The 69,171-nt window shown below is 32.4% G+C and overlaps 1 protein-coding gene and 2 long non-coding RNA genes across 3 annotated transcripts; all 3 read right to left on the reverse strand.

Moving 5' to 3' along the window:
- Positions 1 to 18,732: 18,732 nt before the first annotated feature.
- On the reverse strand, positions 18,733 to 22,268 carry LOC134261238 (uncharacterized). The gene is made up of 3 exons (XR_009990774.1): positions 22,172 to 22,268; positions 21,503 to 21,547; positions 18,733 to 18,850 (listed from the first exon to the last, which is right to left on the reverse strand). It is a non-coding gene; the product is annotated as an uncharacterized LOC134261238 (long non-coding RNA).
- A 151-nt stretch (positions 22,269 to 22,419) lies between these two features.
- Positions 22,420 to 47,770, reverse strand: LOC134261237 (uncharacterized). The gene is made up of 3 exons (XR_009990773.1): positions 47,642 to 47,770; positions 47,399 to 47,530; positions 22,420 to 22,541 (listed from the first exon to the last, which is right to left on the reverse strand). It is a non-coding gene; the product is annotated as an uncharacterized LOC134261237 (long non-coding RNA).
- Positions 47,771 to 52,914: 5,144 nt separating this feature from the next.
- On the reverse strand, positions 52,915 to 53,831 carry LOC134261239 (uncharacterized). The gene has a single exon (XM_062743690.1). It carries the CDS (start codon positions 53,769 to 53,771, stop codon positions 53,118 to 53,120), a length of 654 nt encoding a protein of 217 aa, XP_062599674.1. The 5' UTR covers positions 53,772 to 53,831; the 3' UTR covers positions 52,915 to 53,117.
- Positions 53,832 to 69,171: the final 15,340 nt, after the last annotated feature.

Raw genomic sequence — 69,171 nt, forward strand, 5'->3', positions numbered from 1 at the left:
TTCACTGAAAAAGCAGAAAGCAGAAACTTCATAATCAATCATATGTAATTTGAAATTGTTTAAAAATTATTGTTCATGCACTTTGTAGGGATGGGTGGATGTAATTCTTTAATAGTTTTGCTGATATATAGTATACAGCAGAAAACAGCCATTATTGTATGTTCTTCACCCCAGAATAAAACGTATGATGACCTTTTTCTTGCTTGTAAATGAGTGTTGTAGTTGATAGAACCCTCCACTGAAAATATATGGCCGTGCCCCCTCAAACCAGAGTGAAATTGCTTTCAAATAATAATTTATTCTTTATGCAGTAATCTCAAAACATCTCTGTATCTAGATAGATAATTGAGCAAACACAGACCTCTAAAAACACCAAGTGAGGACCAGGGACCATTGAGGAGTAAGCATCCCCTATTGATGGATTACAACTGTAATTCGCAATATGTCGTGAGGAGGTAAATGGAATGATCAGTTCACAAGTGTTAGAAATTCTTCTTTTTAAAAATATGCTTTGCAATATCATTCCGTTATTAAGCAAACAAAAGTGATTTAATAGCAAAAAATACAAAGCATGAGATAGATCTGCAAGTATGCAATGATATGCGTGGTCTAAATTATTCCTTTGGCGCAATCATTGACTTGTTGATTGCTTATAGGAATGAAGGACACGATTTTAAAAGTCTTCCGATGCATAAGCGTTTCCTCTGCTTGATTGAAATGATGTATAATACGGTATTACGTACCCGTAAACGGCTATATAAATTTATATAGCATTTAAAACATGTCTTCGTTTTAATTCCCATACAATATTTTATGCTTACCCTCTAAATACTTGTTTCCGAATCCTATGTACCCATGTTTACATACACAAACGCCGACTTGTCCTGTCAACAAACATGTTTTAGATACATCTCTGCAATCTTTGGTCGATATGCATACATGCATATCTTTTGAGATATCTACAAAAACCGAAATGATATTCCATATGAACAATAAGAAGAAATTGAAAGTATTTTTTTTGGCAATTACATTTTAAACAAAAAAATACAGTTTTTAAGGGATAATTATGTAAATGTATGTTTTGAAACACACACGGAAAACACTAAGCCATTTAGAGGGAAATATCTTGGTCTACAGACACAGGAACCGTTCTTACTAACGGAGCCAGAGACAGCAAAACACTGCTCACTTCTCTGACATTTGTTGTAATATCTTCTGTTTTTCGTGAACCACAGTTGAGTTGAAATATAATGAATTACCTGATTCAAAACTTTTTCGTGCAGCCTCTAATATGAATCTACAGGCTTTTTTACCCATTGCAAAAATTAAGGTTCTGTTTAGGCAGACTTGACTAAAAAGTAAATGATATAAATAGCAACACTTTTTTAAATATTTTAAAATATCAATAAACAAGTATAGTTACTTTCATTAATATTTCAGTTCTATATATCCCAGTAAACTTGAGTTTTATCAACGATTTCACTGGCTGTTGTAATATAGTAAGTTTAATATAAAAATTTACAATCATATAACTAAAGTTTTTGGGTTTTTATTTTCATTTTCGTTTACGTACCTGTCAATGTTGTAAGTCAAGCAGCCATAAAGCAACGGCATAAGAACAAGCAGTACTGAAAAAAAGATAAATTTTTAAAAATGAAATTTCACAATGTTTTCATGTAATCTATAGAACACTTCTTTTTTCGTATTTTGACAAATTCTGATGTCAAAAAACAATATATATTAAGAAATAGCTTCGACTTTTAAGACGTAAAGATATGTCTGACAGGTGATATTTCGGCAACTCTTATCCCCCAAACATTCAGCTTCATTCATATTGAGAAGCTGATCCCTACGCCGCAGGTGGGACGTGTAGACCTGTCCTTTGGATGAGACCATATAAACCAATGTCCCGTGTCGCAGTAGCTAGGTGCAGGCAGGAAAAAGATCCCTCACTGCTCAATGGCCCTGAGCGTCGAGTATAGGTTATAATTTGCAGCTCTCCACGCAAGTGGAGGCGTCTCCATATGAGTAAATAAATCTTGTGACAATAAACGACATAAAATCAATCAATCATTCATTTGGCTTTGATGTCCGAAAAACTTTGAAGTCATGAACATATGAAAAGGAATTCAAATACAAAGAAAATCAAAGGTATCATAAAAACATGATATATTTTTGACGTCCCTCTCCAGATTTTTTTTTTACTCATATGGAGACATGACCACCTGTGAGTGGAGGACTTCAAATACAAACGCTATACTACCGTACACGGTAGCTCAGTCGGTAGAGCGCTCGCTCCATGATCGGGAGGTCGTGAGTTCGAATCTCGGTCGCGACTGACACAGTCGATAAAATGTGTAGCAACTTTCGTTCACCAAGCGCGTGGCAGTTTGAAGTGAAAGTTTCGGGTCCTTCGGGTGAGACCTTAAAAACCGTGGCCCCGTGTCAGCGGCAGGCGTTGGCACGATAAAGATCTCTCACTGCTCAATAGCCCTGAGTGCCAAGTAAAGGTCAAAATTTGAAGCCCTTCACCGGCATACGGTGACGTCTCCATATGAGTGAAAAATTCTCGAGAGGGACGTTAAACAATATACAATAAATCAATCAAAATCTATACTCGGCATTCAGAGTCACTAAAGAATAACGACAACGGATTTTTATCATACCAGCACCTTTGATAACACAGAACCTTAGTTAGGTAATCTCGAATGCTCTTTACTACAGCTTATCATAAAGTTTTCCAGCTATTGAAAGTAGATGCATGCCGTCACTATGTGCATGTTTTACTAAACTTAGTAACCCTATAAGAAATTCAAGCATACGACTTACCATATCTCACGATAAGATTAGATATAGAGATTTCAAATTTTTAAGATAGGTGAATATACCTGTAATTTTTTCTTTGAACAGTAGTTGTGCCATTAAATTCCCCTTCAATGGAATTCAAAACTTCTAGAAAAATTGGATGTTAATATAGAATAATCAGTATCTAATATTCATATAAAGACCAGCCAGAATTATAGCCCTTTGCTATTTCAGACACATGAGACTTTAATTGTACTTTAACAATTTTGAGGTTAAATTTAACCATGTTAAACTTTCTTCCATGTTAAATTTTGTCCCGAAAAGATTCAATATCCCGAATTTAAACAACTGCTGTAATGTTTATCTATATCAAGTCCTAGCACATAAAAAGTACGTCAAATTTTCTACATAATTATCTTTACCATATTTTTAATTATTTATATATTTGAAATTTAATACTATTTGAACTTCTGCTTGAAAAAAGCTAAATTAGCATGCATTAGCTTTCAATTCATATTTAAGCAATGATTTGCACTCAAACTGTTATATAAATAAAAAAGAGAAACTTTTAAGTTTTCATTTATGAAAGATTTTTTTCCCAGTGATTCTCACTTCATACCCATGTTAAACAACAGTGATCCATTTCTAACGTATCATTAAAAATATAGCTACAGATTAAAATCAACAGAAAACAAAAGAAATCTTTTGATTTATACTCACCATCAAAACTCTTTTTTGCTATCATTTTCTAATAAAGCATAAATTTCAATTTGTATTTTTTGTTTAATGTCAAGCTTTTCAATGAGCGGAGTTCATATATATAATGTCCCTGAACGGAAAACTTAACATCCGTGCCGAAATGAAGCCGATACAGTGGGCACCATTTTTTAAAATGGTATTTTTCAGCAGTTACTAGTACTGGAAAATTTTAAACTTGGTGAATTTGCGTTAAATATAAATAACAGCAAAATATTTTAGAATATTCAGTGTAATAATTGTATTATAGTTCACATGTTCTTTTCCCAATTAAAAGAAAAGGGGATAATTAAGTATACAATGTTTTAGTGATTAAGAAATATTACTTCATAAAACACGTTTTTCTTCACTTTGGAAAACTTAATACATTAAGAATTGAATTCAAACGAAAGAAAAAAAATATTAATGTATATTGAAGGATTCCGAACTTCAAGTGAAACAATAATGTCAAAAGTAATCAATATTAAACGTCTTTGAAACACTATAAAATTTTGAACATAGAGCTAGGTAGAAGGAAGAATTAAAAAAAAAGGGAATATCTCATGCATCCATGTGCTATTTGTATTATCTATTTATGTACTTTTAAACATCCTGTGGGGTTTGCAAAATTATTTGGTATTTGCGCAGAAACTTGAAACAACATGTCATGATGTTACAAAACATTCATTATGTTAAAAAAAAAGATGAATTCACAACAAAGCTAGCATTTTGAAAATGTTTTTCCTTAAAAATGAACCTTTCGGAAACATTAACAAATATGAAAGTACCACAATAAATTTAACTCCTAGCATTGTATTGATGATGTAACAAAAACATTCATTATTTTTAAAAAAGGGATGAATTCATCACAAAACCCACATTTTGAAAGAAAAAATATTCCATTAAAAATGAACCTTTCGGAAACAATAACAATTCTGAAAGTACCAAATAATTAGTCTTACTCCTAGCATTGCATTTTAAATGCAAGTTATGTTATAAGAGTAATCCTCGCACCATTGCATATCAATTATACGAAGGTTGTCCCAAAACGTTGTAGACAATGTTTATAACCTTATAAACATGCAACTAATACTAACAAAATTTTGCATTGACATAATGCATGCATATTTAATGTATTTTAAAATTATACATTCTATATCTATCATATTAATAATATTAGGACGATTTATATGACGGCCGATAAGGTCTGTCGGCGCACGAACAAAATTCGGAATACTTGACGCATATAACTACATGCTATACATTTGCTTTTATTTTTTTAGTAATATGTAAAACATTGGAATCAAATTTAAGTGAATCCAGAATCAAAAGCTTAATGATATGACAAAATTTCATATAAATAGCCTTAGAAACAGACGATTGTTGGCACGATTTTCAAAGCGTTGTTGTAATTGAGTTTGATGAAAATGACGTCTTAAAATGCGTAACCGGGCATGGAGATGTTATAAATTGTTTTGGATAGGGTATATATAAATAACAGAGGGGAAAAAGAGTACGTACAGAAGTATCATTACGCACTAGATTTTAATAGAGAAGTTATTTTTAAATGGCATGATATTCAATGAGAGTTTTTCCTCCATACCAAAAATTGTTACAACATGTTAGAAATAGAGTACTGATTGTTAAACGCAGACAGTTGGGGTTGTTTTGGGCCACGAACGACATAAAAAATGTGTATCCTCTGCTGCCTACAATGTAAGGCGATCTTTTAACTAAATCTCGACTGAAATTTGAATCTGCTTTAAAAAAAAGGACAAAAGTAAATTTAAATATGTCCCTTAGTCAATAGTGGTCTTTCACTTAAAAAAAAATGGATGTTGACAGACGTGTTTGAAGCAGAAAAAAAAATATCATGACATTATAAGAGACGTAAATTACGCTTGCTTTTGTGCGCCGATGTACACTTACATGCTTTATTTTTTCATAATTTTCTTTTCAAACGTGATATCATCATGAAACTTTAAATGCATGATCACAAAATATGTTTTTTTGCTATGACAAGGAAAGAAGTTTAATTTAGCAAAAAGAAACTAAACTGGATACTCCTCGTAAAATTTTAACATTTTTAAAGCTAAAATAGATCCATGAATAATGTAATTAAATCAAACCTCTATAACAACAACACTGTACGATTAGTTTTTAATTCAAAACATGGTAAATGCAGTATATTGTGTATAGTAAGGGTCTAGATTTTTTTTCAGAACAAGTTCATGTAATCTATTTAACAATGCATGTTACCGAAAAACGCTCTTGTATTTCTTCGTTCAAATTTTATCATTTTAGTGACATTTCATTGATGGTTGCACGTAAATATTTTGTATGATTGTAGAATTATCAAGCCTGTACAAGAAAAAAAAATATATCCCGACAAAAAGTGCATTTATTTTAAATCAAACTTTTAAAAAATCAATAATCATCACTATAGTAAAATTAGATTCTCTTACAGCGCAAATATTCGTGATGGATTAAATGCTGAGAGTAGAGTTTATTGCGTTTTTAAAAATTATCAACGAAATTGAGTCCATCATGAAATTTTATATGACTATATGTTGAATAGGGTGACATTCAAAACAACGAAATTTTAAACCTGAAACTTTCAAACTTTCTGATAATGTCAAAGATAGTTTGATAACATTTAACTATGACATAGAGCAGAGGACAGCAATACAAATAAGAAAACAATTAAAGAAAAAAAAAAACAATAAAACCATAGAGACGACGGGTTTTTCTGTTATTTCCAATCATGGCAAGAGGCACACGGCAGATGTGACAGGTCGGCAGAGGATACTCCTCCGTGGCACTTGATGCCTTTTCTGATGCTTTTTATCCTTGTTTGCTCTGCTCCTATTTTGTATTGTTTAATGAACTCTTGTTCTTGAATCCTATTTTTTAAATTTTCATACGTTTTATTTCAAATAATCGTCATCTATAATTTTGTTGTGCTTTGCATATACATCGTAAAGAGCAATCAGAGTTCTCGTGCTTTTTGGTGTATGAAAAAGGCGAGCAAAAGTCAGATAAAGACTCTTTGATAAACTTATTATTTAATTTTTGTGCTCAGGTGAGCGACGTGGCCAATCAGTCACTTGTTTAAAATTGTTCCATATAGTTAGATATTATATGTATAGATAGTTCCAAAGAATTTCAGTTGAGTAAAGGGGATAAAGTAAATTAAAAGGAACTTCTTAGGTCGAATATATGAAACCTCATTTGCGTACATTGAAAGGTAATATATTGTTCCCCGCTTGAAAAGTGGGGGATATTAATTTGGTTCCGTCCGTCCGTCCGTCCGTCTTTCTTTCCGTCTGTAACACTTTCGTTTCCACACGATTTTGAGGTTAAAAGGTCAAAGTTCAAGGTCGTAAATTTATACATTCTGTCTGTATGAAACACTATCCTTTCTGGGCGATAATTCAAGAAGATTTTGAGTTTTTGCAATGTAATTTTATGCCAAAACTCTCTAAGACCTCTCTCACCCCTCTCAAAGTGTTCCGCCCCGTTTATCCATTAGAATTTATTGAATTTCATTTAGCACAGGGGCATTAAGAGAGTTATTACGTATAAAGCAGGTTCTCAATGGAATTTATATTCTTATTTCATCTATTAGAATTGTTTAGTAAAGGTTAATTTAGACACCAAGCATTGTGTAAAATTTTGAATATATCAAATGTGAATATAAACATGTATGTGATTTCATATTTGCATATTATATAATATTAATTTGTGGCAATGTAAGTTAGTTTCGTGGTCTAGTGGTATGTCTCTCGCTTCACATGTGAGAGATCCCGAGATCCATTTTCTCTTTTTTTGAAACACTCCTTTTTTTTAAGGAAATGCTTGCAGCCTTTCCTTTTTTGGCCATATTTTGGAGGCCACCTATTTTGCCAAATTATATATATGTTATGTAATAGTCACATACTGGGAGGCTAATTGTTATTGCATAATTGTTTATAATTTTTCTCAGGAATTGTGTTTTAAGGTTACATTGTCTCCCAGTCTTTTTTATTCAGTTTTATGTATTATATTATATGTTGTCATTTCAAAATAAATGACATATTTTTGGTACAAACATGTCTTGTGTTATTTGGGAAAAAACAAGCTCAATGTTGTCAGACTGGTGTTTAATTCAAGGAATGAAAGCTGAAATTAAATGATATTATTCAGCAAGTAAAACGAAAAATGTATGAAGTCTGGCTTGTACAAACACATAAAATCATCATTACAGTGTTTTAAATATTCCATATAAAAAGAATCTTCTATACATATAATAAAGAATAAGCAATCAAATCTTTTTATCCATATTGGCATATTTCATTTGCTTCAGTATACATGCATACATTAATAATTTTACAAATCAGTCAAGGGGATCCGACCCCCCCCCCCCATCCCGAACTGCACATGGTTTACTTTTTCCCTAAGAGGGGGACACAAATTCTCTGAATTAGCTTGTTATAATTGATATCAATATTTGTGCTGTAATTAGCGTGTAGGACTGATAATTCTAATCTCGGAGCCATGAGTTCTATCCTGGAATTAGCATGGGTTGTCGCACTGTCGATGCAATAGCTGAACATGGTATGCTTTCGCTTTATAAATTCTTCGAGCACAATGCAATTATGAATACAGTATACAGGGAAATTTTCGCCCTCTTTCGCCCCCTTCATTTGGATGAATTTATAACGGGGCGAAAATAACCCTGTATACAGTGCTGATTATATACATGCGGAGAAAAACTGAAGGCATATAACATGTTTTTACTAGAACGTCACACAGACTATCATAAGATTGTGAAATATAAAATATACACCACATGGCGTTAACTACAAATATTACTACTTCGTTGAAGTCTTTCATCACATAGAAATTTGAAATAATGGAAGTTGATGTAATGTTACCAGGGATTTAAAAAAAAAAGTCAGCGTTTTCGTTAATGTTGCAGGATCATCTATGAGGTCGAGAAATACTGATTAAAAGATAAAATCCAAAGCTTTAGCGGAGGCTTTTTGTTTTTGTTTTTCTATTTCAAACAACATTTCTAGACCGAAGAGGTTATCCTGAATCATTCACGACAACAACGACTTGAATTATTTCTATTCTAATGATTCTTTTAAACCCGGCTGATCGTTTCTTCTATAGAGAACCCAATTATGTCACTATGTCTTGATTACGCTGCTCCATTTAATATTTAAAAGTGTGCGTTTGTTTATCTGCATTTGGAAGGCAGACGGTTTGAGCTTTTGCTTCATTAAAAATAACCTTTTATTTCTTATGAACTTGTTTCATAAATCTATGATTTTTTAATGAATGTACAGTGTACAATAATTGAATAAGTTTTCTGTTTTATTGTATTATCACTAAAATCACAGAATTAAAACATAGTGTAGGGAGGTCCTCAGAATAGCCTCGCCTAGCTATGAAAACCAACATTCACCAGCTTCTTTATGCAATTAACACAGTGTTTCGATTTCGAAAGGCCCCACGTAGATGAGTCTAAATGTATTAAGCATTTCATTTCAGAGTCGGTCCGTGTAACTTTAACAATTCATATTTCTAAAATGATTTTGAGTTTTAAAATGCTAATATATTAATTCAAATTTCTAAATTACAAAAACTCAAACTGATTTGGTTTAGATCCAGACAATTATCTGTAAACAATATTAATGAGAAAAATATGGCTACTGGTTTGATTTTTTTCTTTGCATTTTGCTAAATATTTTTCTTATGAATATTAAACCAGAGTAAAAATGAAAGCTCCAGAAGACCATAACTTTTTACGGACTAAAAAAACGTCGACCTGCGTTGCATAACTCGGTTCTGAATGACGCTAAGTCAGTCTAAATATGACACATATATGCATTTTATTTTAATAGGTATTTTGATAGCCTAAATACTAATCAAGTTGCTTCTCTCAACAGTACAATGTCTTATCTTATCCCCCTTCAATGACTAAAACGTCTGTAATACATTTTGTCGTGTGTTGCCACTTTTGTGACGTTTTGTGAAATTCTCAAAAGTATTAATAACAGTGATATTTTTTTTTAGCAGACACAAAATATAATGATGAAAATGGGTCTGAACATTTGGCAGAGGCAGGGTGAAAGGAGGTAAATAGCCAACTTTGAAAAAAAACATCCGTCCTCCAAGGCTGTAAGTGGGAGAAGAGGCAGAGAGAGGCACCATGTGTCCGGAATTTTAATTGTTCGATTTTTATTTGTCAAACTCTACCCCTCCTAAGACATAAAACAAAATGACCATTATAATACATTGCTGTAAAATATTTCAGACTTTACCATTTAAAGTAGTTGGATGGTTGTGGCTATGTTCATACTTATTTGATCTCCTCTAGAAGAAGATTTACATATAAAGATATATAAGACATTTTTCTTTGCCAAATGATAGTTGATAGCTGAAAATATCATATCTAAAAAATTAATTTACATCTGATGGTTAATTGTTGACCCCCAAGCCTCCTTAAGGAGGACACTTACTGGTTACAATATTTTCTTTAAGTCAACTTTTTTTTGCTTTAATGCAATGAGTATTTTGATAGCCCAGTTACCCATCAAATTGCAGACTTTTTTCTACAATCCTAATATGCAATACAATTGATTTTCAAATACAATTAGCATAAAGCTAGTTTTTAGTCGCTGACCTGCATTAACACATATTTACAATTATATATGACATATTAAATAAGCATCTTAATCAGTTAATAAAAACAAAAGATATAATTTAAAAACAGATATACGAGTACATATACATATACAAACATGAAGAAACACATTTTTGAGAATGCAAACATAAATATGTACACTCAGAGTTTGGATAAAATAAATCCTATATAAATATAGAAATAATATAAAAACCAAGTATTTTGGTCTGCTTCACAAATTCAGTACAGAACAGAATGTTTGCTAAATGTTTTTTTGATTTTTTGTAGATCAGGTTCACCAGCAATGTATTGGAATTTCCGTCTGTACTCATCTCGGCCATTATTAGCAGACCTGCTTTTTTATTTATTTAAAGCAAAATTTAATAAGAATTTAAATTATGAATGGTACAAAAAACCTGCTATGGCTTTCAACTCATCATTTATATATCGACGACGTACGACTAAATTAACAATAGACATTTACATTCTTATGTCGATACGGTATATCCCGGTGAGCTTGAAATATAAAAAGAGCCTCGTTTAATGTAATCATTCTACAATCAATAAAATGACTTTGTCAACAAATACAATTTATCAATAAGTGAAATGCTGACTGATGTTTTTATACTAATAGCGATTATTTACAAACTGAATTGACGATAGATGTTTCCATTTTTTCTCGATCATGACAAGGAGAACACGATGGGGGTAACAAGTTGGCAGAGGATCCTTTTTTTCCTTAATAGCACAGTATTTCACCTCTAATGTTCTTAAAGCTTAAGTTTGTGTTTGCTCTGCTCCATTATTTGTACTGTTTAATGATATTTTGATCTTGAATAATATTCGTTTGCTTCATATATTTTGTTGATACTTTCTAAAATGTTGCTTTTCAGTGACAGCTACTGACACAAACATAATTGAGTAAATTATGCTTGTCTTTCATATTTTGTTTTTTCTTAGAAGTAAATCACATAATATTAATGTCATAAGGTACATTAAAAAATATTTAAAGCTAACATCTAATTAACATTTATACATGGTACACTTAAAAAATTAATCATTGTAAATCAAAGTGTTCATAATGTTCCCCTTATAGTTATTTCAAGTTATCTCAAAATGAATTTGTTTTCACTGTTGTAAGTCCAATTGCCTAAGTCATCCATATACATGTAGAGCCTAGCTATAGATTAAAGCATGAGTTTTAACTATCTCAAACCATGGTTTACTGATTTACTATAAGAAATTTTTAAATTTAATTAGTTCGTTACATGTAAATAAAATAACGTTGCTTATTATTATACTTGGATTTAATATGAAAAAAAGTTTTAAAAAATGCTTTAATTTTATTTAAAATAATTATTATATCTAATAAACGTGTTCAAAGAACACGTTTAACGATGAAATAGATTTTCTGTAAAATCCCTCAACTCAAAAAAGACTGCCTTTGATTTTGCTTATACTGCTTCAATGACCGTCAATGTAAGCAGTTCAAATGTTATAAGAAAAAAAGAAACATTTCAAGGTCTTAAAATTTCTGTAGACAAAAAATCATCCTGTCTCACCTTTAGAGTTAGGTTTTATAATGGCACTTGAGCAGTGAAGCATCTTTTTCGTGACAACACTTACTTTTACAAGGAACATCAGTTTATGCGGTTTGATCTCAAATTCGAACCCGGAACGTAAGCAACACGACGCAGACGACTGTTAACTTTGACAACATCACATCTAATAGTTTACATAAAAATATATACATAATAATTATTGTGTTTCATATATTGATACTACGGCATTAAAACTTTAATTAACATGATTAAGGACATAATAAATATAATTTTTACTTACAAAATGTATGAAAACCAAAATGATCAAGACACGAACAATGAGCTGTAACAATCAATAAGACAAATTGGAAGGTCAGAATTTTTCTTTATCATTCTTTCTGACCCTGCTGGACAGCATGAATTCGCATTGGTCTGGGATGACATTGATGAGTAATTTTCGGTTCCCTATCTCTCCTCCCTTTATTAAGGATAGTACAATTACTGGATCCCAGCACTTAAAGATTGACAATACCATAAACATTGTCGGTATTTTGATAAAGGTCCCGATTCTCTTCCTCTTCATGTCGTTGTCTAATAACTAATTCATTCACATCATTATTCGCCATCAATCGTTTTGAAGCTCACTGGTATTTCAAAAGATAAATTAGCAAACAGGGGCTCATTGCTCTGAAAAAAGAAAAGAGCTTCAAATTCTACTGATGAGCCCTCATGGGGCGAAGCGCTTCAGAAAAAATTTGAGTTTGTCTTTGAATTATCCCCATACCATGGAATTTTTTTTGAATTTGTATATATATATATATACAGGTGTCAATGCTTTAGCATAGTGGCAATTAAAGATAAAAAAAACAGTGACCAAGGAATTTAATCCTGTCAAGACTACATATTTAAAACTCCGACATATAGAAATAATGGGATTTATGGGGAGTTAGTCTTGTTCTATCACACCCGCCGTCAGCCTCCTCTTAGTGTCGGCATATTGCTGTGTTTTTCACTAATTAACAATTTTCAATTACTAATAAGTCATGTACTAATTTGCAATTTATTGATTGATTATGTGTTTTTTAAAGCCCAATTTGAGAATATTTCACTCGTTTAGAGACCTCTCCAGAAACCAATGATAGGCTTCAAATTTTTATCTCTATTCGGCGCTTACGACTATTGGGCAGTTGAGGATATAAATCGTGCCAATGTCTACAGTGACATGGGGCCTCGGTCTTTTAAAATGTCTCATCGAAAGGTTGAAAATTTTTGATTAGTGAATCACACTAGCTAATGCTCATAGGTGCACAAATACATTAGCCTATTTATTATAAAGGTATGTGTGTGATGGTATATATATATATATATATAATTTAAGAAAAATCCAGTGTTTTGGTACAGTAAAATATATCCAATGAAAAAAAGTCAGAAATCACAAATCTCGAAAAATCATTTTTACTGTTAGCGCTTTCTGCCTAATGGCTCTTCAGACAGTTAAAAGTTAAATATAAAATTGCTTAGTAACGTTCATAAGCACGACGTCAAGTATTGTCCATTGTGACGTCATAATAACGTTAAAAGGTAGCATTATAATTCGCACCGCTACAATCACTAAAATAAACCAAAAAACATGTAGAAAATTAACTAAGTTAAAACTGAAGTAATTATTTTCTGTTAAGTTTTGGGTTAAATAGTTTAATGAAGTAGTCCTCCTTTGCTACTCTGGATATTTCACAGTCACTGTGCATTTTATAAAATGGAAATAATTTAAATTTCCCTTCTCCACAGGTAGCAAAGTGCTCACTGCACGGCGTATTCCTTATGCTAGGATCCCGAATTTGCTGTTTATGGACTCGCACTCGTGCGTTCAGTTTGCCGGTTTGTCCTATGTAGTTTTCATCACAGGTTGGACAGGTTATGCAGTAAATAACATTTTCTGATTTACAGGTCATGTTGGCGTTTGGTGTTAATTTTTTACCACATTTTAAAGTTTTTTCGCTTCCCTCTTCCAGATATTCACATGTTCCACAACGTGGGTCACGGCACTTCCTGATGACTTTGACATTGTTTGTTGCAAATCTTGCTCTTGTTAGGATTTTCTTCAGATTGGGTGTCTGTCTTCTGCTATTGATAATTTGAGACTCCTTGATAATGTCTTTTAGATTCTGAGATTGTTCTAAAATGGGAAAAAATCTCCTGGCTGATCTTAAAATATTGTGGTTGCGTGGATTGTGCGTCACAACAAAAGGGATGTAGCTTTTTTCACTATCATCCTTGCGGCGAGTGTTTCGTTGTACAGAAGTCGGAATGTTTTTTGCTTTTTCAATTCCGGCATTGATAAGATTCTCCGGATAATGTTGTTTTTGGAGATATGATTTAAATTCCTCTAACCTTTTCGAGCGTAAAGTTGTATCGGTTACTATTGTGCATATGCGTCTTGCCATGTTGTATGGAATATTACGCTTAGTATGTGATGGGTGACATGAATAGAAATCCAAATATTGGTGCGAATCTGTTTTTTTGCAGTACAGGTCTGTAATAATTTTGGTATCATCCTTAATTAGAAGGAGGTCCAAAATTGGGAGTTGTCTGTCACTCATCTCCATAGTGAATTGAATTGATTCCTGTAATTGATTTATTACCGTATGGAATTTTTCTAAATCATCTTCAGTTTTATTCCAAAAAATAAAAATATCATCAAGGTACCTTTTCCAGTTTTGGCGAATGTATTGTACAAAAGTTTCGTCAAATATTTCCGGAAGTTTATTATAAAGCTTTTCTTCCAAGTAACCCATAACTAGAGTGGCATAAGTTGGGGCCACTTTGGTACCCATAGCTGTGCCCTTGATTTGGAGGTAAAATTGCTCATCAAAATGAAAATGGTTATTTTCTAAAACTACTTGAAGGGCTTCAAGTATAAATTCTTTAGAGAATCTTTCATTCGTTTCTGTTGGATATTTTTCCATCCAAAATTTGACAGCTTCAAGTCCCAAGTAATGTGGGATGTTGGTGTAAAGACTGGTTACATCAAAACTTACAAGAAGCGTATTTTGTTGTACTTCCTCTGGAATGTAATTAAGGAAATCCAAATCATCACGGATGAAACTGGGTACTTTTTTGCACAATGGTTTGAGAATCAAATCAAGTAGATTGCTCAGTCTTTGTGTACATGAGGATGGTCCTGCTATTATGGGACGGAGTTTTAAATCCGAGGGTTTCGGAATTTTTATATATGTATTTTCACATCTTTTGATATTTTCCTGGATTTCCCTGGATTTGTGAATTTTTGGTAGACCGTAAAAATTGCTGGTTTTAACTTCAAAATGTGCCGTGACCCACGTTGTGGAACATGTGAATATCTGGAAGAGGGAAGCGAAAAAACTTTAAAATGTGGTAAAGAATTAACACCAAACGCCAACATGACCTGTAAATCAGAAAATGTTATTTACTGCATAACCTGTCCAACCTGTGATGAAAACTACATAGGACAAACCGGCAAACTGAACGCACGAGTGCGAGTCCATAAACAGCAAATTCGGGATCCTAGCATAAGGAATACGCCGTGCAGTGAGCACTTTGCTACCTGTGGAGAAGGGAAATTTAAATTATTTCCATTTTATAAAATGCACAGTGACTGTGAAATATCCATAGTAGCAAAGGAGGACTACTTCATTAAACTATTTAACCCAAAACTTAACAGAAAATAATTACTTCAGTTTTAACTTAGTTAATTTTCTACATGTTTTTTGGTTTATTTTAGTGATTGTAGCGGTGCGAATTATAATGCTACCTTTTAACGTTATTATGACGTCACAATGGACAATACTTGACGTCGTGCTTATGAACGTTACTAAGCAATTTTATATTTAACTTTTAACTGTCTGAAGAGCCATTAGGCAGAAAGCGCTAACAGTAAAAATGATTTTTCGAGATTTGTGATTTCTGACTTTTTTTCATTGGATATATATATATATATATATATATATATATATATATATATATATATATATATATATATACAGTACCGACCAGACCCAACCTGACACCAAAGCAGTCCCAGAAAGCAGTCCCCGGGACTGCTTCGGGACCGCTCTGGGACTGCTGTGGGACTGCTCTGGGACCGCTGTGGGACTGCTCTGGGACCGCTATGGGACTGCTCTGGGACTGCTATGAAAAGCAGTCCCAGCAGTCCCAGCTGCCCCTGGGACTGCTTTCTGGGACTGCTTTGTTCACTCATGTGTGACAAAGGTTCTGAGTGACAAGATAGCTCCGCCCCCTTGTGTATTCTGAATTTGCAGGCTCCCTGTTGTTTTGTTTACTTGCAACAGAGAGGAGTTTAAACTGTTTAATAAGCAAGGATTTCTTATAATCTTTAAATAACTTGAGATTACATGTATTATAGTTAATTTATAGTTTAAGGGACTGTATATTTAGACAAATGTAATATAGAATATTTTTAAAAATAATGTTGTTCAATAAGGAAGTCAGGAGGAGATTTTTATTTCTAAAATGTATAAAACTTCAGACTCATGAGAAAAATTAACTACATGTAGATTTATTTTATTATTAAATCTAAAATTAAATACTCAAAAATTGCATTTGGCACTGTTTAAAAAAATCATTACATTTAGATATAAGATATTTTAATTGAAAAGGCAACACCTTTTACAAGTACCACGCTAAAAGAGTATTCCATGTAACCCGAAAATAAAAATCTAACAATTTATTTTATGACATGAAATAAAATTATGGCACCATTCTACCTTAACATAAACAATGAGAACAATTATACGGGAATTTACAGATGAATTAGTTTTTAATTTATAAATAAGTTATTAAAAGAGTAAAATAAAAAAAATAAATAAATTAGCAGTTAAAAATACCGGGAATTGTGATTTATTTCTTTTTTGTTTTGCTTTTGTTTACCAGCTGGCCGATAATTTGTATAAATAAAATGGTATAAACACCCGCGGTTTCAATCGCCTTTGGGCAGAAAATCAATCATGCATGTTATTTGGGTACACGTATCAGTGTTACACATCATTGAACATGCTGCTCAATTAACAATGACCCTAATTTCAATCTATGTAAAAATTGTAATGCAAAAAAAAAAAAGATTAATGAAATGCGTATAAATTTCTTTCAAGATTAATTAATGTTGAACATACATGTAATCTTATGATCCTATACTGGTCACTAACACAATTTACAAATAAAACAATAATTTTTAAGTTAAAATGTCAGTAAAGAATAATCAATACTGCAAAATATTACTTGGCAAAGTTAGCAATGAATTTTTCAAAAGCCCTAATAAAAAAATGCCTTTAGAGTATCCCGATAGTATTGAAATCGGCCATGATCTATAATGATTAGACCTATTTAAAACTAATTCTTGTGAAATATAATTAATTCAATTTTAATTTTCTGTATAAAAAATAAATAAGGGAGCCAGTATCAATCACAAAAAAACCCAAGATAATTGTAAATATTCAATTTCAGTGTAATTCATTTATGTAGGTGTGTAAGCTTTCTTCCTTCAATAAATATTATTTCAAACTGTTTCAAATCTATGCGGTACTGCCCATACATGTAAATGGCCTTCGCATTGTAAGGATTCCTGGCATACTGCTAAACAAAAATTCAGCTGCCTTTTATAGTTCCATTGTTTATTGGAGATCTCATTTCTGAGTTAGCCCCGCCCATTAAATTAATAAACCCCGCCCACTGGGACTGCTTTCTGGGACCGCTGGGACTGCTGGGACCGCTCTGGGACTGCTGTGGGACTGCTCTGGGACCGCTGCGGGACTGCTCTGGGACCGCTGCGGGACTGCTTTAACAGTCCCAGAAAGCAGTCCCCGGGACTGCTCTGGGACTGCTTTGTGTCAGGTTGGGTCTGGTCAGTACTGTATATATATATATATAATTCAAATGACAAACTCAAACTTTTATCTAAAGCGCTTTCGCCCCATGCGGGCTCATCAGTAGATCTACTAATGAGCCCGCATGGGGCGAAAGCGCTTTAGATAAAAGTTCGAGTTTGTCATTTGAATTTGGATTTTATTTTATCCCTATACCAAGGAAAAATATTTTTTTTGAATATATATATATATATATATATATATATATATATATATATATATATATATATATATATATATATATATATATATATATATATATATATATATATGCATAATCTTTTTTTAAGCATCTCAAGTAAATTACAGCCGTTGGAAAACTCTAGGTAAGTTTAAACTGTACTTTAAACTTTTTTCTTCATTGAAGATACGACAATCCTTCGAAAAACAAAAACGGTTTTCATTCATGTTTTATCAAAATTACTTAGCTTCGGCTTAAAAACTATGTAAAATCTGAAATAAACAAATGTGGTTTTGAAATAAAAGATTCATGTATGTATCTTACCTCAGTAATCTCATTGGTCAAATGCATGGGCGGATTATTATAAACAACATTTGTACATGTGTTGGCCCCGTAAATTGTGTTGTTAAACAATGTCATTGCTGGAGTTTCTCTATATCAATTTTTAGTTTAAAATATAGTTAATAAATATTGATAACATTGATTGAACAGAGGCATAAATGTCCATTTACTCCTTCTTTCCATATTGTGAATTACTACATGTAACCGTAGATTCCCTATATTTCTCGCAGGTAATAATTATGGCGAATGGCTATTCGTCGTTAAATCCTGAGAATAATTATATACGAATAGACAGTTGGTAAAGAGATTTTACATAAATATTAAAACCATGAATAATTAAAGCCGAGAAATTTAATATATCCAGTGATGCTTCTCGCGAAAATACGAGATAATTAACTCACGAGTATATATAGGAATCTACAGTATACAGGTATAAAGATTTCATTTATCAAACCTTTAATATATCGTTATAGAGGTAAACAACTAACTCCAAAAGAACAAAAGACATTTAAAATGTTTAATACTCTTCATCAGTACGTGTTAGTTTTCTTCTGTCGTGCATTATGGAAGATAGTAATTGCTATAGCAGTTAGAATTATGTTTAGAACGAGTCCACCAAAAAGATTTCCAAATGTCATGCCTTCAAAGTTATTTACTGGAATTTATGTCAAAAAGTTAACTATCAGATGTGTTTCACAATATTCTTGAAAAAGTGAAATAAATGACACATAATACTTTACAAAATGTAAAACTAGTATATCATCGAAAATTTTATATGAAGGATATGAAGATAAGGAACAGTATTCAGTCTCAAAGTCCATAAAACATTACAAAAAAGAGCATAGCAAACATGGAACCCCAAAACATCAGAGGTGGGATCAGGTGCCATGAAGGAGTGAGCATCCAATGCTGACCGGTCACACCCGCCGTGTGCTCCTTGTCATTATCAGGAAATAACGGAAAAAATCCGTCGTCAATCACAGGAAGAAACAAGACCTTTCAGTTAAAACTGAAAGACGTCTTTCAGTGACTTTTCAGTGGCCATTCAGCCACTGAATGGCACATACATTTCAGTGACCTAGTCTCATTTCAGATACCTTTCAGTCACCATTCAGCGGACATATTTCCATTACCTTTCAGTGGCCTTTCCGTCAACTTTCAGTGACCTTTCCATCAACTTTCAGTGACCTTTCCATCGTCTTTCAATGACCTATCCGTCGACTTTCAGTGACCTTTCTGTCGTCTTTCAGTGACCTTTCCGGTGACTTTCAGTGACCTTTCTGTCGTCTTTCAGTGACCTTTCCGCCACCTTTCAGTGATATTTAATGTTAGTCTAAATTTAGCGATTTTTTCACTAGCTTATTAATATATTATCAGACTTTTTTTCCTTATCAATGAAGCAATACATGTATTTTGACTAAAGATTTATTATTCAATCTTAATTGTGTTTTTTACTTGTATCGTAATTAAATTCGCGTCCCTAAAAATATGTCTAAATAATATTATAATTTTATTAAATAAATATTTATTAAAAATGATATTTAATTTTTTAATTACATTTAGAAAACAAAATTGCGTCAAGTGATAAAGAATAAAGATCCAATGATCGAATCAAAATATACATAAATGCCGCCTAACATTCTATAGTGCTTATCCGTGTATTTTTTAATTGATATATCTAATTTTGATTAATGAGACAGAATTTATTTGATTTACACCTTTTCTGGAAGATCCCTTATATACCTGATTAATTTCGTTTCTTAATTAATTGTCAAAACCGCAGGATATTTTAGCTTTTGAAAGACATCATTTTAAAATTCATTTTACATGAATAGAATAAATCATTAATACATGCCTTTCGTAGAAAAAACTAAATATTGTAGATTTTAGCTTTTAAAATGATATTGTTTTAAATTTATTCTACTAAGTTTCTACAGTGTAGATAGAGAATTTACAACGATCTCACATATCTGACACAGGAACAGGTGCCCGTCGCTGATAATTGTCATCAACCCGATAGGAGATGTGTAGTAATGAGTCTGCCCCAAAAATCCGCGCAATTAACATAGAATATACAAAAGATATACGAGATATATACACATCACAGCTCCTCAACACAACAGGTGAACCGATTGTTCCATCGATTTCTACAAATTGATTGATTTTAATCAGTAATTATTCAACAAGAAGCCGTAGCTCAATTGGTATGGTCGCGGACACTCAAGCAGGAAACCCGGGTTCGCTTCCAGCGTTGTGCACGATTTTTTTTCTTGCATTAATTTTTTCCCTCAATTTTTTATTCGGAAATAGATAAAATTTTACCAGGGAAAAGTGAAATGATTTTTTAAGTTAAAAAATAAGCTGATTATTCAATAAAAAGATGCAACTGAATGATGGCTGAAAGGTCACTGAAATGTATGTGCCATTCAGTCGACTGAATGGTAACTGAATGATCACAGAAAGGTCACGGGAAAGGATCTTTTTAGCGACCTTTCAGTGACCATTCCGTGGGCATTCAGTTACCATTCAGTCGAATGAATGGTGGATTTTCATCCTGTGAATTCAGTGTATCAATAATGGACTAACGACTAACAGTGGGTGTGGAAAACGTTAGTCAGCATTTGACTTAATGATGAATTGTATTTGCTGACAAGATCATTGTATCGATCATAGAACTTACGAAATGATGACTTTAAACGAGACAGCTGATAGTCTTATTTCATCAACTTGCTTGTCAATAATTTGCATCGTTTTAAAAATTGATTATACGTAGAGCATGCTCTTGCTTATCGAATCAACTGGGATGTATATACTCCGTGTGCAGGTGATGAAGGTATATTGCTGCATAAGTAAGGGAAGTTGACGATAGAAAAGTTAAAGTCATCACGTTTATAATATAGCTTGGTTGATCGATTACCATTAGTGTCTTTTTCAAATAAAATATCCAAGTATGAAACAGAAGTGTCCGACTCTGTGGCATCTTTTATCTCAAGCTCACCAGGATATATCGTATCGATGAAGGAATGGAAATTACCATTATTAATTGACAATATGTAGTCGATATATCTAAATGTCGAGTTGAAGGCCACAGCAAGTGTTTTTTTTTCTTTTCACGCATAAAATTTGCATATGAATATAAAAATAAGTCTTCTTATAACGGAGCGCAATTTGTACCCATGGGAATTCCAATAGATTGTTGGAATACCTGGTCTCCAAAAACCACGTAGATATATCTATGTTTTGTTGCCAATTTTTCAAAATTAAATAAAAAAGGATTGGATCTAAATAATACTGTTCAGTTGGATACATTTATGATCGAGTATAGACGATTGAGGTTTGTCATCAGGGGGCACTGAAAAAATTATATTTCTTTAAATATTGATTAAATAATGTACAGTTCTGGACTTAATTGGTATTGAATATGGTTTGTTACTCACCAGAAAAAAAAATTAAGTGGAAGCCGAGGTAGTCTCAAAGTTTTGTTAAAAATGAAAGTCGTATGAGATATATAAAACATCTATAATTACATATATATGACTTGTAGTTGGATTTATCTAACTAGTTTAAATGGTGTATATTTGCTCGGCAAGCCTAGAGAATGTACACACCATTTAAACTCGGTGAATGAGGCCAAAATCAAATCACACTATATAGATATTTTACACATATTTAACTAGGAAATTTATGTTATATGTTATACGTTTACCCCCCCCCCCCCCCCCCCCCCCGATTTGTAGCTTTTATTAAATGTAAAGTTCAGTTTCCCTTACATGTACCCAAGAAGAATTTTAAAAATAGAATAACACAGATAATTGCCTAAAGGGAAAAAAGTAAATCCACAAATTATATTTATGAGAGCAGTTTTGAAATCATTATTGCATATAATTATGTTATAAATAGAGATATATAAGTAGAAGAATATGAACCTACCAAGAAAGCATTTGGAATTTATATAATTGGATATAACCACACTTACAGACGCAGGTATCGTTCTGACAAACAGACCCAGATGTCACGGAATACTGCTCATTTCGTTGACAAGTTTCATTCAGCTTTAATTCGCCTGGAAAACAAGATTAAAAAAAATCTTTATGATATATAGATCGATTTTGTATAAGTAATGGTTTTGAATACGTTTTCTGTTTAAGTAAAGTCAAAATAAAAAAAAAAACCCATTTGTTTTAAAACCAATATTTATAGACTTCCAATGAACTTGCCACTTTTGTTTCCGAATCCTATATACCCATGTTTGCATACACATACACCGACTTTTCCTGTCAATGAACATGTCTTAGATACATCTTGACACTCTTCAGTCGATGTACACAAATCTTTTGTGAGGCTTGCTGAAAAAGAAAATGTTTTACATGAATTAAAAACAAATATAATTATTATAAAATAATTCCTTTTTCTTATTTGCGAAATTCATACTATTAACAAAATAATCTTGATAACAGGACTGATTATTTAATTATTGAGCATTGGAGCTTGGATAACTTACAATAGGGAATAATATTTAAATCATTCCAAAAATATTTTAAAACATTGATATCTTTTTAAAAATCAGAAAGAGTATTGATGAAATCTGCTTATAGCATATTACCTAGTTATAAATCGCTTATCTGCTGAGTTTGGCTTAAACGATTTCACTGACATTCGGATCAGCTGATTGTCACGTGACATGTTTAACATTAGAAAATTATAAAACGTTCAACGATACAGCCGTTTGACCAGTTCCAAATTTTGACCAGCTCCGAATATTTCTGAATTTAAGAGCTGATGATTAATACATTCAAAGGTGTAAAAATAAATTGATACATATGGTATGGTTTGTGTACATTACATAGTAATGATGTGTAAATGTTTAAAGGTTTTTGTTGTAAATGATACGAGATTTATTTTGTGTGAACACTAATTGTAGAATAACAAGTCAATTTCCTTCTATCTATATTTTATTTAATGTTTATATGATGATTTTTTTCTTTAAATTGTAAATTATTTATCAAATCAAGTGGAGATCTATAGAACATGAGAAAAAAGGAGCAAATGTGTTCGAAATGCATAAAAAATTCTACGTGAAATTGAGAGGTAGAATAACATTTTTTTGCCATATTTTTATGTAATATGAAAACCCTATCTTGTCTCATTGGAAATTAATGAACAATTTAAAGTTATACATGTATTCCAACAATTTGAAATGTAGGCCTTATTTCAAGGTCACGGTGTAAAAAATAAAGGTGTACATGTATGTAGAAAGGTCTTGTCACAGGTAATGTACATTTGAAATATATATGAAAGCCCTACCTTTTCTCATTTAAAAGTTATGACAATAGTCATAGTTTTTGTCAAGTAACAGGTAAACTGACAGACAAATGAAATTTAACGTCCCCTCGCTTTTGCCTAATAATACTGTATAGATCACCAAATGTTCGTGACACCTTATTTTCAAGAGATAGTTTTTGACTATTGATAACCGAGACAAAATTTCAGGGATTGTGGTTATTGCTATATATAATCCAAAAGAATACTATTGTACGCAAGAGGAAAATTTCTAGAGCACATTGTGTCTCGCATAATTACAGTGCAGGGAAATAATTTTGTTACAGCATCAATGCTGATTTTGGTGCTTCCTATGCTTGCTGATTTTGATGCTTCCTTTGCTTGCTGATTTTGATGCTGGTTATCCTTATCTTGATCCTTGTTTGATCCTTATCCTGATGCTGGTTTGAAACTAGGTCAATGCTAGAAATGCTACCGGACGTAGGATTATCCTGCCGAAAGTGGATAATTCAAAAACAGCATCGCTATTTTAAGCCATTAAAAATAATTTTTGGGGTAATTTTTATTTGTAATTTGTATTAAATGACTTTCCTTTATCTGTTTTCACTTAGGTCAATGCTACTTCTATCCTTTGCTTGCTGATGCTGATCCAAGTAATGCTGTTTTTTAAATGCTGATGCTGATGCTAGTTCTATCCTGATCCTACTTATGCTGATCCTGATGCTGGTTTATGTAACAAAACCAGTTCTCTGCACTGTACGTGAAAATAAAATGTTCTCAAAAAAAAGATTATTTACAGTGATAACAATGATAATAGGATATCAATTTTTTTTTACCGAAAGCAATGAAAAGATTCTAACCAAACATTGTGATATATAATTCGGACTGACGCACAGATTAAGGGGAAGATGAAATCGGATTTTTACAAAAAAATCAAACATATTAAGTTCTGAATAGTTGCTGAGAAAACTCTGAATGAAGATTAGATTTGTAATGTACATGTATATGGGATGAAGCATCTTTTTCATAAAAATGGATGGATCGAGGGAGATAAAAGTAAATCACACCTGAAAAAAAAAATTGCCAAGCAGATAAATGGAGACTTTGTCCTTTTGCGTGGTAAGATTAAACTGCTTTGAGTACCATTTTTTCATGTGAACTACATTACCCTTATTTGAAAAAAAGCGTGGACGGGAGTGGTAAACCGGCCTTTCAATGATCATTTCAATAGTCATTGATAGTGGAAGATATGTTTGGGAAAAGGGGAAGGGGTAGCCCCCCCCCACCCCCCCCCACCCTGACTACGTGTCTGTGTGTGGCACGATGGTATGGTCAATCGCAAGGATAACAAGGATAACAAGAAGTTGTCATAAGATTTGTACAAAAATGAGGCCCTCATTTGACATGGCTAAGCAAAAAGAGTGTACTAAAATTTTAAGCATCTTTCATAAGTAGTTATGAGAAAAAATTGAGGAATATTTGATTTGGAAAGACACACTGTGATAATACAGTATATCCCATTCTCATTCGGACCGAGGGTGTAAAAATGTTATTCATAAAACGAATAAAAAGTTTCTATTAGGTACATGTACTGCAGTTTACATATGAATTAACAGCATGATGATGTTGGTAAACACATAAGAAGGTGGGCGTATTTGGCTCGTGATCTACAAGATTTTTTTTAAATGTCCATGATTTGGTTGACTGACCATATAGCTGGTCAGATTTTATAAACTCAACCATACGATTTTTTCATTTAGTTTGAAAAACTTTGTAAAAATGTACCATTAGGACCTTTTTTATTAGAAGGTACAATAATACAATAATACTTCGCAAAAAAATAAACACCTATGAGATAAAATGCATATATATTGAGTGTTCATTTATATCAAAGTTGAAGTAAAATAGAAGATTAGAATTGATTTCGCACTATGATCAACTGAACACAAATTTTTCTAATTCAAAGTACATATAAAATGAAAATGACATAAGGGTAGTTAACATTAAATAAAGATTGATGCTCCATGCAAGGCTCGAACAAAAAACTTCAGTTCTGAATAGGTAGCCAGCATAACTTAGCTATCACTGCCACACATTCAGTGGATTTTAAAAGGACTAAGACGTACCACATTTACACAGGTGGATTATTTTGTAGAAAGGTTCATTTTTTATCGTCTCTGGGTCTTCTCTCCATTTTCCGCAAATGTATGTTCGATTTTTTGAACTAAAATGCACACAAATAACGTTTTAAAAATCAGGGAGAGAGACACAGAGATAGGAAAAAATTAGAAAAACGTGTTTAAAAATGTACCTTTTTTTTTTTTAACCAAATTTCTGATCTAGCAAGTTATTTGTTAGCAAATTATAACCCACTTTTGGGAAGAAAATCTTTTCCCATTTCTCAGGAACCCGATAAATAAAGAAAATGTTAAAATTTCATGTGACATGTCGATAAAATGTTCACTTTTCAAGTTCGCCTGGATTCCTGCCAAATGCCAATCAAAATAGCCCTCGATCTTTATCATTCGAAATCTCAGGTCAGTTATCTTTAGTGTTTACTTTGTATAATGAAATACTTTAACAAGTCCTTCAACATATCCCACCCACAGTGTAGACTGGTAAAGTGATAATCTGTGTGGATGGTTCACTTCATTCTCTATTAGTAAGAACTTTAAGAACTCCCCGTCAGGACTCAGCAGATGGATCTGTTTGTTGTTAAAGTCAGTTACAAGGATGTTGCAGAGGTAGTCACATGCCACATCAGTTGGATTGAAATCTTCTGATGGATTCTGTCCATGGTAGGCAGACCTCACACGTCCACATGGGGACAGGAGTAATAGATTGCCTGTAGTGTTACTTGTATCGTCCACAACACAGATATCACTGTTATTATTCTGTGTGATTCTGACTGGCCATGTAAACAGTCTGGTCTGACCGTCCTCTTGGTACTCATACTCATGGATGGCATCACCTGTCATGGAGATGTGTCTCACCAGTCGTCTGCTGTGTGTGTGTTTATCGAGTAATAATCTGATACCATGTCTTTCAAGGTGACCAGTAGCCCACCGTCCACTGACTGACAGATTCCTATCGGTTGTAGTGGATCTGTATTGATGACTGTAGAGACAGATCCTGATTGTGACAGGCAGCTGACGGCATTGTTTCTATAATCAGCGAAGTACACATCACCAGTTTTAGTCACACAAAAAGTCATTAGGATCAATATGAAATTTGTGTTGTTTTACGCCGTGATAATTGACTTTTTCTACACATTCTGAATTTAATTCATTTATGTAACATTGGTCTTCACTGAATGTCTCTAAGGAGAAAATTGTTTCATATCCATGCCGAAATGAGGCTAATAGAGTCAGACCAATATTTTCCAAGGTCAATGTCTTTCCAACCAAAGATTCCAGTATGTCTTCGTTGATTTTACCTCTAGCACACATGTATCTAACTGAATGTTTTAACATGTAGTTTGTGGTATAAACCTCCAATTCATTTAACAGTTTTGTCAGTTCTCTGTGGTTAAACAACAAGCTGTAATCAGACATAGTACCGTTGTTCTTCTCAATGAATTCCACTGCTTCGACAATCCCTCTCCTCTTCTTATCTAACTTAGATTTCACAATGCTTAATCGATCATTTATTTTAGTCATGTTTTCGATTAGTATATTTTCTTGGCGTTTTTTTATTTCTATCAGCCTGGCAATTCTTATCAAAATGTTTCTGTAGTATTCCAATTTCAGATTCACAAAGCTCTTTATTTTCTGTCTCCTGTTTTGATATCTTCTCTATTTTCTCCTCAATCCTATTAAGATCGTCTTCTTTGATCTTCTTCAGGAAGCTACGAAGACTTCTCCTCTTTTGGCAGGCTGTCGTGGGAAGAGTGTTCCAATTATGATTTCTATGATCTGTTTTGGCACAATTAACACAAATAAATTCATTACAATCCTCACATATCATATCAATAGGTGAATCATGAAATTCACACATTTCAATGTGCTCTTGTGGCGAGCCCAACGGGTATTAGTCTAGTAAAATTATCAAATTTCCCATCAAAATGTGAACTAATTGCAACAGTTTCAAAACTTAGTTTTAATCAATCTATGATATGATCTGAATGTATAACAAAAAGTTTAGAAAAATTTATGCATGGGAAAATTGAAAAATTGAGGTCATTATTGGGACGTATTGTGTTCACTCTGATTAAGTGTTAAACGAACAATGTAAAGTAGAAACTTCTATACTGGTTTAAAAAAACATGTAAATAGGGAAATAAACTTAACTGAATAAACTGAATGGGAAAATATTAAATTTTGGTTACTATATGTGTTGGTTGCCATGGAAACAGTATAAATTGAGAATATCACCTACTTTTGAACAATGAACCTTTACAAATACGAATACAGTCACTACGTTAGTTTACACACATACTCAAAATGCATTCTTTTGCCATAAATGCTTCAAAGAAATTATTTAGAAGATTTATGTAAATACCTTGTAACCATGGATACATTATAAATGAATTTTACATGAAAAATTTCGGTATTCAGCAATGCTAAGTATAGCACGAATATACTCAATCACCAAAAGTTAAGAAACAATAAAAATGTTTTAATTAATATGAAAGGTAATGTCTGAAAATAATAAGGAGCAGATTTAGAGGGGTCAGGGGACATCCCCAATAAGATTTTTAAATTATGAAAAAGTAGCAGAAAATGCCCCCCCCCCCCAAAAAAAAACCTGAATCCCTCCTGTAACTGAAAGGTTTTCCCCATATTAGAAGAAAATTGTGGGAAGATCTTATAGAACCCCGAAAGAGATTATATGTTTTTATTCTGCATTAGGTAGGTTGTTAATTTTTTCTTGTCAAAAAATATTCTGAAATCTGAATTTTTTACGCACAGCAAAGCTGTTCCCCATAGATAACATTGTAGTGCGTTGTCCACCCTTCAGAAAATTTTCTTTCAACATGTGACACCAGTTTTGAGTTCCTGCAATATGAATGGTTGGTAACTTGTATAAAATGCTCAGAAATTAAAAAAATACTCTGTTTACATCAATATCATAAAATGCTTGTACACTATAATGAGTATGATGGTTCTTGCTTGATCAGAACTTGAACCCACCCCACACCCGGGTACCCTACAGGGTATTTCTTGTCATGAGTTTAATAAAAATGCTATCTTACTCATATCAAGTGGATCAATGTATTTTTTTACCCTCCATTTAATGAAACCACGCCCTCCGGTGTGATAAGAACATAGCAACATTTAATGTTGCTTCATGGATGGTGATATTCCAAAAAATATTTCAAGATTTTTTCAGCGTAACCCTCAACTAAGTTCAATAATATGAAGATAAGACATGTTTTAGGATAAAATCTTAAATTGTTATCCCTTGAAAATATTCACTGTTGACCACGATGTAGCCGAATCAACAGTAATTAAATTGCATTGAGAACAAAATATTGTGATATGTGCGCGCAAAGGTCCTGCGCAGTTAATAATTATTATATTGTTACCCTTCTTAAATCTTAATGTATTTCAAACTGTTGCTATGTAATGTTACTTGAAGAGGGTGGGGTTAATTGAAAGCACACAGTAGATTATTCTATTCTTATTGATAAAAAAATCTATAAGGTCAAATTAAAGCACTTACACAAATGGAATGAAGTAAAAGAGAGCAAGCCAAGTATTTGTTTCAAGGAAGAATTAATTGTTAAACTCTTGGTAGATACTGGTTATCAATTTTTACTTGTTCAAATTCATATGTAAAAGTATTTATTTATTAATGTTTGTTATATTTTCCCCAAATATTTTAATCCTAACAGTTATAGAAATTATAAGACTTTGGCTTTAATCTAGGAATGCACCTGCATGGTGCAGTGGTTAGAGCATCTACTCTAGAGTTGCGAAGTAAGGAGTCGATCATTACGTCGGGTTTCAAATCCCACTGTGGGATGTGGAGACCGGTCGGATAAGACCGTATAAAACGAGGTCCCGTGTTGCAGTAGGCACTGGTGCGAAAAAGATCCCTCACTGCTTAATGGCCCTAAGTGCTGAGTATAGAACAAAATGTGCAGCTCTCCACGGGCAAGTGGTGGCTCTCCATATGCATTAAAAATTCTCGAGAGGGACGTTAAACAATATACAATTATAGTAGAAAGATTCACGTCCATCTACTTTTCTTTTTTCAATGTTGCTCTTATTAAGAAGCGACTTTGAAAGTGTTCCAGATTGTTCACATTCTAAAGCATGCTCATGGAAACGCCGTTATCACCAGTCCCCAGAGCTTCAATAAGTGCCGCATCAGGCATTTTACTGTTGCAAAATGACCATAAGGAAAAGTTAAGTTTTTAAAAAATGGGTTTAAAATATTTTGTTAAAAGTTACATTAAGAACTTTAAAAAAGAGCATCTAATTCTGTCTAAACGATCCCATTTGAATTATTTCCATTACTATAAACATAATGCAGCTTTTGTACATGTATAGATGCATGTGCGTGCAGTCTTTATAGAGAAAAAGGTCAATATCAATTGGCTTTTTATATAAGGTTCGCTACTCTTTACAAAAGCAATAAGCAGTAAATCTGGAGAGCAAAAAAATTGTTTGAATCACACAGTTTAAATCAAGTTCCGGAGATGCCTGAATGGAATTAAATATTTGATTTTTTTAACTTGGAGACCTTCAAACGAAATCTTGTTCATGTGATTCCATAAATTCTGTACTCTTTATTTCAGAATGATAAATTTCTATATATATTCTAGATATTTAATCAAAATATATTCTGTGATGATGCAATTGTAACAACTCTGATATACATTGTACATGTACTTGTCTGATAAGCTTCCTTGCAGAATTCTTTAGAAAAGACTGTTTTGACTTATTTTGTATACAAACTGTGTTCCATACATTCTTTGTTTCTTGTGTATAAATTCCAAAACTGCTGGGGTATAAATGTTCATCAATAAAATGAAAATAAACACATTCACATTTAACATAAGTTTATTTTCACATACATGTATATTGTGAATACAAACAGCGTTCCATACTTTTTTGTTTACTATTCATATTGCAACCATTATATATTTGGCTGGTGTGGAAGTCAAAACTTCACTTCTTTGAAAATCAAAATATATAATTTTTTTGAATTTAGTTTTGATTGCATAACAAACTACAGGTTAAAACAACAACTTTTAATGCTAATTGGCTATTGTTTACATGCAGTCTGTCATAGAAAGCTCATATAGAATAAGTACGGTGTGCAAATAGGTAATTCTAAATTCATATTGATCCCTAATTTTAATCTTTTGATTTCCCAACTTTCCCCTGATTGAATTTTTCTAAACTTTTTATATGTGAGTTACTAATAGCTTATCTACAAATCTGCATTAAAATATATACTGTTGAAATTAGTTCTCATTTTTCAGTAGAATGACTAGACTATATTGTTTGGTTGTACTGGCAGCCATGTTTGTCAGATGATGCCTACTTGAATGATCCAGTTTTACTGTGCATGTAAGATAACCAAAACTATTGTAAAATTGGACTTTAAAATTTATTCAATGTGATATCTTGATATTCAGTGATCAATAAACACACAGAAGTATACTAAACGTAAACAACGAAGATATAGTCAATCGATGCTAAAAATAAGATCATGTTATCTGTATATGATATAGTTATGTTAATTATGGTTTGAATGAATTATCCTTGTTATGTAAGTACGTCCGTAACATGTATGAACATCTTAGCTTGCATAGGCTTTGTGATTACCATTTTATTATGAACAGTAGATTGATAGATATGGTGGTGGAAATTTTATGAAATGAAAGCGGTATATCATACATGAGGCTGTAAAAGGTTGAGAAAACAAACAGTGATCTATAAACAATACAAAAATGTGAAGATAGCACACAAAAGGATCCCTAGGAATTCAATGGTGAGATGAATATAAAAAAACAGGTAAACTTATATAGAAGCACAATTACCGGCACCATCGGAATTCCAACATTGATAAAACTCCTATAAAGTCCTAAATGTTCTACATGTAGATCAGGAACACTAGCATCCTTTCTTGTGTATCATCAGAGTGGTTTTATGCTCGGTAGTCCCAAAAATGTATTTGGATTGGAGGAGGTATGAAGCGATTGTCCTGATCGCCTGTCTGTCTGTTTATCTGTTACCGTTCACGGTAGCTCAGTCGGTAGAACGCTCGCTCCGTGATTGGGAGGTCGTGAGTTCGTATCTCGACTGCGACTGACCTAGTCGTTAAAGTGGGTAGCAACTGTTCATTCGCCATGCGCTCGGCACTTTGAAGTGAAAGTTGAGAGTCATTCGGATGAGACCTTTTAAAAAAAACCGAGGCCCCGTGTCAGCGGCAGGCGTTGGCACAATAAAGATCCCTCACTGCTCAATGGCCCTTTCTGCCGAGTGAAGGTCAAAATTTGAAGCCCTTCACCGGCATACGGTGACGTCTCCATATGAATAAAAAATTCTGGAGAGGTACGATAAACAATATACAATCAATCAATCAATCAATCAATCTGTTTATCTGTTTCTAGTATCATGTTCTCCAAAAAAAGTTTAGGAACCTTTTGTTTTTACTCTGTTTCTTCTTATTATTATTTTTCTTTTTTCTTCGTATTTCTTCTCCGATACTTTCTTTTCCGCGATGTTCTTAAGGACGTTTGATCCTGAGATTTTGAGCCTATTTTGGTCAGGTCCTTTATTTATAAAATTCTGTATCATTTTTACGTTCTTACATTAAATCTGAATTCTACTGTACAAATTTAACTATATCCAATGAAAAAACCACGATTAAATTCCATTCAAGTAGAATTAAGCTAGGGACTTAATTTTGTGGCGGAAGGTTTTTTTGTAGACGAAAATGATCATTTTTACCATTTTGAACTATGACAGTACTGTTAATTTTGGATTCCTATTATTCCATCCCCGTTGCACACAAAGCTGTTTTTTTTTTTTTTTGCAGTGAAATGTGTTATGTTGGTTCTGAAATATCTATTAAATTATTCTTAATGAGTTCTATCAACAAAGTGTGACAAATAAAGTCAATAAATTCTGAATATATTCGGGAAAAAGTGAGTCAATTTTAACGTAAAACTGGCACTTTATTTAGTAATATCTAATTATTTACAACATATACCCCCACTTTTAATATTCTTTTCTAAATGCATGCATTCAAGATGATCTATTTGCCTAAAATCAGAAAAAGTTTAAGACTTTAAAATAATTTTCTTGCTTATTATATTTTCAATGCCAGAAAAATCACGTTTTATTAGTGCAGAACGGTCAAATAATTGATTATGCGAAGCAATTCTTATTATTAAATAAGTTGCAGGACATACAGATGTCAGATGATAGATATTCCCTAAGGATACCCATGTAAGTCTTTTTTTCAAAAAAAATAACAAACAAAAAAAAAACGTATTTCCAATGGAGTTCTCAAATAATAATAGAACTTACCACTTAATTTGATAGTGATTTGTTGCTCAAATGAATTTCTATTTAAATCCTTTGCACAAAACACGTTTTGATTAATTTGAATTTACTTTCTTGTTCCTTCCTTGACTGTTCATATAAAAGATTTCGAAAATATTTATATCATTATTGAATGAAAGTCACTAGAAGCTAATTAAATTGCAAAGTCCTAGAATTAGGTTAATAAACGTAGACTTCTAAACACTCTGATTTTGACGAAATGACAGAGTTATACCCTGCATGTTATACATTCGAGGATATTGTTTTTCCTTTTCAAAGGTTAATTTTTATGGATGGCCATCTGTCCATTAATGTAATATGATGAAGATAACTTAAAATGATCGATCTTAAGGAAAGCATAAAAATACAATTATGTCAAGAGGGTATAAAACATTTCAGAGTTGGGATCCAGGAAAATTCGAAGCAAGCTTCCTCTTTTGACTTGTCACATCTGATGCGAGTCCTATACAATGATCAGGCAAAGTGAACACCCCAGGCCTAAATCAGGCTACGGTACGAAACAAATTAGTCAACCCACGACCCTATGATAGGTACACTTGCGAGCGAGCCATTAAAAAACAACCATAGCATTCCGAATTTGCGATTAAAAACGAGGCTGCCGAGATTTCCGCTCCAAAAGTGTACATTTGTAGGTAATTGTTAGCAGACCGCCTCGGTTGAAAAAGTGATCTCATGCGGAATATGCCTCTGAGAATCGAATAAACGCAAAAACACCAGAAGCAGGTGATAGCGAAAAACCCCTTCAGGAATAAAAATTGACGAAAGATAAAGCTGAAGTCTTCTCGTTAAATTTGTCATCTTTTCATTGTTAGTTGGCCGCTTACATGTAGAAAACTGTTAAATATATAGACATGAAACAGATGAGGCAAACTCTGCGGTATCTTTTTTTTTATTTCATATTCACATATAGCTTTTAAAGATATCGAATAAACAATTATAGAATTTTAGTGACTATAATAATTGTTTATTGATAATGTATCTTCGATATACATGCCTAAAAGGAATGTTACATATTTGCCTTAACTAGTATGCAGGGATCCATTTTACAAAAGAACTTAAGACTAAGACCAAAACCTTCAGTTGATTTAAGGAATCACTGTCTAGTTAGTATAGTATGCCAGGGCATCAACGATAGTGAAAAACATGGGATAATCTGTATATAACGGGCGAAATCCGTTATGCAAAAATTACCCCGTGAGGAAGGGAAACATGGGATAATTTGTATAATAGGAGAAGTCCGTTATGAATAAATTATCCCATGTTTCCCACTATTATTGATGTCAGTGTTTACTATACTACCTAGACAGTGATCCCTTATATTTTCATATCATTTTGAAGTAAAATTGTAGATTTAGATTTTAAAAATGTAGTGATAGATTTCAATTAAACGAGAACACTCCCATGTCAATTTCAATAGTCCTCGGCCATTGAGGTAAAACAGTCAGGCAGGCGCACGGGATTTACATGAATGTTAGGCCTCCTTAGCGTCAGACACGGAGACAATTGTGCATGAGATTTGAATCCTTATTTGGCCTCCTTAGCCTCCTGACCTATTGATCTGCCTAATTTACATTCCGGTAGAATTACATGTATCTAGAAATAAACGCCACTAACTTTTTAAGAGTTATAAAGAGAAAAAATATAGAAATGGTAATATTTTAAGATTTTAACCATTCTGTTCAAAATTGTTAGTGTAATAATACCTTGCTACATTTGATTACATGGGTTTGCTCCCGGCGTGTTATAATTATTTGTTTTAAAAAAAAAATCATACACGGTAATAATAAAATAATACAGGGTTTGACGCCATTTGGGTACCTTCCTCGCGTCAACCTCTGTTTTCGTTATATTTTCCCTTATTTTAATGGCTCACCGCCCCGGTTCTGACAAATGATGATTCTTCTTAGACCCTATGCATGAATTTTCCCCTTTTCTCTACAATACACATTTGAGACTAAAAATATTCCAAAAGCGCTCGTAAGGACAGTTGATATGGACAGAAGGCGAAAGCACATTCGAAAACCTCGGTTTTATTTCTAATATTTAAAGCAACTGCTAATAATACGAGGGCTGTTTAATAAATAATATCCTCGGTACTCAGAAAGAAGCAAAAGACGCTTTTCAATGATTTATACTTCATGATTTTACTGATTGATATCTTTTAAGTAAAATACATGTCCGTAACATTTTTTATCCAATTTCTGATCGTTTTTTTAACTCAATTTTGGTATGACCCTTAGTATACTGGAAAATGGCAAATCCATTTCCTGGACTTGTTCCTTCCTTCTGAAAGGTGTTTTTTCCAAGTTTGGAAATAAAAACAAGTCAAAAGGTCAAAGATCTGGCGAATATTGTTAATGTGAAAGAACATTAACTTTCTGTTTATCCCGAAAACCCCTTTACCTTCAGGGCATGCGGGTTTAGACGCTGACTTAAGAAATTCAATGTAGTGGATTCCTGATTCTGGGTCCTTCCTCTAATAAACCTTTTGATTTTTTGGCCAAAGAAGTGCTTTATAGACTCCTCCAGAAATTAAACTGTCAGCCCGAATACGATTTTGAACAACAATACCACTAATATTTAATAAAATTACATCTAAATCTGTCTTTGTGCTCTTGCATACCTGTGCACTTGTCAGACATTCGCCGTTTTTATCAAGTACATCTTATGGTAAATTTTGTTTTTAGGGTTTTAAGCAATAGATTCATGTTCCAATATCTGTTTGAAAATAAAACAAACGTGGATAAATACAATTACTGATATTTTAGAATAATTGTTAAGCATTTTATACACGCTATCGTTTTCACTCATTTTTCAAAATATAGGGTGACCTTTGAGTATCAAACGTTTCTTAAATACAGTGTAAATTACCCCCGATGTGATGTCTATCAAATTTGCTATGTGTTTTAAAGTCAATCATACATCATCAAATATTATTTGTTGAAATTTGGCGAATAGTACATAGGTTGTTTTAATTTTTGTTGGCAAGGAGGGTACCCATTTTTGATGCCCATTATATAATTTTTTTATCAATGAAATCCACCTGCTCTTTTCTCGATAAAACAGGCATTGGTTGCTGTAAATGACACATATTTCAGTGAATATTTCTTTGGGATTTTTTACAAGATTTAGGGCAGCTTTAATGAAGCTTTTATTTTCACTCTAGTTTACTGATTCTTTACCATTCATTTATAATGCAGTGTCTCGAAAAGCCCTTGTTTCCCAGCTTCTCACACTGAAACTTTGTGATGATAAGTGGTCACATCAACTGTATTAAATTCATGAAAGATTCAATAATGAGAGAAAATCAAGTTAAATGTTATATGATCTCTGTAATGTATGTCATATAGTTCAGGACATTATTTATTGAACAGCCCTCGTAAATTTGAGAAAAAAAACGCGTTCTAATTTCATTGATCGAATGTAAAACGCCGAGGTAAAGACAGTTTGTACCGATAAATGTGTGTTTGGAAAAAATTGCGATAGATTTCCTCACCAAGTCATGAACTTGGGCAGAAATTCATTGATAATGAAATCCAGAACAAGTCCAGTATCGGGATCTTCTGTAGATCATTTTGTAAACTAGGGCTATAATTGTGACGGAAATCGTTGCGGATGTTCCCTAAAAGCTCCAAAATTTCGTTTTAGTGCCCTGTTCCCTCTAATAAACTTCATTAAATAAGGCAAACACTTAACATCTTACACTTTAACAACCTTTTTCCAAAAGTATACAAAGTATATTGCAAATTTTCGCATTGCACATGTGCGCTCGTTCGTAATGACCATATCATTCATCTCACTATCAATATATTTAAATGTAACTTATATTAAAGCAATTAATTAAAAAGCATTAAAATGTACGCTTGATCAAGTGCATTTGTAACTTTTCGTATTGCGCATACACGCACGTGCATGTGTGTGCTTTGTTACCAAATCTTCCTTTAGGAATCTATTTTGTCTACAACTGTTCTAAATTCCATCTTGTTTGATTTAATACCAAGTGATTTATAGCCATTTAAAATTTCAGTCAATCAGATTGTAGCAAACGTACATGTGCGTGATTTCAGGAAAATACTTCCATTTCATATTCTAGGACATCCTAATGTATGATTATGTTTTAAAATTCCAAGAATTTTGATAGAAAAAAAACAAGGAAGATATAATAATTGTTAGTTTTGTTTCAGGCAATGAGAGCAAAGCGCGCGTGCTTACGCCTCAGTTCGTGCAAACTTGACCATGTCATCTTATCTAGTATATGTTTATATTATGAGTTTCAAAGCATTTTATCCACAAATATAAAAGTTACAACTATATTGAATAATTATATGAATCTTTTCTCACGCGCCGCACGTGCACGTGTATGCACACAAAATGACCTGCGTTTCGCACATCTACATAACATGCCTATGAACCAAAAGAATGTTTTATCACATTGGGATGAACAGTTTCCTTAAGGACGTTCGATCCTAATATTTAAAGTATTAAACTTTTTTGCTAAGTATATTTGTAGTTTCTACATACATAGCTTAATTAAGATTCAAATAAAAAAATGGGGGTCAATACGCTTCTTTTGGCCCTACAGTACATTTAATCTGACCTTTTTGCACTGAAATTTTTGTCTTAATTAAAAATTAATTTTTTGACGTTTTCCCTTCAATATTTTTATTCAATTAAAGCATGAAACAAAATGAACTCTAAGTTTGTTTGAAACAAAACACACTTAAATATTGTGACTAGGAAAAAGTTTCAATTTGCTTAACATAATCAATTATTTGACCTTTCTGCACTAATAAAACGAGATTTTCCTGGTATTGAAAATTTAATAAGCAAGAACTTCTTTTAAAGTCTTAAAATTTTTTTGATTCTAAGCAAATAGGTCAAATTTATCTTGTAATTACATGTAGATAATAAATTATTTCTTCATTTAGTAGCATAGTGCTAAAATATTTTTTTTTCTATCAGTAGGCTAATCTGAAATGTTTTGTATGTAAATCATGACATTTCTACCTGAATAATAATAAAAAATTTTAACGTATCTATATATAAATTCCTAGTGTTTAGATTAACTTTAAAATTAACTCTTGCATGTTTCTTGATGTTGCAGAATTGTGTTTCAATGTGTTTCTGCTGTTGTTAGATATAGGTAAAAAATTGCGCTCTCAATTTTTTTTTTCGAAAACATTTTATTAAATATTTTAATCAAAATGTTCTTGCAAGTAAACTTAATCAGACAATATTTATATAATAAAATAATATCTTTGGTTCTTAAATCCTATATTTCAATTTCATGTTTAAACAATCTTCAATACACTCAAAATTTGTTTCTTTTGCTGTGGCATCTCGCTATATTTCTATTGCAACTCCAGTTGCCTTACTTAACGTGTTAAAGTGTTAAGGGTGATGTACCATCCGGAAGATCAAAACGCCGGTTAAGAATGCACAACAATACTGAAAATCAGAAATTTGGTAGAGAAAGGTCGGCGATACATGGTGGACATAGACTGAATAGTAGGGATATCACTGGGAGCAGCTCATCAAGTTGTATTAATAGACCTCGTCTACAGGAACATATGATCAGAAGAATGAGGAAAAAACTATTCGTGTATAAAAACAATAGTCACTAGTGCTAATTGTAACGGGAACCGTTACAGATGTTCCCCAAACGCTCCCCAACTCCCTTTTGTTGCCATATTCCCTGTAAGCCTTATTAAATAAGACAACATCTGTGCATTTTTGACTTTAACAACGTTTTCCCAAAAGGATACCAATTATATTCAAATTTTAACATTACATGCGTGCCCATTTGAATGCAATTGCATAATGATCATATTATCTTGTCTACACTTTCTATATATTAAAATGTACTTTATATGAAAGCATTTAGTCCAAAAGTATTAAAAATCACTCATTCAAGTGTATTTTCAATTTCACTCGTTCCAAATGCACGCACGTGCGTGCACGTGCATGATGACCATACCTTCTTGTAGGAGGCCCTTATATCTATCTATGTTTTGAATCTCATCCTGTTTGGTTGAAAACCGAGGGAATTATAGCCATTCCAAGTTTCGGCCAATCAGATTGCAGCACACGTGCATCCACGTGATTTAAAGAATCTTTTTCTAAATCATATTGTAGAATATCCTAATGCATGACTATGTATCAAATTTCAAAGCATTTCGTCAAAAAACAAAGGAGATATAGCCATTTAATGTTTCAGCCAATCAGATTTCAGCACACGTGTATGCGCGTGATTTCTTGAAATTTTTGTATATCATATTGCAGGATATCCTAATGCGTGACTATGTTTTAAATTTCAAAACATTTCGTCAAAAAACAAAGGAGATATAGCCATTTAAAGTTTCAGCCAATCAGATTACAGCGCACGTGCATGCGCGTGATTTCATGAAATTTTTCCATATCATATTGTAGGATATCCTAATTCATGACAATGTTTAAGATTTCAAAGCATTTCGTCGAACAACATAAGAGATATTGAGATTTTTGTTTCAGCCAATCAGAGCAAAGCGCATGTGCATGCGCGTGAGTTCGTGCTAATTTGACAGTGTAATTTTATTAACACTTTTAATATATCCTCATGTTATGAGTTTCAAAGCATTTCATCAAAAAATGTAAAAGTTATAGCTATATTAAGTATATCAGTCAATTCACTCATTTCACGCGCACGCACGTGCGGGCGTATGCGCGCAAAATGACCTTCGTTCCGCACACCTACACTACACACCTATTGACCCTAAAAAGGTTTTACCTCAGTTGGGTGAACAGTTTCTGAGAACACTCGCGGACAAAAAAGTACCGGAGAACAAATAAGAAAAAAAGTAATAATAATAATAAGAAGAAACAGAGTAAAAACAATATGTTCCCAAACTCCGTTTGGGGAACATAATAAAGAGGAACAATTCATTATTTTATAGATTTAGTAACGGGAGATTAAACATGGGAGCATTATTTTAGGCGGAAAGATTGATTGATTGATTGTATACCGTTTAACGTCCCTCTCCAGAATATTTCACTGATATGGAGTCGTCACCATTGCCGATGAAGGGCTGCAAATTTATAGTCGGAAAGAAAATTCAATAATAAAGTATGGATGACAAAACATGAAAAGCGTCCAGTTATTGCTAAACGCCGTTAGAGCACAAACAAAACAAGATTCTCTATGCTACATGTATTTCTTCTTTGATAGGGAGGGTGTTGTTTTGCAATTTCCTATTCCAAAGAAGGGGAGTATGAATGGACATATGTATATATGTAATATTATGAATAAACTTGAAAAACAGTACAAAACAGGCGTCCAAAACTGATATTAAAGGTCTCTTGCTGTTGCACGATAATGCTCTAATCCACAAGTCAAAATTGATCACGATTTTTTTTCTGTAAATCTGGGGTACTGTTATCTCTCAACTTACCTTAACTCCAGATCTTTCTCCTTTTTTTAATCTTCCCAAACATTAAAATAATAGTGGGAAGAAACAATAATTCTAGATTATCAGACGGATCCGCAATTGTTCAATTTGTAAAGGGATTTTTTCAAATATGAATTTAGAAAAGAATTTAAGGAGTGAATTTCTCGTTTTAAAAGATTCCTTCGGCGTTTATGCAAATTATCACGCAAGACAATCGATTGGTCAGATAATGAAACCAAAAAATTAGACAGTCATTCTTTACTTTAATGTAGTCATGAACTTTTTATAAATGATAATCAGATAAATAAGCATGACATTTGATGATATTTTTCGTCAGGGAATATTATTCTAGCATGCGTACTTCAACGTACAGGTAAAATGTGGACAAAAGTTTAATAAATACGATGTTTTCGACTCGATTACTGCAGCAAAGAAATCACTGTATCTATTATTTGATTAAAGAGTAACAATACACTTATTTAACAGCCAATAGTGTTATTCTTTCATTGGAATTGCCGCTGTTACCGTCCAGATAGCAAACAGCAATCGATTTCGTTGAGACCACAAGAATACAAGTATATAAACAGAGCAATAACATAGATCCCCGGAATTTCAGAAGTGGTATCATGTGCCTAGGAGAAGTAAGCATTCCCTGTTAAATGGTCACGACCACAGTGAGCTTTAAGTATTGTTTAAGATAATGCAACATTCCGTTAATGAATGTAAAGCAAAATAAAAAATCCAGCGATAAAGTATGAAGCCATTCACCTAAAAATAAACAAGACACAAGGATAGGCTATATTTGTTCATTAAAACAACAATATTATTACACAATATTGATATTAAACAAAGGTATTGAAATCCTGGTAACACCAACACATGTTTGAAGGGGCATTAATTTTTTAATACTATTGAGCAGCGAATGATTTATGAGACACAAACGGCATAAACATACAGATGATAGTGAAATATTAGTCTATAATATGGAGAATTGTCTATGGAAAGGCCGACTCCTTTGTCATACATGTACAGTTTAGTTTTTTTTTTCTAATTTTAACTTTGTCGTTTATGGTCAATAGAACATCCAAATATAAAACAGATTTGGAACAGTGTAGTCTCTGTTGTTTCTTTTATTTCAGTTTCAGTGGGTTATATAGAGTTGGTATATGAATGGGCATGATTATTGATAATTGATAAAAGTTCATCGATTTATTAGAATGAAAAGTAAAATGTCACTGCAAGTGCATCTTCCCATAGAGATGTTTTTGAATTACTTCTGTTTAATAGGAATATTATAACAGGTCAGCTTATAAAGAAGCACATTTAGTGTTCATTTGGACCTTTACCTCAGCCATGATGGTTAACATGTTAGTAATAAAAATTATAATTAAAAACATAAAAAGGTTTTATGCAGAAACTTTAATTCTTTTCAATTGTTAACAATTTTCACTAAAGCCGTTTTAGTATTGCAAACATTTTACAACATATTTAAAGTACAAAGACATAATACCTTTCATTTTTTCAGGTCCTCTTATTTGAGTAATCCTCTTAAAATTTATATTGCACAACTTTTTAGCTGATAATATATATATATATATATATATATATATATATATATATATATATATATATATATATATATATATATATATATATATATAATTTTTATGATGCTATTTATATATATAAAATCTCTAGCTTTGCTCTAGCTTTTCTGTATCAGTATATTTTACAACACTGTATCAGTAAACGTATTGCAGCTCTCACAGTTTGTATTACAACGTACATGTAACCGAATGAATTGCAAAGAGAGATAACTTTGATAACTGATTACAATGTTCCTATAAATAAAGAAATTAATTTCCACGCAAAACAACAAATAAAACAAAATTATGAGAAAAAACTCGGAAAAATTGCGAATGGAATATTGAGATAAAGACAAACAGAAAGGATGATTTTATAGGGCACCAATAAAGATATGCAAGGGCCGAATTATATGTTTCATGTCTTTAACCTATCAAAATTGTCCTATCCTGTTGCATCTGTCCAGGTGACTTTGTGTTTGTGTCTTTGTTTGAAGGTCTGACCTATCTTAGACAATTTTAGCTCATACATGTATTGAGGCGTCACCTCCTGAGCGACGGAGGACTGCACTTTGAGAACTAGGCACTTGGGGACTTTTAGAATTGAATGATCTATAACATGCGAGCACCTGTTGTAACATGGGACCTTTTTATCATATCATTCGATGGACATCTAAGTTCTAAGTTGGGCTGTAAGTTCTGTATTTGGATTTTAATTGAACCTGAGATTTCTTACTCCACGAATCTTGAGTGAAAGCTCTACTCACTGCACAAATGTTACTCAGACTACATTTATATAATAAAAATACTTAAATGTGTTTTATAGATTTGATACATGTAAGTACATTTGCAAATGTTGTCCTTTTTTATAGATCACTATTGAAAGCAAAGCGTATCTATGTAAATAAAGGTCATTCGAACGTCATAAACGTTCGACGTAATTTCTCATTGGCATCATAAAGGGTTGTCGCGCCATTGGGTTAAAAAAAATATAACATTTCACGAGTTAAAACTCACAATCAGATAAATGTAAAATATTAATGTCACAAGTGTTAATATAAATTATAAGTTATCATTAAAAACATCTACATGTATTGTGCTTTAATTACAGGGTTGGTACAAGTGTAATGGAATTTGATCTCGTGACCAACTCGTGTTTAGATCCTGGAAGATGTTTGAAAATGATACATATATCTTCTTTCTTTAATATATTACAAAGTCAATATGAAATAATGAAAACATAGAACAGCATTTTATCTTTATACTACTATGTCTTACAGGTACATTTTACTGAAAAAATGTATTTTAAAAAAAGATTGTAATACCGTAAAAGTGTAAATTTTAGCGAGACGCAAATTTAGCGATTTGTCCTTAAAAACTGGTAATTTATTTTTAGCGAGATGTTATTTAAGCGATTTTTAAAATGCATATTAAAGAAGTTTTTACAAATAAAACGCCATTAATTTTTAACGATATTCAATTTTAGCGATCTCGGCACCCTCGCTAATAATGCCAAAATGAAATCCTCGCTAAAAATTCTCCTTATACGGTATGTTGATTGAGACATATAGTGTATGTATTTTAAATGCATTTAACGAAATTTTTAAACTATTCTGGAACATTTTTATCTGTTGCTTTAAAGCACGCAAGCAAGATTTTTTTTTTAATTTGTTACTTAGTACCCTATTTTTTTTCTTTTCTGCAGAATTTGTGGATAAGGATTTGAAGCAAATTCAAATGAAAAATGTTTGATATGGTTTATCATGGAGTGTAGCCAATAAGACGGTTAGTCTATTAAATACTAAATCCTAAAATGTTAATGAAGAAATAAAAAAAATTAAATGTGAAGTAATCAGAAGCTTTTGATTCTTTGTCTAAAAATACACTTACATTATCCATTCACGAGTTTACTATCAAAAATCACATTTTGATATAGAATCATTTACTTCCCCACTTCTCCCTTCAATGGAGAATACTGTAATATCTCTTCGCCATCATTGAGTCTTGGCAATTCCATATATGTTGTCGATATTTTGATATACAAAAGCATCCTCCTCTTTTTCATACTGGTTATTAAATACGAATTCATTTTCATCATTATTTGCCTTCAAGCTTTTTGAAGATCTTTGGTCGTTTCTGCTCATTGGATGTTCAACGGGTAAATGAGCAAACACGGGTTCATGGTTCTGAAAAAAAAAATGTTTTTTAAAATTATTCTAAACTTAGGTGACAGGTAACAGGTGCCTTAGGTAACATATGCCTAGGAGGATTAGGCATTCCCTGATAATCGGTTACATCAGCCATAAGCCCTATTTGTTAATCATGAAGATGGAACATTCCATAGTTTAATTTAGTATAGAAAGAAAAAATGCTTAACAACTGATATGAAACTAGGCAGCTAAATTGCGACCCGATAGCTAGCAAGGTCATTAAAACTTCCTAATCGTGTAAAGTCAGCTTCATTGGAAGCAGATCAGTTAATTAAGAATTATAGTAAGTGACAAATGTTAAAAATCGATTAAAAATTGTTCCGCATCACCATTGAAAAATGTTTCCACAGTTAAGCCAAGCATTTACAGAGTGCGCAAACTGTAGAGGATATGAAAGACAAAAAACTTAATAATTTGTGTGATTGTCATAAATCTAAATGTCTGAATAAATCTGTGACGCATTATCATATGAAAGCCATGAACATCACACATAAAAAAGAACCAAATAAAAGTTTTATTATGAAGAAGGAATTGAATCAAATTCATAAATCCTGTTTAAATACGAATCGTGACTGAGATATAAGTCGGTCCGCCTATCAGTTAGTTGCATTTTTAAAGGTTATTTTGGAGGGATTTGTAATTTCATAAATTCTGGAGGAAGGGTCCCATCTATAAAAAAATTAGAGGACATCCATATCACCAAACCAATGGTTGAATTGGTGAGCTTATTTTGTGCCCAAAGAAATACCTTTTTAATTTGTCTAGCATCCCAAGTTTCGTCTAATAAATTACACGACTCGGACATATTAAAATGAGAAATAATATTTTTATTTGCGAAAAATATTAAAATGAAATTACAAATTTACAAAAATCATTTATTTTCATACGATCAAAACTTCATCTGAGCAGAAATCGTCAAAAACGAAACGTGCCTTATATTAAATAATTGTGTGGCAGCGGTGTATGAGTTAAAATGTGTGATTGAGGGAATGGGGGTTAAAAAACAGTAGTATTATATATCTTACCTCGATTACCTCACTTGTACGATGCGCAGTCGGACTGTTCTGAACTGCTTCAATATTGGTCCCGTATGACGTGTTGTTAAAAATTGTAGTATCTGGACATTCTCTAAATAAATTTTATTGAAAAAATTGAAATTTATTCAAATCTATTATAATGCATATTTTGAGAGACAGGAAAATATAAAAATGAAAAATTTCATACTCTTCTTCAGTTTTTGTTTTCCTCGGTCGTGCATTATGATAGATGGTTCTAGCTATAGCAGTTAGGGTTATGCACAAGATAAGTCCACCAAAAATTAGTCCAAATGTCATGCCGTCAAGATTATTCACTGAAATTTATATTTAGGTATTTTTTATCAATTTTCTCAAAAGTGAAATAAATACTAAATGAGGTGTAAAACGAGTTCCTTATCGATGTCTTTGTTTCGATTTTCCATATTTAAACAATCAAATGTTGGTACATTTAGATAGGCATGTAATGTTGTAAAGTTGGATACCTTTAGGATCGATGATAGACGACTGGGGTTTGCCATCAGGGGGTACTGAAAAAAAAATCTCTAAGTATTGATAAACTGTATAAGACTATCTTTCACTAAAAATTTGATAATAAGGGGAACCTCTAAGACCCCCCCCCCCCCACACACACACACACACAAACATACACGATTTTAAGTTTTCATTACTATACCTTAGTCACGGAGATCTTTTTAACAAAATAACAAATGTATTTGCCTCAATAAAAAAAATATGTACGCTAACGTAAGAGTACAGTATTGAATGCCATTATTTTTCCTTTGTTAAAACACTAACACTATTCACTATTCATTATGTTTTATAAAAAAGATATATAAGTAAAATGATATGAACCTACAAAGAAAGCATTTGAATCATTCAATTAGGAATAACCACACTTACAAACACAAGTTTCGTTTTGACAAACGGATCCAGTTGGCTCAGAACACTGCTCATGTCGTTGGCAGGTTTCATTTAATTTCAAATTGCCTGAAAACAAGAAATAAATCGTTTTAAGAAATGAATTTAATTTTTGAAAATTCATGAGGCTATGAACTACGACGCTTCACGCCAGCATATTTCATGAAGGGCGTTTTTATATTTGTATTATTTTACTGATGACTTGCCATGCATTTTCACCATCCAACTGTCATTTTTAAAGGAAAACAGTGTGCACTATATTTTTGACGTCAAGTGCAGTATAACGACGTAACACTGGAGAAAGTCATGCTTATTCGTAAAACATTAATATATGTTACGAAGTTCATGTGAAAATGAACCACATTTTGTTTTGTAAAGAATCACAGGAGAAATTTATTGGAAATGTAAATATTATAAATAATCTTATGATATACATGTATAAACATTTCTTGCGTAAGCAATTGATTTCGAAAACAGTTCAAGTACAGTCAAAAAATCAAAATCGTTTCTTTTCTTTTAAAATTAAAAGGTCATGTCTTTCAATGAACTTGCAGTTGTATACCTTTTAAACAATTGTTTCCAAATCCAATATACCCATTTTTGCATACACAAACACCGACTTTTCCTGTCAATAAACATGTCTTGGATACATCTTTACACTCCACAGTCGACGTACACACATGTTTTGCGAGGTGTACTATAAGGAAAATGTTTTTGACAAGAATTAAAAAAGAAAACCGAAATATAAAATAATTCCTATTCATATTAGTAAATTCTTATCATTAACAAAGTCATCTTTATTACAGGATTAATTATTTGATTATTGACCAGTTGCAGCTTGGTTAAAATCTACAATAAAATATTCCAAGAATATTAATGTAATTATATAATGTAAATATATTAATACATAAAAAATCAGAATTAGTTTTGATGAAATTGAAATCCACATTTTTGCTTATTAATAATATCCGTTCTCCGCTGAGTTAGGCTGTCAACTAGTTACTGACTACATTCCAGTCAGTGCTTTCTACTTCAAATATTGTCAATATTGCAAAATACGTCAAGCATCGAATTATGATCTCACTATTAATGAGAATAATCGGTATTTGAGTGTGAAAGTAAAAGAACATTGGTATTTATTTGACGAGATTCATTTAGTTTTAACCTCTGCATAGAATGATGCAGTTTCTTAGCTGCAATAAAAAAATATTTAAATGAACATACATGAAAAGCACTCTGAATCACTAAATTGGACATATCCTGGCCTACAGACACATGTATCGTTCTTACAAACGGAACCAGATGTCACGGAACACTGCTCATTTTGCTTGCATTGGTCTCCCAGTTTCAAATTTCCTACAAAAATATGAAACTAAACTCATGTCGTTATGTAAAGATTGCGATTTTATATTAAAAACTCTAAGTAATAATAATATGGTAATATATGCACGTCTGACGATTATTTACCTTTCAAACATTCGGTTCCAAATTCTATATATTCAGGTTTACATACACATATGCCATACTGTTCTGCCCAAGTTCGGAAACACGTCTTAGAGATATCAGTACATTCCTTCTTTGATGTACACAAATATTTTGAGAGATCTAACCCAGAAAGAGGAAAAATATCTCAAATTCATGCCATTTTTGCCATTACATTCTAAAGGCTTGTTCTGTGTATTAACAACTTCTAAAACTAGGTCAGTTATTGAAAAACAAGTTGAAGCAGAAATTTCGGCAGTCTCGTTTACAATCACCATTTCAAACGTTATATAGTCAATACAGTACCATTTTCGACAACTACAATTTATCATAAAGTCAGTGCTGTCTCTCGTTTTTCATACTTATTTTCCGACTGTTTTGTGCACCCTGAATTACGCATAGCCATTTGACCGGTTGCTGGGGGGATGGACACTCCTCCGTTACATCTGGTCCCGCCTTTGATGTTTAGGAGGTCTGTGTTATCTCTGCACCAAACTTTGCCTTGTTAAATGAACTTTTGGACTTAACGAGGCCTAGTCTATTTCTACCCTTTGGAGTTTTATGAATTTTCCTCAGTTAAATCTTACTGTCATATTTATTGTTTTAAGATTAAAAAATCGAATGTTTACCATCCCGATTTCTTAGGGGTCAATCTCAAAAGTTCTCAAATATTACAATTAGACCCTATAGGAATTTTTTGGAATAGCGCCAAATTATCACATTTTTTCTATATTTTTTTTGTATTTCTTCCCTAGAGATTTTTTTCAGTCAAGTTCATAAAAGCTATTGTAAAATGTCACCAAATAGTGGAATTTCAAAAAAAAAATTTCACCATCTAGTTTCATGTAGGTTTTAAATACAGAGTTAAATTTTTCTATGAATAATACCCCTGAAATCGCCATTTTCGGTATAAATACATATCGATGCAGACGAATTATCGGCGCAAATAATTTTTTGGGTTAAAAAATAGCAGTATTTAGATTGGTAGTATGTTTCTTTTGATGTTCTGTCATCAGTTTTTAGTATAATATCAATGGATATCTTCGAACTTATAAGAGAGTTATGTTTCATTCTTCAGCGTCGTGCATTGCTTATAGAATCGGGAATCAGCGACGTCCTTAGTGCCAATTCAGCCTTTTTACCTAATAATTAGCTTAAAATTACATTTTCAGACCGGTAGGCGTTACGTTAATGTTCATTTTAAATCAAAATCACTATATTATAGAATGGTGTACCGTCGCACTTATGACTGCATGAAAATAAAACGCTGCGCAAAGTCATGGGCACTCGAATTAGACCGCCTCGTTAAATACTATTCGTTATCTCCATATATTGCAATTAAATGGTTTTTCAAACATTTTTGGCTTTCAAAAGGTCAGTAGATTTGCGATCTCATATCAACATTTAATATTCAATTTGAAAGTTGTAATTCCTCAGCTATGTTAAGGACTAATATGGAAAATGTTACCTTTCCACCGTTTTAATATGTATTACTTCTTCTAAAAAGTTTTAACAAAGCAACTGAATACTTGTAGAAAAGGTAATATAGCTATCAATAATGGATAGGACTGGGCCGTAGTTATTACCAGTTATATCGCACGTATCAGCTGTTTGTCACGTGACTTGTATAAAAATAGAATTGTTAAGCTGAATGTAGGAAATGTGGATAGTGCAAGAGCATACTCTTGTTTTTCAAGAAAATAATTGATACACATTAAAAGAGGTTTATATCCTCTACCCAAAAAGTGCTGGGAGCTAGTCAGTGCTGTTTGTAAAGTACTAAAAATTTTGCCGAAAATGCTTATAATAGCTAAAAATTTCCACTTCGCTTAAATTCTGTTATATTGATTGATTGTATATTGTTTAACATCCCTCTCGAGAATATTTCACTCATATGGAGACGTCACCGTATGCCGGTGAAGGGCTTCAAATTTTGACCTTTACTCGGCACTCAGGGCCATTGAGCAGTGAGGGATCTTTATCGTGCCAACGCCTGCCGCGGACACGGGGCCTCGGTTTTTAAGGTCTCATCCGAAGGACCCGCAACTTTCACTTCAAAGTGCCGAGCGCATGACGAAGGAACAGTTGCTACCAATTTTAACGACTAGGTCAGTCGCGGCCGAGATACGAACACACGACCTCCCGATCACGGAGCGAGCGCTCTACCGACTGAGCTACCGTGAACGGTAAATTCTATTATAAATAAAATTAATGTTATGCAGACCAGGATCAGCTCCCAGCACTTTTCAAAATATACACTATATGAGCAATAAATATTCCAAATTTCAGCTCAAACAAAATAGTCTATGCCCTTGCACTTTTGATGTATATCACGAATACGCTCATCGTTTTAGCGATATTCTCTATATTCCTTATCCCTGTGCAGCTTCAATGTTACTAGATAAATTCATATTCTATACACATTGTATTTAATAAATTATTTTCTTTTAGTTTTAATGATTAGGTCTAAAAATTAGCAATGGTATCATATTTATTTAAGCATTCTTGTAATTATTAAACCAGTGAATTTACTCCTCTGAATCACTTGTGCTGCGTCATATCAAGGCTGATGACGTCATATTTGACAAAAGGCTTTCTTCTATTACTCGACTGTATCGCTATCAAGTATTGCAATTTTACAATTTTTTATTTATAATCGATAAAATAGATAAATTCAAGTTGTTATTTACGCATGATCATGTCGTAATTAATTTTTGTAGCTTGTTAAATTTCAATGACGTCACAATTAAACTTCCGATACGATGTGCAAGGAATGTGAACTCTGACCTTCCTTAACATAGCTGAGTCAGTTAGCACCTACTACAACATTTTCAATAAATTATTACATAATTGCATAAGTATTTGATATGTAACACACATAGTTGAAGTCTTTTGAGGCCACAAAATGCACCTTAAGGATGTGTAATTATAAAAGATATTTATTTATACTGAAGAAGTACTTTTTCCGCGTGGTATTAATTTACGCTATGTTCGCGGTCACACATTTTCAGCGGAAATTTTTCCAAGCGTACTTAATATAAATGTAAGGCATATACAGACAGTCTAGGAAATCTGCGTAATTTTCTATCCGCGGATTAAACAGAAATTGAGATTCCGCGGAATTATGACGCCGTGGAAAAAAGTATTTCTATGGTAGCTTTAAATATTTGAAAAGTACACTCGACTTGCTTCAAAGCAATAAGAAATATAATAAAACCTTACAACTATCTAGATCCAATTTGCATATAATTTCCAAATCTGTGCTTGGTCTTGGCCATGAAGTCCAGTTGCATTGACTGGTAACAGTATACATATTAACATCTACGTTTAATCCACTGTAATTAAGACGTATAAATGACAGTCGATACTCAACTCCCTTGTGAAGGTTATACATTTTCACTCGACATGTGTGAGCACAAAAGTTCTCATGATCTATAAAATAAAATAAGGAGAGAAAGACGATAAACATTGTTGTTGGTAAACAACCAATTACATTAATTCTATCAGCTGATTTTAAAGTTATTCAAAAAAAAACTTTTTATACAGATATTGGAAATTAATTCTTAATATAAGACAAAAAAAATGTATTATTAAATTCTTATTTTGTCAAAATGAAACTCGATAAAAAGAAATATAATTAAAAAATAATGTGACAAATTCATTTTTTCATTAACCAGAGCAAAGTATGAATTCGTATATCAAAATTACCTGATTCAAGATGCTTTCTCGCATCCTCTAATGTAAATTTACAGGCGCTTCTACTACTTGAAAACATGAAGGGCGTATTAAGACAAACTTCACTGAAATGTGAAATATAATTGGCATTTAAAAAATAATGATAAATTAAAACTTTTAAATGGATATAATATGGTTTTTTGTGTTATTTTCATTTCTACCTTCAGAATTTATTATTATAGACAATGAAGGCAAATGTAAAGTTAAATAGGATTTATTTTGTTGTTGGCGAACGCGGCCACGGCCTTAGGGCTGCCGGATGATAAATTGGCAAGCCCTAAAATCATTATACATTACATTAAACATTACATTATATGCATTACATTAAATATTATGCCACATAAACAATTTGAGGGCTTATAGTTTTAACCACTGTCCCAATGTGGAGCCCTCCAAGATAACATTATGCATTATTCAAACATTGTGGCATCCATTATTAATGAATATACATTATTCATTATGCATACATTATGTATTTCATCATTAAACATTATTCATTATGCATACATTATGCATTTCATCATTATACATTATGACATTATACATTATTGGCTTTATGATTGAAAAAGATAGACAAAATTATACTCGTACTGGGAACAGATACTCAGTATAATAATGCTATCAAATCTATGAAATATATAATACATATTTTTTAAAAATAAAACAGCACTGTTCTTTTGCTTTTTCCGGCCGTGACGATGGAAAGCTTTTTTTTCCGATTAGATTTCTCTTCTTCAATGAAACAGGAAGATAACAGGCAAATACCAATCACACAGTCAATTCAGCAGCATTTGATGTACATGTATATTGGAAGAATTTAAAACTGCAAAATACAAATAAACTACGGCAGAAAAGGTTAACTTCTGGTTAAAGAAATAATAACATACAAATGATTGCGTACTTCAGAATACCGATGCTAAAAAAAATGATTTCGAATATATGGAGTGGGTGGGTGGGAATTCTGAAAACTGCCCTTACGCACAGCTGATAATATGAAAAGGTTTACAACCGTTGTAGTATAGCGTGACGTAATGAAAGTCCAAAATTATGACGTCACAATGCCCAGGTACAGGAATAATTTTTCTCGCAGTTTTATCGGGTGCAAGTGAACTAATGTTGTCATTGCTATAATAATCTGATTTATTTTGAAGTGAAATAAATTGTATTATTATAGACAATGAAGGCAAATGTAAAGTTAAATAGGATTTATTTTGTTGTTGGCGAACGCGGCCACGGCCTTAGGGCTGCCGGATGATAAATTGGCAAGCCCTAAAATCATTATACATTACATTAAACATTACATTATATGCATTACATTAAATATTATGCCACATAAACAATTTGAGGGCTTATAGTTTTAACCACTGTCCCAATGTGGAGCCCTCCAAGATAACATTATGCATTATTCAAACATTGTGGCATCCATTATTAATGAATATACATTATTCATTATGCATACATTATGTATTTCATCATTAAACATTATTCATTATGCATACATTATGCATTTCATCATACATTATACATTATGACATTATACATTATTGGCTTTATGATTGAAAAAGATAGACAAAATTATACTCGTACTGGGAACAGATACTCAGTATAATAATGCTATCAAATCTATGAAAGCCAAAAGCGTCGCGAAATATCGCCACATGGTTGTTCAAGCAAAGGGAGAACAACCACCGCCAAAAAAAAAAAATTTTTGGAGGATGAGCGACGCTTAAATTGACCGGCACCTACGTTCGCCATTGGAAGAGCAGACTTGTTGCAATTTACTTTGTAAATTATATAGAAAAATGTCATTGCCAAGGTCGGAAAGATGAACACCATCTTTAACAAACAATCCGTTAGCATCCCAAGATATCTCGGGATAACTGATATAAAAACCATTATTAACAACAAACAATTTGCTCATAAAACTGTTAATTCTTTTGACTGCGAGATTTTGAGATTTAACATTCTTACTGTAGCGCCATGAAGATCTGGGAAGAATATGAGACCACCCCATGATAGTATTTGGAAGTTTAGACTGAATCATTTGAAATGTTTCTTTCATCATTAAGCGTAGATCAAGTAAAGGCACATTACCTATATCATTACCACCACAGTGAACAATTAAAACATCAGGTGATGGTTCATACCTTAGTAGTAGCTGAATGCGGGGAAACAGTTTTTTCCAAGTTAGGCCACCCTTGCCCTGCCAAAGGATGTGATAATTAAGACGTCTAAGACCCAAATGAGATTTTTCGGGTGAAAGGCTCGCTCGTTGGAAAGCCCACTTGATAATGGATGAGCCGACTATCCAAACACTTTTTTCTTGCCCTATTGTGATAAAATATATTTCACTGATTTCTAATATAAGTTTTATAAGCATTTGAATACCATCTACCTTTTTTCATGATCTCGGATTCAGAATGGCCTTTTGCAAAACTGTCCGAGGCAGCCCCAATACGGAAGGAGTGGGAAGTGTAATGTGAATTTGAAAGGCCTAAAAGATTTATAGCTTTATTAAGGACTGAAGTAAATTGATAACGAGTAAGCGGACTGCCGTCTATGTGAACAAAAAGGGGGCCATTAGTTTTTGGTCTGATGGACAAATATCTTTGTAAATGAAATAGGGGGCATATAACTGGCATAGGTGACTCGTTCAATTGAATTTTTGAACCATTTCCTGTTTGATCAGTCTTTGAATAAGGGACTGTTAACAATAATATTTTCTTTTTTATTGATTGATCGAAGAAAATTTGTATATCCTTGATGCTGATAACATGATGATTGTCATTTGTTTTATTGCATGTAAATTCCCCGACTCTCAAAAAGGCATGATACGCTAATGAGAATGCAGAGGAAAATAGATATGTTTCAAAATTGGAGGAGCATACTAGACTTGAGCTTGGTATAAGCTTTTCCAAAATTTTTTCCGTAATTGGTAACCTACGATCAACTGACTTACGGGAACGTTTTATACCCTCTAATAATTTTCTAACTAGAAAGCATTGAGTATAATCAGTGGAACCTGTCAACTTGCATTTAAAACTTATACCCGATAAATAAGATGATATTGTGCTGTACGCTAAATCTCGAAGGGACATGTGAGCAATGAAAATACACAAGTGAGATAGGGGAGGACCCCAAATATCTTCTAAACCATATTCATTCCTGAAAGTAGAAAATATCTTTAAACTATTTGAGTACTGTAGTTTCGTGTTAGGGGCAACTGACTTGAGCGTTAAATACTCTATTTCAGCTCTAATATCATCTTCGTGAAATCTTCTGGGATGGGTACAGGATCTTTGTCCGCTTCTGGTGCGAGAGCCCGGAATCTTTCCCACTGTTTTCGGGAAATAGAATCAGCGATAGAATTATTGCAACCACAAATATCTTTAGCTTTAAAATACATATTGTTAACCATTGAATGGAGAACAAGAGGACGCACTAATTCCATTACTCTTTTAGATTTAGATGTCTTCCTATTTAGAATAGATACTAAAGCGATGTTGTCTGTATGAAACATTATTTTTTTATTTTGGAAATGATTTTTGAATAACGCAACTGCCAAAACTATTGGAACTAATTCCAAGAAAGTTATATCCGACATCATGTCTGAATCCTGCCACTTGGTGGGCCACGGAAAATACGCCCAGTGACCTTGTAGATAAACGCCGCAGCCAAGTTGGGAATTTCCTGCGCTGTCCGTATATAAGTGTAGCTCGAAATTTGAAAGCCAATTAATCTCTAAAAAATTGAAAGTGCCGTTGAACTGTTCAATGAAACTTAACCACACTTGTAGGTCGCTCTTCATACCTGCATTCACCCTTATAAAATGAGACGGATGTTTAATCCCACACATGGCATCACAAAAACGACGATTAAAGGCACGAGCTGCAGGAATGGCCTTAGCGCAGAAATTAAGAGACCCTACTAAGGACTGTAGCTCTTTTAATCTTATTTTAGTTTTTCCCAAAATTGTCTCGATCGTTTTCTTAAGTTCAATTGTTTTTTCTTTTGGTATACCTATAACCATTTTTCCTGTGTCAATTTCTATACCTAGAAAAACCAATGAATGCGTGGGACCAACAGTTTTTTCATCTGCCAGCGGAATTCCGAATTCACGACAAGTATTCTGAAAGTTTGACATTAATAATTTACATACTTTGAAATCTTCTGCAGCAAAAATAAAATCGTCGAGGTAATGGTTTAAAGTTTCTATTCCCGTTTTTGTGACAGTTACCCACTGTAAAAAATGAGCAAATTTTTCCCAAAGGGCACAACTTGCCGAACATCCCATAGGTAAACACATATCGTAATAAAACTTGTTATTGAATTTAAAACCAAATAATTCATGATCCGAAGGATGTACTGGTAATAACCGAAATGCGGATTTGACATCCATTTTTGCAAGAAATGAGTTTTTACCTAGTGCTGCAATCATTTCTAAGACTTCATCAAAAGGTGTGTAGTGAACCGTACAATAGTCGGGATCAATAAAATCATTAACACTATTTCCTTCGGGAAATGATAGATGATGTATTAATCGCCAACCCCCGTCCTTTTTAGGAACTATACCTATAGGTGACATTCTAAAATTTTGCAAGGGTACTTGATCAAATGGACCTGCAACACGACCTAATGCAATTTCTTTGTCTATTTTCTGCTTAACTTCGTTCGGGTGTTGCGAAGTTGAAACTAAATTAGTACATGTCGATGAAAAACGGTGACCTGAATATTTGATTTTAAAACCACTATTAAAACCTTCTTTTAATTCAATTGCATCTAAAGTTTTTGGATACATATCCAGGAACAAAACCATATTGTTCACATTAATAGGTGTTGTTCCTGGTTTTCTGATAATTTGATGACTGTGGTTTTTTCCAGAAGCGACGAAAAAGATGAGAGTTCTTTTCATTGTTAGACACTAGGGGTTTGTTTGAATTTTGATTTGTTTCTTGACACTTTGTTGCAGGGTGCTTACCAGTACATTTCAAACAACTGTGACTATATTGACAATAAGGACGGACACAAAAACCTTTGTTATTGAAATCGAAACACGCTTTTTGTTGAAGTGTATTTTGTCTAGGAACACTTGAAGAATTTACATATAAAAGCCACAATTCTTGGTCGATTTTGTTCCAGGGAATACAAGCATTTCTTGCTTTCTTAAGACGAAATTGCATGTCATATTCCCTCCAACCAAAACCTGTTGACCGGCTAGCAGCGGCTTTTACATTTGCCATATATTTAAGCAACTGTTGCGCTTGTTCTGAATGAGCACCCAAGTAAATACTCATGAAAATAAAAAATGCGTCTAGCCATGTTTGAATGTCTAGAATCTTAATTTGACTAACTGGTTTGACAGACAACTGACCATTATTTAGGACCAATTTGTTCTCTTGATCGTTGACTGGATGCCTATCAAGTAAACTGTGCAACTCAATAAATTCTGAAAACTGCCCTTACGCACAGCTGATAATATGAAAAGGTTTACAACCGTTGTAGTATAGCGTGACGTAATGAAAGTCCAAAATTATGACGTCACAATGCCCAGGTACAGGAATAATTTTTCTCGCAGTTTTATCGGGTGCAAGTGAACTAATGTTGTCATTGCTATAATAATCTGATTTATTTTGAAGTGAAATAAATTGTAATATTACTGAATACATGTATTTGTATTTTTATTATTATTTTGTACAACACACATGTGTTCGTTGTTTTTAAAGTGAAAAGCTAGGCTAAAGAGTAATTGGATCAATAGTTAAGAAAGTTAACATGATATGTTTTCCTTTTGTTTATAAATCGTAACATATAGATCAAGGACGGTAACCATAAACACATTCAATCATTTGGACATATATTATGAAACAGAAATCTGTAAAAAAAAAGTTACTTATTAAGATTTTGATTTTTAGAATGTTTTGTTAAATTATTACTTTGATTTTTATTACGTGAGTTTTGGTTTCTTGTTAATAAAATTTCTAAACTTTTTATATATCATGTCTTCCTTTAAGGCCAGCATACAGAGGCTGACTACAAGTTGTTCAGATTTGGACTCTCACTAGCCGAGCGAGTACACTACAAAACAAAAGCAGCACATAACACTATAATATATATATATATATATATATATATATATATATATATATATATATATATATATATATATATATATATATATATATATAAAACTTACTTTTACAGTTGACGACTGACTTTTACAATTTAAATACATACAAACTCCACTTACTAAAATGTAAAAGTCAGCTTTCGAATGTAATAGTAAGTCTCTACATAAAACTCCAGTAATGGACTTTTACGACGAGCGCTGACTTTTACAGTTGACGCTTACTTTTACATTACGGTTATGTATAGTAGCATTAAAGATATAGATATCTAGTTCAACATCTAATTAAACAAAAATAAGGGGATATTTCAGTGCATATAGAAGTTGTCCTTGAAGAAAACGTCAACCACCCTACCCTCAAATCCCGGTCTTTACATGTTAGTGCCCCTAACATCATACCTATGATCACTACAAAGGTTTTCTTATGTATTTTCAATTCTGTACCTCCGTAGATGATACAACTTTTAATGTCCTAGTAAACCGTCAACTGTAGAAATAAGTGCTTCTTGAAAAAGTCCAACCTTAGTTTTCTAAAGAATTTTGACAAAAAAGAAATGCACGGGGAAAAATCAATTAAAAAAACACGTACCATTCATGGTACAATAGACCTAAAACGAACGTTTTATGTTAATGATGGTATATATCTTTATTTAATTTTCAGTGTGATCAAACGAAGTTAATAAAATTGTGGATATAAGACAGAGTGGTATCATCATAGAATAATTGAATCAATAACAAGTGCCACAAGTATCATAAATATCTAATTTAAAATGTCTGAATAGTGACACAAACAAGCACTTGCAAGATGCTGATGTCATGGATCTTTGTCATGCCATGTTATAATGCCGATGTTCTGTTCTATCGAAATATATGTGAAGTGCCAAAAAATTGTTGTGTCATTTGCAACTGTAAAAATAAATGTTTTCAGAACAATCTTTACTAAAGACCCCTTTAACAAAGAAACATTTTTATGCAATGTTAAGTACGTTATTATATGCAATGTCATTCATATCCGCGAAATCAATAGGTTTTGGTTTCATGTCATATGCCACCCCATCATGAGGAGCAATTCATGTAAGCAACTTTTTTTTATAAAATCATCATTTATTTAATATGCAAAAACAACTTAAAACATAATAGCGCCCATGAAAACAAAGTAAAAAACGAATTTTTAGAATTTTTATTCATGACTTTTCCATTTGTTATCAACAAAAAATTCTTTCATCTTGGCACTGGAAAAATAAGGTTTCAATTCTCAATGGGCACACACAGCAACAAATAAATTGACCGGGCTTGTGACTGATAATAATGGTATAATATACAATTTATTGATATCTATACACTTTCTCAAACAAGAAAGGACCTAGAGAGCCATTATGACATCATAATCATTTTCAACTTTCTTTTTCCCGTACTTAACGGCTTTAGTAGAATTATGTAGAAAATAGGATATTTTCATAGCATTCAGTTTGAAATCATATCAAAAGTAATCCCGATACTTATATTAAATTTGATATTATTTCAAAAAAGAGCTTGGCCATTAACATGCAAATTACCGTTTTCTGAAAGAATGTTGGCAATCTGGTTACATTTCCTTTGTCGAATGTGAAAAAAAAAAATTATGACGGGTTTTCTATATGTTTCATTGAAAATGACAGATTAGAGTATGGTTTTTCATCTTGTTTACCTACAAATTATGCTGCGAAACACCTTATTTGTCCCAGTTTTCATTGTTAAATATTATTAAAGGAATCTATATCTCAAATTTGATAAATCTGTAGGCATCTTTCATTTACTAGATCTTTACCTTACAGTTACGAGAAAAAGAACAAAAGTCAGAAGGTAGCATATATGGCCTATGATTTTCTTTAAAATATTAATAATCGTTTTCATTAAAACTATTTGAGGTTTTCCTATCTAGTTGACTTCGTCAATGCAGGGATGGGTAGTTTTAGTCAAACCGGATGTTGGCTTTTGCATCGTAACAGCTTTAACCTATAAAGGTTTTGAGTTTTCCGGAATTTTTCACCGATATTATAGATTCATTTTAAAAATTTCAAGAGGGCGCATTCCTCTCGGAAAAAAATCGAGTATAAACTCAAACATTGGTATCTTACGCATATTTCGGAACATGTTTTTTCCTCCGAGAGGAATGCGCCCCATGTTTAAAATTAATATTTATGAATGTCGTTTGGTCAGCTGGCGCATGCAGAAAGCAAAATTACCTTATATAATTTCTTGTTATTAAAAACATCACATTGCAAGGATTTAATCTATCATAAGAAAAGTTACAGTAACTTATACAAACACAACCATGAATCCTTTTTAGCATAAATACATTATTTTTACGTGATAAATATGGTAGGCTAAACAGAGAACTCAGAAGTGTTCAAATTCACATTATTATGACGTTCTGTAAAACGGAATGAATAACATAACTTAGGTAGTCATGTTACTGGGACTCGTGAGAAAAATGCACACTATTCAATAAATGTGAAATAGGGGCCTCTCTAATTAATGAGATGTTCTGATCAAAGCATGCATTTTTGTCTATTGACATTTTAACGCGCCGATCTTTGTACAAGTTGTAAGGCTGTTCTACCTAATACCATGACTTTTCATTGATAAACAAGCAATTTCCAAAATGTCCACCTTTTGGAGGTACTTTTTCATATACGGGATATCGATATTATTAAATGACATCCAAGCGACAAGAGTGGATCCTGTTGGGGCCATGAATTGCGTATGCAATACTCTCAGAATTATCATTTTTTATTTAAATGAAATAGATTTAATGGCTAAAATACATTTGTTTTAAAAACATTTTTGAAGTAAAAATTTGAACTTCATTGCATCTATATCATAAGTTATCAGAGGTATTTTCATTTTGATACAAGTAATATAAATGATTTGTTTTTTAAATTAAATTTTGTGTTTACCTACCTGTCAAGGTTGTATGTCGAACTCTCATTTAGCAGTGTCATTAAAGCTACCAATACTGAAAAAAGATATCAGTCATAAAGCAGTGTCATCAAAGTAACCAATAGTGGAAAAAAGATAACAGTCATAAAGCAGTGTCAGTAAATCACCAATAATGAAAACAGATAACAGTTATATAAAGCAGTGTCATTAAAGCAACCAATACGGAAAAAAGATAATACGATTTCTCAGAAACAAATTCCATCACTTTATTTTTCGTGCTCATTAAGAAAATAATAGCTGTTTTGTTTGTATTTAGCATTTTGAGATTGTATTGTTAAAAAGAAAGCTGTAATTCTAAAGAAAAGAAAATATGCTTTTAATATTTAAACAAATTCTAATCTTTAAGAAACTATTGAGAGATGTAATAGCAGAAATTATTTATGAAGTAAATAAACATTCATCAAATCACTGTGCTGTGATAAAGTATACATAGTCATGAGAACTTGCCCAAACTTCTTCATTTAAGAATTAATTCAATAAAATTGCTTTTGTAGAAAGGTTTGACAGCTCGGTACTCAGTTTCATCCGAAGTGATTCCATTTTATGTAAAATTGAAAATTGTAAAAATCAGAGGCAGGTGCAATATTTGTCAAGTGGCGGGAATAAAAAATATGTACTTACATTCAAAATACTTCGACATTGCCATTTTCAAAAACATAAATGTGCGTGAAGTTTTTATTTTAAATTTGTTTTAAAGATCAACCTTTGAGCGTGAGGATTAAGCTTATATGATTAAAATAGTTTGCCTCATTGGAAAATTGAACATCCTTGACGCCGTTATCATATTGCGGAAATTATTTATTGAAAGGTCTTTTACATTGTACAACATTATGTCATCAGCAATGTTGAATTTATTTTAAAAAGCTTCGTAACATTATTTACGTAACCAAAGAACTTAAAAATACCAAAAATATATTTTTTAGTACCAACTTATTATATCTGTACTTATTTATTGATCTTTATTTACTTTTTAAATTGGAGAATAAAGCAAGCAAAAATGCTTCAAAACATGATTTTTAAAATAACATTCCAAAAAAATAATTATTTTTATCATAGCCATGGTAGGGTCTGTATCAAATGTAATTCGCACCATGAGGATCCGGGTAAGAATTGGTCCTTAGTACCCCCTTGCTTGTTGTAAAAGGCTACTAAATGGGGCCGTACTTCGGATGAGACCGTATAAACCGAGGCCCCGTGTCACAGCAGGTGTGGCACGATAAGGATCCCTCCCTGATCAAGTGCCAAGCATAGGCCTAAATTTGAAGCCCTTCACCGGCAATGGTGACGTCTCCATATTAGTAAAATATTCTGGAGAGGGATATTAAACAGTATATAACCAATCAATCAATCAAATGTCATTCATTGCAGATTTTATATTTCACAAGGAAAATAATTATTCAATAGTGATCAACAGATGTAATAAAGACAAATTATGGATAATTTTAGATTATATACGATATCAGCAGGGATAATTTCAGTGCTTTTCAGCAAACATATTCACATAAACATTGATATATAGATGGACCTAAACTTTCTCACCAATACATACACTAGTGTTCAAACAATTGTACATTTTCAATGCAAGACTTAGCTAATTCTACATGATATTTAAATTTCAAAAACAAAATCAATTGCACTATTTTCTTTAATGCTCAGAAAAGAAAAAAAAAGTTTTTTTCACTCCGCTTTTTAAACAAATATACGTTAATTTGGTATTTTACAAATTTGTTGAATGTAAATCTTCTGATTAGGAATGTTAGCTGTTGTGTTTATATAGTGTGCCTCGGCAGAAAAATGTAACATCCTTGTGGCCAGTTTTATGTTGCAAATGTCTTTTTAAAAAGCTGTTCTCATGATAGAAAATTTAAAAACGTATTGACTTAGCTTCAAACATTTCCATTACTTAATAAAGTTATACAACGTTCATAGAGCTCTGGAAAGACGTAAAATACCTGAAAGTGTTATATCTTGTACGTGTACAGCATGTACAGTGTGCCTGCATTTGATTCTTCTCCGCTGTTCTACGTGAAACTGTTGACGTTAACATAGGTAGTGACTGTTTCTTCTCAAGCGTGCGGATCAGAAGAAAAAGACATGGTCTTTCCAGGTGAGAGCTGATAAACAGGGGTTCCAAATGCTATTGGCACGATAAAGAATCCCAATTGTATAATAATCATGAGTTCCAAGTAAATTTGATTCATTCACTGGCATGGTGTTATATTTGTAAATGAGAAATTCTTGCACGGGACTTGAAGATAAATATACATAATCAATCATACCTTATAGACAAGAAGTATCTTTCTAATGCAAAAATATATTTTGAAATATATCATATCACTTTCCAAACTACATTGCGTTATTGGACATAAACTAAAAAAGAATGATTGATTCTTAAAAAAGGTTTTCTAAATATTTCAGATGAATAAAAGATTTACCAATTAAGCTTGTAGCTTTAAACAAGATGAAGATAAATAAGACCATGCTAACTTTCTTCTAAGAAAAGATGTAAGAAGATATAATGTATAACGGAGAGCCATTAGGATCAGTTCAGAAAAAAGAAACATTTTATTTCGTTTAAACGCAAAGAAATGAGTTTAATGCAATAATCATTGGATGAAACACAATGTATTCACTTTGCGATAAAATGCAAACTTTTTCACAATAAAAAATTTTACTGGTCTCAATGCTGGATTTTGTACTTTAAAGATGTGATCAAGTATTTCATTCTATGAAGCCTTCTATTAATTTTTTTTTTAATTGTGAGATAATTTATCTTATCAGAAACATTATTGATTTAAATGCAGAACGTCAAAGAAAAGAGAAAATATTTCATTCACTTGCACCTTTTTCATAATTTATCTTTGTATTCTTGTACATCCTGTGGTTTAAAATTACTTATTATTTGCAGGGAATCCTAAAACCACATATCATGATGTTATAAAAGTGTCAGTTGTCGAGGAAGTGATGAATATCACAAAAACAAATCACAAAAAACATTTCTATTTCTTTCTTATATAAATTTATTCTTTGAAAAAATAAATTGATCTAAATGTAACTGATTTTGCTGAATCATTGCTTTTCGATTTTAAATGTAGTTGAAAGTAAAAAAAAAAATTAGTTCACTTCTCGGACTGTAATAGATATACGACTACACAAAAGATGCACCGTTATTTGCCATAAAATTGCATAATTTGACCAGTATCTCAAAATTACCAAAACTGTCTTTTGCGTTTTCTTATAATTTTAAAACTACATTGTACTTCCAACAGATCAGCACTTAAGTCATACAAAGCTCGATACATTAACATATTGTAAAGTGTATTTAGATTTTGAATACCCAAAACATGAAACTTCATTGTGCAAAAAGATCACACAATAATTTACGTACAGTAATTTGCACGATTTGATCAATGATAAATAGTTTTTCAAACTATTAAACATAAAATATTATTAAATATAAAAAAGTCTGATAAAAATTAATGTAATTAACCAACGAGTTACAATTTACGTGCCAAAAGATAGAGGAAGTTGAACCATTGTTCAGGAAGATTCACACTGATCTCTATTTTTCTTTACAATGAAAGATATGAAGATAACGAACAGTATTCAATCGCAAAGTCCATAAAGCAATACAAAACAAAAGCAGAGCAAACACGGACCCCCGAAACATCAGAGGTGGGATCAGGTGCCATGGAGGAGTAAGCATCCCCTGCCAACCGGTCACACCCGCCGTGTGCTCCTTGTCATAATCAGGAAATAACGGAAAAAATCCGTCGTCAATTTAGTGTATAAATAATGGAATAACAATTGGTATGAAAGACGTCAGTCAGCATTTGACGCAATGATTAATTGTATTTTTCTGACAAGGTCATTGTATCGACCATAGAACTTACGAAATGATGACTTTAAACGAGACTGCTGATATTCTTATTTCATCAACTTGCTTGTCAATAATTTACTTCGTGTTAGAAAATGTTCATACGTAGAGCCTGCTCTTGCGAATCGAATCAACTAAGATATATACACTCCGTATGCAGATGATGAAGGTATATTTCTGCATAAGTAAGGGAAGTTGACGATTAAAAAGTTAAAGTCATTACGTTTATCATATAGCTTGGCTGTTAGATTACCATTAATTTGTGTCTTTTTCAAGTAAAATATCTAAGTATGAAGCAGAAATGTCGATCTCTGTGGTATCTTTTATCTAAGCTCACCTGGATATATCTTATTGATGTAGGAGTGGAAATTACCATTATTAATTGACAATACGTCGTCGATATATCTAAATGTCGAGTTGAAAGCCACAGCAAGTATTTCCTCTTTTCACGCATAAGATTTTGCATAAATTCTGCTTCATATAAATATAAAAAAAAATTAGTCTCTCAATAGTAGAGCGCAATTTGTACCCGTGGGAATTCCAATTGATTGTTGGAGAATCTGGTCTCCAAAAGCCAAATAGATATTGTCAATCAGAAACTCAAGGAAAATGTTGAGTCGTGCTGCATAATTACTTATATAATTTGTACTTAAGATAATCCTTGATATTACTTATTTCGCAAGTGACTTTTTTTGTGTCTTTTGGAAGGTGTTAACCTAATATGAACAACAAAATCATGTTTTTCAAAATAAATTGACTCACGTTTTTCATACGCAGACTTAGGTCTTTTTTAGCATTGAGTTGTCTAAGAATTATTTATTCGCTCGATTATGACAAGCAGCACACGTAGTGTTGTAAATTGTCGACCGGAGCTGCTTACTTCTGTATGGCACCTGCTCTTTTTATGGTTTTTAAGGGTCTGTTTGCTCTGCTCTCGGTTTTTATTGTTTCAATTGTATTTTGAGCTTGATTACTGTTTTGTATCTCCATAATTTATAGACGTAGACTCTGGTTTCTGCTGCACAAATGTTCTAGTGAAAGCCACGAGCATTTTGGGTTCCTATGTTGGTTAAATGAATTTCTAAGGATACCAGAGAAATTTTAAACATTCTATGAAATTACCATTTAAGAATCTACTTTTGTACTTTTTCTACTGTTGATTTCAAAACTATGAAAATGTTTATAATGTTTTGGGGCACTTCTGTGATATTTTGCAGAGATATCTAAAAAAAAAATTACATGTATGTGGTTAAAGGTACTTTTATTTTACTAAAATGATTTTTTTCTTATTTTTTTTAAAGACGTTATGTTTGAATTTATTTACATGTCCTTGATCCCTATACAAGCAAATAACACACAGAAAGAGAACACGGTGAATATATTTATTTCATATATTTTCAGTGATACATGACACCATCCTTTAAATAGTTGTTGTCATTCTTTGAATTTTCTGGAAAAAAAGAAAGGAAAACAGGTAAAATCTTAATTACAATGTTCAAAACATTTACAATTGGATTCAAAGTTATATAATTAAGTGATTAATATTTAATGCAATGTTTATTTAAATTGTAAACATTTATCAGATTAAATTTACTTGATTTTGTCCGATTCGTTGCGATCATGACAGCATGCATATTCATGCATTTGTCGATCTTTTAGAATAGAAATCCTCGTTTTTCATCTGTTTCCTTAATTTGTCATGCTGCTTTTTTAATGCACAGAGCCTGTCGCCAGTCTGTACATATATCATCATTCCAAGAAGCCTTCCCTTTAAACAGAGAGACGTGTGCGCAATGCTCTCTCCGCCCTGCATTATTCGGTTCTTTATCGCCCCAAGCAGTGTATTTAACCAATTTTCCGGTTGAGTACCATCTCCATTCCCCTTCTTTTGGGAAATCTACAGCATCGATCTAAGCGTCCAATCCTATGGAAATAAGGAGGAAACTACATTGTTTATGCTTTATTTATGAAAAAAAATATTTTGCAAATCTTTAAGATACTTTTTAAGATATAAAATAGTGCTCAGATGTTTTATTGTCAACTTTTCCGTGTCTCCAAAATTTTAATTTATTTCTCGAAAGTTTTCGGTCTAAAACAAATAATTACCACTAAATGTCTTTGAAAGTCACGTGTTTTCATCCTCGCTATTTATCTGAGCCAACGTTGCACCCAGTTTACCACAAGCTTTCTAAAAAGATTGTAATAGGCATACATTGTATGTATATTGATGAAACTTTCAACTCTTTTGAATAAATTTTGTTCCAATTAAATAGTGAAAAGTAGAACAATTGGCCCTGTACTCTTTGACATCTAGCAAGGTTAGTAATAATCAAAACTTTGTTTTTATTTCTTATTTCAAGGCTGGAACAAAATCAAAACGATATCAACAAATAGAAAACGTAAGAGAAAATAAGAAAAGGCTGCTTCTCAAAATATAAATCGAAAAATGTATCTGTCCGCTTGACGTAACGCTTCAAATATGAACTATTTGAAGGCGTTCTAAAGGTACAGATTGTCCTCTTTTCTCCACTTAATGATTTAAATTTGAATGATAAGGAATGATCAAAATAGCCAACCAAGTTATACGTCTGTAATAACTTGGAGTGCAGCAGTTTACGCTTTTTATAAACCGCTTCGCTGCATATAAAGCATCAATTGCCCCAACCCAGTGTATACGTGTACGACATAATTTCGGGTTGGTATTTAATGCATTCCATAAGTATTTATCTTTTACTTTACAGACCATGCAAAATTATCAATTGCTTCGATCATTTACCTATTGGGCAGGGGTTCAAAATAATGATGAGGTTAATTTCCTTTTTCTTCTATTTCGTGTATTCTACATTGTTTAATAAACTTACCACTTTCCGCCGCTTCAGAGGCACATCCTGTATTTGTACAGACGGTTTTGACCTTTAGAATGCACTCAAAATGTGTTTCCTAAAAAGATCACTTAAAATATATTTCAACACCGAAATAAAAAATACATACCGGTGCTTTTTTGCATGGACCCTCACACATACATAGAAAATATTCGCCTAACTGTCATTCTACGTTAAATGGACAAATTCATGGTATGAAATATAAAAAAAAATTGTTTCAAAAAGCAAAAAAGAATATTATGATTTTCTAAAGGACATGTTTGAATAATCTCCAAATCTGGCATTGTAACGTTCACTTTTTACAACAATTTGAATATTCTAATGAATATAAGGTAATGTTACGGAAGTTATTGCTTGAGCAAGTCTTATTATTATTTAAAAAAAAAAAAAAAAGAGCTGATTTTGATATTGTTTTGTTTCTGATGTTCAGTATAGTAGAACACTTAAAAGTGATTCATGAAGTCTTGAATATACCTTACAGTTATTTTCTAAATCTGCATTTTGTACTTGAAATGAAAAACAAAATCACAACAAAATCATTACGGAAGTTTATCTTTTTTGTGACTTGCTATGATTTTTCATGAAAGAAGATCAATGCAATACATTATATTCATATCTGGAAGTTACGTACATATATATCGATTAAAAATAATAATAATAAAACAATTGTCAATGTTAGATTTCAGAGATGAAATGTATATTAAAATTGACAGTAAAGACATGACAACTGTAAATCAGTAATTAAGTGACATGAAAAAAAGATCTACTTTGGGCATGTTCTTGTATAGAAGGACTCTTAAACACCTCAAGAGAGAGAGAGAGAGAGAGAGAGAGAGAGAGAGAGAGAGAGAGAATATTACCTTCAAATTATGACCCTTTGCTCTAGCGGAGTTATAAAACTGGGCATGTAGATTGAAAAGTTCTTTCTCGAGTGGCCCAGCAAGATCAGTAGAGCGGCGCGACATCGATCTAGCATTTGTTTGTAGAATCCATAACACATTACAGAAAATAATCAGCTTCAACATTTTCATTGAATAATCTGACAGATTTAATGTAACACAAATATTTGTTTTAAAAAGGCATTTGCTTTGTCTTATTTATATCAAATAAAATAATTTTCGTGAGTATTGAATTTGAAATTAAATATGAAGATAGCATGTCAAAAAATCTTTAACATCTGCTTGAAAATTCGTGGAAATTTAAAACCTTGTAGGCGTAAATTGCATAAATATGAATCTATAAAAGTATAACTGATTTCCTTGCCTCAATAATTATGCATTAAGCTATCGCTCTCGTCTAAAGCCCTTCCCCGTATCTCCGATAAAGTAGGAAATCCGTACTCGAAATATAACATAGATTTTGGGAGGGGTGTAAAAAGTCTTAGAAGAAAATTAGAAAAAAACATTTAACAAGTATGGTTTATCAAATTTATTTTAAAAGAACTTGTACACAAATATATCTCATTATTATATATACTCTCTCTCAATATTAAGGTATTTCATTATTCATTCTCGAATTAACCTATACAGTACAGTTCATACATGTATTCCCAATTATATACACTCAGTCAAAACTCGTTATCTCAACCTTGATAGGACAGACCAAGACTGAAAACTATTCTAGGATTTGATCATGAGTTGACAATATTTTATTTTTATCATAGATTTCGAGTTAACAAATGTCACCTGTACATGCAAGAAAACAAACAAACAAACAAACAAACCAAAAAAAAAAAAAAAACAAACAAACAAAAAAAACCACACTTTGTTGTAATTTGTTTAAGTGATAAAATATTCTTGATGAGAATAAGTAAGCTTAGGAGATTAAGATAGATCTATCGTTTTGAAAATTTTGAGCCTAATGTTTTATTCTTTGCTATAAAAAGAGAGTGAAGAATGAATGAATATCGTCTTCT

This window comes from Saccostrea cucullata, unplaced genomic scaffold (assembly GCF_032062105.1).
Source record: "Saccostrea cucullata isolate Sc308-1 unplaced genomic scaffold, CSIRO_AGI_Scuc_v1 ctg947, whole genome shotgun sequence".
Classification (NCBI taxonomy): Eukaryota; Metazoa; Mollusca; class Bivalvia; order Ostreida; family Ostreidae; genus Saccostrea; species Saccostrea cuccullata.

Bases quoted from the DNA above. Each gene is read 5' to 3' on its own strand.
- LOC134261239 (XM_062743690.1), bottom strand. From the start codon at position 53,771: ATGCTTATAAAACTTATATTAGAAATCAGTGAAATATATTTTATCACA.